At 37.3% G+C, this 72,089-nt stretch overlaps 1 pseudogene; it reads left to right on the top strand.

The window, feature by feature from the left end:
- The first annotated feature begins 41,184 nt into the window (after positions 1 to 41,184).
- LOC127077239 (uncharacterized) lies at positions 41,185 to 41,284 on the top strand (annotated as a pseudogene).
- Positions 41,285 to 72,089: the final 30,805 nt, after the last annotated feature.

Genomic DNA, 72,089 nt, shown 5'->3' with positions numbered 1-72,089 from the left:
TCAAAAAGGCCGGCGATGTTGAATCAACAAAAGAAGCATGTGAAATTCTAGAGAAATCATTTGGAGGCGCTGAGAAGATGAAAGATGTGAGGTTACAAACTCATAAAATAACGTATGAATTGCTTCAGATGGAATAAAGTGAAAGCATAATGTATTTTTTCACTAGGGTTACAAAACTGGTGAATTAAGTCAAGGTATATGGAGAAGTGTTGACACCAAGATCAGTTGTTGCAAAGATCTTGAGATCAATGGCTCAAACGTTTGACCACGTGGTAGTTACCATAGAAGATTCGAAAGATTTGTCAACATTGACAAAGGAAGAGCTTCAAGGGACGCTTGAATCTCATGAACAAAGAATGGCTGAAAGATATGCAAGCAAGTCGAAAAGTGATGTGGCTTTGCAGGCACAATTGGCAAGAGAAAAGAAAGGAAAATGGAAGTGGTTTAACAACAAAGATAGAGAAGGATACAACAATTCGACTGGTAGATGAAACCAACAAAAGGGAAATGCATAAAGCCATAGAAGACCCTCATACCAAGGTAACCAAACAGATCGTGATGCTGGTAGAGGAAGAGGAGATGGTCGAAAACCTGAAAAATGTCACATTCAGTGTTTCAATTGTCAGAAGTATGGTCACTACTCCAGTGATTATCCTGAAAAACATAAGAATAAAGATAATGATCCAAAGTTTACAAAGCACGAAGAAGAAGAAATGTTATTGATGGTCACAACAAGAGATGAAGAAAGATTCCAGGACCAATGCTACTTGGACTCAGGATACTTATCACACATGACTGGTAGGAAAGATTGGTTTGTCAACATAAAAACCTTAATGAAGAACATGGTAAAATTTGAAAATGGAAATACTCTAACAGCTGAAGGTATTGGTGATGTTCTGATTATGGAGAAAGGTGGCGAGAGGTCTTTAATTTCTAGTGTACTCTACATACCAAGCATGAAAAGTAATTTTGTTAGCATATGGCAGTTGGACGAAAAGAACTACACAGTTTCGGTTGAAGACAAGATGATGAGATTTCTCGACTCAGATGGAAGGTTAATCTTGAAGGCCCCCATGTCTCAGAATAGAACCTTCAAGATTGAACCTAACGTGATGGAGCATAAGTGCCTTGCAACTGCAGCTAGCAGGGATGATTGAATATGACATTATAGACTTGTCTATCTCAATTTCAAAGACATTAGAGACCTAAAGAGAAGAAATATGGTTTTAGGGTTGCTAAAAATCAATATTCCAAATGAAGTGTGTGAGGAATGTATGCAAGCGAAGAAGCACAAGAATAGCTTCAACAAGGATGCAGGAAGCAAGTCAAAGGCTATTCTTGAAGTCATATACTCTGGTGTGTGATCCTATCCAGGTGGATTTGATTGGAGGTAATAGGTAATTTATCACATTCATAGATGAGTTCAGTTGAAAAATGTGGAATTACCCGATCAAGAAGAAAAGTGAAGTAGTCGAGGTATTTTCCAAGTTTTAACCTATGGTCGAAAGAAAAAGTAGTTGAAAGCTCAAAATTTTGAGGACTGGCGGTGGTGGAGAATATATGTTGAAAGACTTTGAAACATTATGTGAGAAAGAAGGGATTATGCATGAGGTGGTGCCCCCTACACCATAATAGAATGCAACTGCAGAAAGGAAGAACATAACCGTCATGAATATGGTGAGAAGTATGTTAAAATGAAAATGTCTTCCTAAATAATTATGGGGAGAAGTTGTATCGACTACAACATACATCCTGAACAAATGTTCGACGAAAAGGATAGAAGGAATTACGCCTAAAGAATGTTGTTCTAGTGTCAAGCTTAGCTTGAGTCATCTGAAGGTATTTGGATCTATAACACATAGACATGTACCTGATTAGTTGAGAAGAAAAATTGATGACAAGTCGATTCGAATGATCCTAATAGGATATCATTCGAATAGAGGATATAAGTTGTTTGATCCACTGAACAAGCAAGTAGTAATCAACATGGACGTGATCATAAATGAGCTTAAGGAATGGAATTGGACTGAAAATGTAAAAAAGGATTAAGTGAGAATCTTATGTGAAGAACCAATAAGTGAAGTCTAAAGAGAAGTTCGACAAAAAGAATTCATAGGTAATGCAAGCATAAACAGACCTCAAGGAACCATACATATGCCTGTAAGGTTGCAAGAATGTTTGACTATATCAGATGATATGGTCGATGATGGAGATGACCTGGTACACTATGCTTTCTATGCAGATGTCTAACCAATCAATGCAGCTAAGGCATTGAAGGATTCAAAGTGGATGAAATCGATGAATGAAGAATTGAAGTCCATCGAAGTCAACAACACTTAGTAACTTGTCGAATTTCCTTAAGGCAAGAAGGTAATCGATGTGAAGTGGGTATACAAGGTGAAGTTAAATCCCAAAGGAGAAGTAACTCGACACAAGGAAAGACTTGTGGCGAAAGGGTTTCTGCAGAAAGAAGGAATTGACTTCGACGATGTTTTTGCACATGTTGCTAGGACCAAAAAAATTATGTTGGTTATTGGTCTAGAAAATATGAAAAACTAATATATGTGTCAGATGAATGTGAAATGTGCATTCTTGAATGGTCCCTTAGATGAAGAAGTTTATGTTTCACAACCAGTTGGGTTTGTGAAACATGGCGAAGAAAGCAAGCTCCAAGAGCACTGAATAAGAAGATAGATAGCTTCCTAAGGGAGAAGGAATTTTTGAAGTGTACAACTAAGCATGAATTATATGTAAGAAAAAGAAAAAGTGAATTTCTTATACTATGTCTCTATGTCGATGACCTTTTGATAACAGGAAGTTGTGAGAAGGATATCGAAGACTTCAAACATGACTTAAGTAAGAAGTTTGAAATGTCAGACTTGAGAAATCTCCCATACTTCCGTTGTATCAAATTCTAAAAGAGTAGTCTGGAGGTATTAAAAACACAAGAAATGGGGGTTTCAAATGGGTTTTACAATCAAAAGCTTTTTCCAAAACAAAAACACCACTTAACAAGTTAAATAATGAAGAGATAAAAACACAAATATTTTTATCCTAGTTCACTTGAAATTCAAAGCTAATCCATTCCACCCGCCAAGGTGATTTGCCTTATACACAAGGACTTATTCCACTATAATCAAAAAATTACAATAAACAGAAAGAATACCCTACTTTGTCTTCTCAAGGATCCAACTAACCTTAGTCTCCTTAAGGACTCACAAAGAACAATCTTCTCTGTCTTCTCAAGGATAACCTCCTTAAGGAATCAAACAAATAGTTTGAATAAAAGTTTATGTGTTACAAGATGCTTCTTCAAAAGCAGATTTACACAAAATGAATAATAAATACATAAAGAACACTGTATACAAAATATGATAGATTTTCACAAAGAAAATTAGCTTGTCAAAATACTTGTGTAGATCAACAATTTCTTCAAGTCTCCAATGCATGCTTATATAGTGTAAGCATGTGACTGTTGGAGGGCAAAATGCGAAAAGCTCCTTGAGCGGTTGTCCACTGTTGGATGAGAAAGGAATCATACCATGTACTGTCCTTTCACACACATGTTTAGTGACGGGTGTGGTGAATAGTACAATCCTTTCCCACGAAATCAGGTAGTGGAAAGGTTGTCCAATTTGTACTATGTACTATTTGATCACTTTCTCAATGATCTTATCATTAGATTCATTGGCTTATGATAAAAGATGATTAAAGCATGAAGTGAAAAAGTAGAGAGCTGGATTCAAAAACTTCATAATCTTGGGTCAGAACGTTGACAACGTCAGTAATCTGGCTTGAGTTCTTCAGTGCCTTTAGAGTCTTCAGAATCTTCAGTCAGAACCTTGACAACTTCAATCATCTTCCTTGAGATCTTCAAATCTTCAACTACATAACACAACTTCAGAAGCTTGCCATTCTTCAGAAGCTTGTTAATCAGAGTCACGTCCAGAAGCAGAAACTGAGAGAACATTACAACAACAATAAAGAGTCTCCTCAGAAGCTTCTGATGAGTGAGATAACACAGAAGCAGAAAGAACATTGCAGTAATAATATTGACGTCTTTCAGAACTTCTAATTGAAATGTAGAAACGAATTTGGAATGCAAAGTTCTAAAATTGATGATGTTTGACTTCATATGATCAGAATTAGAACTGTTTGTTAAACCTACACAATAACAAACCATTAGGGTACCAAAATTGTTCTCGCACAAATACAACATTATTATCATCAAAACTCAAGGTATAGATGCAGAACCAAATCTTGCTCTAACAATCTCCCCTTTTATTATTATGGCAAAACATGTATTTTGATGAAAAAATTTGTACAGGGTAATAACAGAAGAATACACCTTACAGAAGCACAAATCTCCCAGTGAGATGTATAGTCCTATAAAGATAAACTCAGAATGAAAGAAAACTTTCTTGATTTACCTTTTAAAGTACCAGAATGAATAATTAGTCAGAATCTGGTTTTACTTCAGAAGTTGATTGATGTTGCCCAGAATACTGGTTGATAACATCATCCTTTTGATAGACCTTCAGAAAAGCTTTCTTCATAAATTTCTTTGACGGCCTTTCTTCAGAAACTTCTTTGAAGACCTTTCTTCAGAAACTTCTTTGAAGACCTTTCTTCAGAAACTTCTTTGAGAATCATTCTGATTCTTGAGAAAAAGCTTGACACACCATTCTGAATCTTGAGAATTAACCCTGCAAAAACACTTAACAAAACTTTTCTTGAAGTATTTGTTAACAGAAAAATTTAAACAATGTTTGGGTATTTTACTTAGGAATTTAGACATCAAAATAAACTCTTAATTCTTCCCCTTTAGAGTGTTATGTTTTCTCCCCCTTTGTCATCAATCAAAAATTTAAAAGACAACATAGATAAAGAGAAACAAAACAACTTCATTGATTTAAAAAACATGCCCAAAAAAAGGCAGTGCAGAGTACAGTTTAAGAAATAAAAGAAAAAAATGCAAAAAAGTTAAGGTAAATAAATAAATTCTAGGGGTTCTGGGGAGGAGGTGGAGGAGGAGGAGGAGGAAGAGAAGGAGGAAGTCTTGATAGAATCAACTGAAACATCAGATCTTGCTTGTCTAGATGCTCATTGACCTTTGCATTATCAGTCTTAATCTGCTCGATGGTTCTCAGAAGAGAAACTAGAGTAGGTTGGGACGTAGAAGCTTTAGAGACTACGATCTGGTTTGGAGCTTCTTCCATAACAGAGTCTTTAGGTTTAGGAACAGAAGGTTCTGGAGCAGCAGATTCAATGTTCTAAGCAGGTTCTGTTTTCAGAGCTTCTTCTTCTTCTATGGGTTCTAGAGAGGCCTCTTTGACTTCTGGTGCAGGAAGACATAGTTGAGAATTCCTCAACTTCCACAATTCCATTAAGGGAACAAACCCATTACGAAATTTTCTTTATGCCAAAGTATACCTAAGATCCTTCATTTTGGAGACCTTAGAATTCATCCAGCTTCTACAGGCTTCCCATGCTGGATCACTTGCAGCAGGGTTTGCAGAAGAATGACTAATAATCACTACTGTCTCCAAACGCCTCTTAGATTCTGAATCAAACTCCATTAGAATCTTACCAAGGTCAGGAGAGGATGGTGTTTGGACTTTGGGATATTTAATGGTGAGATTGATTATGGACTCGTCAGAGTCAGGACCAAAGACAAAGGGATGTGAGGATTGAATTATGGGGGATGATTCTGGTGAGGTAGTTTTTGGTTCAAAATCAAACATTCATTTAGTAGTGCCTTCAAAAACATGTTCGTCAGAGGCACTTCTGGAAGGAGATGTTCGAGATGGTGAAACATTTGCATTAATTGGTTGGGGAGCAGAAACATTTGATGGTGGTGAGATGGGTGTAGTTTGTAACTGTGAAGGAGATGATGGAGGTGGTATCAATGGTTGTTATAAAATAAGAACAAAAACTATAGGAGCTTCTATGACAGATGTTGCTATAATTTGAGTGGATTGTGGTGGTGGTATTTTGATAACAGGTGTTGAAATATGTGGAGTTATTTCTGGTGTTGGTAATGGAAGTGGTTCATGTGAAGGCAAAAGTGTCATAAAACATACAATCACAGGTTTCGATGATGACAAATGACCACCATGGATGAATCGGCATTGTCGATTCCTCTTCCACAAAACAAATGCAACATATCCTTTTCTATACTCATGTAATACTGCCATACTTCGTACAACATATGTGGAAAAGATGTGATCATGAAAAAATGCATGAAAATCACAAAAATATGAAATTATGCAGATGTGCAGGTTTTGAGTCGACCATACGGGTCAGCACATGAACCACGGGTCGGCGCATAACACAGACCAGTTGGTGACTGGTCAGCTCATGATTGCTTGAGTCGACCACAGGTCGGCGCATGGAACAGTTCAGTTGGCCACGGGTCAGCTCATGGAATGCTTGAGTCGACCACAGGTCGGCGCATGAAACAGTTCAGTTAGCCATGGGTCAGCTCATGGAATGCCTGAGTCGACCATAGGGGTCGGCGCATTTCCCACGGGTCAGTGCACGCCGACCTATGGTCGACCGCTCGTGCGTAAACTCAGTTTTCTGAGTATTTTCCACTGTTTGAAAAGTTGTTTTTTTTGTTGGTTAGCTAGTTACTATAAATAGAAGTCAAATCAATTTTATCAACTAACATTTTGTCAAATTGATTTCAAGTGTTCAAGGAAACAAGAAAGAGTGAAATAGGTGTCCAAGATTCATCATCTTCATCTTCAACATCTCACAACACATCAACTACACACAACCATTTTTGATGTGCTTCGTGTTCGGTTAAAGGTGATAAGGTTCGAAGCTGAGATTGGAGAATCCGGTTCGGGTTGAAGCTTGTGGCAGGTTCTTTCTTGAATAAAACCGTTTGGGGGTTTTTGGACGAATTGCTTCATCAATATTCAGCTGAGCGAAGGTGATTGAGAAGAGGAAGTCTTCATCAGTCTAGTAGCGGATTCGGTGATATAGAAGAGAAGGATTCGGGTTCGATTCGTTGTGGTTGAGATCAGCCGGGCCGAGGGTTTGAAGAACGGAAGGTTCTTCAACAAAGGGGCTGGAATCGGAGGTCTAGCAACAACGATCGAAGGTCTTGAGTTGTCTTGAATCAAGGAACAAGGATAGGAAGCAGCATTCAACACCTTGAGAGTTCTGTTGTTTACTTGCTTTGCAATCCTTGTATAAACGGTTAAATTCTACAGGTGATATCTAATTAAATCATCTCAATTCTAATTTTAGAATTGAGGGTAGACGTACCCCGAAGCGAGGACGGCGGGGGAACTGCCTCATCAAATCTTTGTCTTCTTTAATTTTCTGCATAATTGTTTTTCAGCTTAAAAATTAAGTGATTTTAGTTTAAGCAATTTTACCAAACATTGATATAAATTGAGTAAGAGATTAAAACTTTGCTTTTGAATCCAAAGTACAATAGTATATTGTACTAGATCAATTTGAATTACTTACTCAACACAAATATCACTTGGAGTGTTTATGCACACCAAGTGTTTGAAAATTTGACTAAACCAAAGTTGTCTTAAGTTTGTATCTAGTTTGATTTGGTATTTGGATCATTGGAACTAGGAATCTAGTAAGTGAAACATATCATTGATTGTGCAATTAGTGTAGTGATTTGTATTTCACTTTATCTCTAATCCATTAGCTTAACGCATATCCGGTTTTCCAATAACGGTTCGTTTTAGACTAAAATTTTCCTCGGCCGCTTCCGCACTTAAAACAATTTTTCAAAACCAATTTTAAAATTGGTAGCGCCGACTCAAGTTTTTAATTGGGATCTATTCAACCCCCCTTCTAGATCCGTGCCATAGTATAACAAGTGGTATCAGAGCTCCGGTTCACTCCGTGCTTCAAAATATAACTTTGATAGAAAATGGCTAACGAACCTAAAGGGGCTATTAATAGAGCTCCCCTTTTCAATGGTGAAAATTATAGTTATTGGAAAGACTGTATGCGGGTGCACATAAATTCCATAGATAGAAAGATATGGAACGTTATTCTCAATGGTCCGATTGAAATAACCATGACCAATGAGAACAATGAATTGGTGCCTAAGCCCGAAGCACAATGGACCGGTGATGATGAAAAGAAATACAATTATGATTGGAAAGCCAAAAATATCCTAATCTCCTCATTAGGTGTAGACGAATACTATCGTGTATCCCATTGTCCTACTGCTAAGGCCATGTGGGATTCACTACAAATTGCCCATGAGGGGACGAACGATGTTAAGTTGGCTAGAATCAACACACTAACACAAGAGTTTGATCTCTTTTTCATGGAGCAAGGGGAAACCATTGCTGACATGCAAAAGAGATTTACTCATCTTATCAATCGATTACATTCACTTGGTAGGCCTGTTTCCAATGATATTGCTACTAATAAGATCTTGAGATGTCTTAACAGGGAATGGCAGCCGAAAGTGACCGCCATCAAAGAAGCAAATGATCTTACCACATTGGACTTGACAACATTATTTGGTAAACTACAAGAGCACGAACAAGTTCTCTTGAGCCTGGAACAACACGAAAAGAAAGATAAGAAGGACAAAGCAAAGGTGAGTGAAAAGAAATCCATAGCTCTAAAGACTTCCTCCTCAAAGTCTCAAGCAAAAGAGCAAAGTGATTATTCATCGAGCGACGAAGAAGAAGAGGACAAGAGTGAAGATATGGGGCTGTTCGTTAAACGCTATAATCGTTACGTGAGAAAGAACGGTATCCAACACTCCGAGAAGAACTTGGTAAACTTCCGGAAACAATCTAGGTACTCTAAAAATGATGACTCAAAAGGTAAAATAACTAGAGGGTCGTGCTATACGTGTGGAAAGCCAGGTCATTACAAACCGGACTGTCCGATGAACAAGAAGACAAAAGAAAAAGAATCATACAAATCACACAAGAAACCATCAAAGCCAAGGAGAGCATACATAGCTTGGGAAAGCGATAGTGACTCCTCCGATGATGAAAGTTCTAGTGATGAAGATGAAAATGCAAACCTATGTCTCTCTGCTCATCAAAAGAACAAAAAGAAACAGGTACGACATGCTAAATACGAAAAATCCTCTAGTATGTCTCATCATGAATTGCAAACTGCTTTTGATACTTTACACTGTGAAGCGAAAGAGGCCTTTAAAAGGCTTGCCTCAAATAAGAAATTTTTTTCTCATTTGGAACATAAACTTCAACAATCCGAAAGGAAACTTGAGGCACTTAAAGCTTCTATAGTGGAAAGCACAAAAACAAGTTATGAGGACCTTACAAGTAGAATGATGAACTTTGGGTGTGATACTTGTTACATTTGTCAAGGTGAAGTAAGAAACCTAAAGGCCAAACTTGACAAGGCTCTTGAGCCCAAGATTACCTTTGCTATCGACAAATCAAACTTTCGAAAAAGTATGGCTAATCCATATCAAAAATATAAATATGTTATAAAGGATGAAGATAGCAAAAGCAATCAAAATGTAAATTTCTCTTGTCTTTATTGTTGCAAGAAAGGTCACTCCATTGCTAAATGTAGGTTTAGGAGATTTTTAGTTCCTAAAGGCATTTATCAATGGATGCCCAAATGCAACCATTTCGTTCCTCGCCATTCAGGACCCAATAAGCCATTGGGTACCTTCTATTGTTAATTATATTGCCATAGGTATAATGCCTCGAGACTACCGAGAGAAGATGGGTTCTCGACAGTGGATGCTCAAGGCACATGTCAGGAGACATATCACTCTTCTTTGACTTCGTGGCTAAGAAGAAGGGATATGTAACTTATGGTGACAACAACCGTGGAGCAATACTTGGTAAAGGTAGTGTAGGTAATCCCTTTTCTACTACTATTTCTGATGTATTGCTTGTTGAAGGTCTTAAACACAATCTACTTAGCATCAGTCAATTATGTGACAAAGGATACAATGTATCGTTTTCAAAAGACTGTTGCAAAATTGTACATAATGATTATAAGAAGAGTATGTTTAATGGCCTGCGTGTGAACAATGTCTATATGCTTGACTTAAATGAAGTATCGTTAACAAGTGACAAATGCCTTGTAACAATGAGTGAAGATTCATGGTTATGGCATAGGCGTTTAGCACATGTTAATTTCGATTTACTAAATAAAGTAGTCTCAAAAGATCTAGTCCTAGGTCTCCCCAAAATAAAATTCACCAAGGATCACCTTTGTGATGCTTGTCAAAAAGGGAAGCAAACGAGGATCTCATTTAAATCCAAAAATATCGTTTCAACAACGAGACCTCTCGAGCTTCTTCATATGGATTTATTTGGGCCATCTAGGATTAAAAGTCTAGGAGGAAACTATTACGGTTTCGTAATAGTGGACGACTTTTCTCGATTTTGTTGGACTATTTTTTTAGTAAGCAAGAGCGATACGTTCGCCGCCTTTGAAAGATTTACGAAGCTTTCCCAAATTAAACTAAATACAAACATTGTTGCAATTAGAAGCGATCATGGGGGTGAGTTCGAAAATCACTTATTTGAAGAATATTGCGGTAACCATGGTATTGATCATAACTTCTCCGCTCCACGTACTCCTCAACAAAATGGGGTTGTGGAGCGTAAAAAAATCGAATTTTGGAAGAATTAGGAAGAACAATGATCAATGAAAGTGGCTTACCGAAATAATTTTGGGCCGACGCCATTAGTACGGCTTGTTATGTTCTGAATAGGGTGCTCATTTGCCCCACTCTAAATAAAACACCATATGAGCTTTTAAAAGGGCGAAAGCCAAATGTTTCTCACTTACATGTTTTTGGTTGCAAATGTTTTGTATTGAACAATGGAAAGGAAAACTTGGGCAAATTCGATTCCAAGGCCGACGAAGGTATCTTCCTCGGATACTGTCAATCTAGCAAAGCATATAGAATATACAACAAACGATTACTTGATGTAGAAGAGTCTGTACATGTCACTTTTGATGAATCCAATCCGAGAAACGTCGAAAAGGGTAGTGTTTTTCATGGTGCAGGTACATCTACCGAAGACATACTCAAAGGTGGCGAGCCGGGGATTGATCAACCCGACATAGTCAAAATTGAGGAGGACAAAGATGTACACCATGAGGAAACCGAGGTAGCTCATCCGCCTTCAAACGATGATCTCCCTCAAGCTTGGAAGTCTTCCAAAGACCATCCAATCGACAACATTCTCGGAGATATCTCAAAGGGTGTAACAACTCGATCTAAGCTAAGTAATTTTTGTTATCACTTCGCTTTCGTTTCGCAAATGGAACCTAAAAACCCTAAAGAAGCCCTACTCGATGAACACTGGTTTTTGTCAATGCAGGAGGAACTTAATCAGTTCACCAGAAATGAGGTTTGGGACCTTGTCCCTCCTCCGCGAGATCATCGAGTAATCGGCACCCGATGGGTGTTTAGGAACAAGCTGGACGAAAACGGGGTAATAACCCGTAATAAGGCGCGTTTAGTCGCGCAAGGGTATAACCAAGAGGAAGGCATCGACTATGAGGAAACTTATGCGCCGATTGCCCGACTCGAGGCTATACGCCTTCTCCTTGCCTTCGCTTGTATGAAAGACTTTAAGCTATTCCAAATGGACGTTAAGAGTGTGTTCCTTAATGGTCACATAAATGAAGAGGTTTACGTCGCACAACCTCTGGGTTTCGAATCCCATGAGTATCCTGATCATGTTTATAAACTAAAAAGGGCTTTGTATGGCCTCAAACAAGCTCCTAGAGCTTGGTATGAGAGACTAAGCAAATTCTTACTCGATCAAGGTTACTCAAGAGGAAAGGTTGACACAACCCTCTTCATTAAACGTCAAGGAAAGCACTTGATATTAGTGCAAATTTATTTAGATGATATCATATTTGGGTCTACTAACATGAATCTTGTGAGAGAATTTTCAGACCTTATGTAGGGCGAATTCGAGATGAGTATGATGGGGGAGCTCACATACTTTCTCGGTTTTCAAATTAAACAGCTCAAAGAAGGGACCTTCGTGAGCCAAACAAAGTACTGTTTGGACCTTATCAAGAGATTTGACATGGCAAAAGCAAAGGCCATATACACCCCCATGCCTACTTGTACAAACTTGAACAAAGATGAAGACGGTAAGGAAGTAGATGTAAAACGGTATGGAGGTATGATTGGATCACTCCTTTATCTTACTGCTTCTCGTCCCGATATTATCTTTAGCGTATGCATGTGCGCAAGATATCAATCATGTCCCAAGGAATCCCATCTAAAAGCTGTCAAACGAATACTTCGATACCTATCCGGTACTCTGAAGTATGGACTATGGTATTCCAAAGGTAATGATTGTTCATTGGTAGGTTTCTCCGATTCCGATTTTGCCGGTTGCAAATCGGATAGGAAAAGCACCAATGGCACTTGTCACTTATTTTCAAACTCTTTGGTCAGTTGGCATAGCAAGAAACAGGTTTCAATTGCTTTGTCAACCGCCGAAGCGGAATACGTTGCCGCCGGTAGTTGTTGTGCCCAAATCCTATGGATTAAGCAACAACTATTGCATTTTAACCTCAAACTTGAACGTATTCCCATTTTCTGTGACAATACAAGTGCCATTAACCTTACCAAGAATCCTGTGCTGCATTCTCGCACCAAACATATCGAAATTCGACACCACTTTCTTCGGGATCATGTAGAGAAAGGTGACATTGTATTTGAACATGTTAATACTGAAAATCAACTAGCGGACATCTTCACAAAGTCGCTAGCCACTGAACCTTTCTTTCATATCCGCCGAGAACTTCGTATTCTCGATATTTCGGAACGGGCACTATAATCTGCTGTTTTACCTTATTCCATTTAAGACTATAATCTTGTACTTCTAACAAGTTGATGTTGTTGCAAGCACAAGTTTATTGTTCACCGAGTCACTCCGGCATCGAGGTGATATTGTTCCCTTCTCTCTCTCTCTCTATCTGCAAAGTTTCATGGTTAACATAGCTATACCACATAATGATATTGTATATATATGCATGATGTATCTCTTTGGATGTTTATTGTTGTATGGCATTTTAATTATGCATCAAACTTGTCAACGCATGTGCAAAATAGTGAAAAACTGAAATTTTGTCTGTATGAGTCGACCGTAACAGGGCTATGGTCGACGCACACTTAACATTTTTTGTGATTTCTCAAAAATCAAACAGTACACGTCGACGCATACAGAGGTATGGTCGACGCATCGCTCAAAAATTCTGTTTTTCTGCAGAAAAATTTAAACCGTTTCATGCATCTACATTCAAAAACCATCATTAAGTGTGCATTTACATTCCATTACCTTTCAAACTACCCACTACCTTGTAACCTGCATCTACCTAGTGTCTATTGTCCCTTGATCTTTCATCTTCCCAAAACCCTAACCTTTCCTCTACAAATAGGGAAAAACCTCTCTTTAGCAAAATCACTCTCAAAAACCCTCACAAACCTTCACTCTATACCCACACACACTAAGTTTCAAACCTGCTCAAATGGCTTCCACATCACGCAGACCTACCGGCAAGAGATCCCGGGAATCATCCGCCGCATCTCTACCCATATCTGCTGTATCGCTTGTTCCACCAGCTCGCGTCGAAGCCTTCAACAAAGATATCGACAAAAGAGGAGTTGTTCGACAACATGCGTTCTACAAGCTTACCGCTGAACGCATGCACCTCGTAGAAATCATGGCTCTGCTACAACATCAAGGCATTGTCAACTTCGTGGAATGCAATGCTAAATACAACGAAGATTTAGTCCGAGCGTTCTACGCCGGCCTTCATGACAACTTTCGCGGGCACAAGTTTCATTCCAGAATCGGCACGACAAAGGTATCGCTTAAGTTAAATATCTGGAACCAATATTTTGATATGTCATTGGATGATGCTGAAAATCCTCTAGCTGAGGTAACTGACTCTCACCAAATAGAAGGCTACGAGTTTAAGAGTGCGTTGAATGACATGCTGAGACGACCATATCCTGATCATATTGTGAACAGTGACGCGTTCCCACGAACTATCACTGCCGGCAAGCTGAAAACCGGAGAACAGATTCTTCAGTGGATTGTCTCCCGCATTCTGCGACCAAAGAAGGGTGGTCTCTCCAGAGTTGAACAGGCTGAGGTTCATCTCATTTACATTCTGAAGAATAAGCAGAAAATCAACTGGCCTTACTACATTGCCAGTAGGATGTTCAGTCTACGTGATTCCGGACGAGGAAGGGCCCTTGCTTACGGATCTTTCATTCAAGAGGTCCTTACTGCAGCCAACGTTAATCATCCTTCTTTCCCGTACACTTCCATCTCATCTGACAAAGAGTTCAGCCCAAAAACTCTGTCTATGATGGGATATTTTTGGTGTGATGAGAGGAGAATGTACAAGTTTGTTTGAAGAGGATTTGTCCCTGCGCCTGTTGCAGCAGATGATGACAGTGATGAAAGTGAAGAAGAAGAAGATGAAGAGGAAAATGAAGAAGAGGAAGCCGGGCACGCTTTTGATCACCATGGTGGAGATAATAGTCCTCCACGTGTTGACACTCACGACTACTCCGACTCCGCTTGGGTTCAGCAGTCACATTCAACTGAAGAAGATGTCCCCATCTGGGGTGGCTGGGGTGACTGGTAACATACGGGCTGGTCAACTCAACGTCAATTCTACCAGCCGTATCACCAGGATGATGAAGAATCTCCTCCGTCTCCTCCACAACACGCAAACTCTTCAGAACTGTTGGATATGATGCGCAATATGCAGCTCGCTCAATAATCCTTCATGCAAACTCAGGATGACCGCTATTCTCATATTAGCAGTCAAATTCAAGCCCAAAATGAGCGTCTCGACACCCTCTCTACAAGCTTGAATGACCGGTATGCAGCCTTTTCGGAATCACTTGAACGTCAGGAACGGTCGGTCGACGGGAGTCTCAAGCATTTGAGCGGTGTTGCCGATTACATATCAACTCTGGCTGACCCCTACAGAAACCCGGGCATCTGTTACCATCCAGGACACCGAAAATAGGACATAGACCTTCATATGCACTTTGCATTTTGCTTGTTGTTTTGAATGTATTCATTTTTTCTGTTTTGCTTGTTTGTGCAACATTAATTTTAATGTGTTTCTTCCTTTAATTAATGATTATCGCTCAGAAATGATATTGGTGTGTTATTATCATCTGTTTGTGTTATTTCCTGTGGAATCTTTTGTTACGTTGGTTAATCGTTCCTTTTCTCTTTTTGATGTTGTCAAAGGGGGAGAAGAGGTACAAGCAGCCAAAATATCCACAACAATTAACAGATGGTCTTGCAGATAGCCTTAGAGTACAAAAGAAAGGGGGAGTGTGCATAATATGTGTAAATATTGCACGTTGTTTTTATCCTTGGCTGTACACAGGTTGTCATCATCAAAAAGGGGGAGTATGTGAAGGCAAAAGTGTCATAAAACATACAATCACAGGTTTCGATGATGACAAATGACCACCATGGATGAATCGGCATTGTCGATTCCTCTTCCACAAAACAAATGCAACATATCCTTTTCTATACTCATGTAATACTGCCATATTTCGTACAACATATGTGGAAAAGATGTGATCATGACAAAATGCATGAAAATCACAAAAATATGAAATTGTGCAGATGTGCAGGTTTTGAGTCGACCATACGGGTCAGCACATGAACCACGGGTCGGCGCATAACACATACCAGTTGGTGACTGGTCAGCTCATGATTGCTTGAGTCGACCACAGGTCGGCGCATGGCACAATTCAGTTGGCCACAGGTCAGCTCATGGAATGCTTGAGTCGACCACAGGTCGGCGCATGGCACAATTCAGTTGGCCATGGGTCAGCTCATGGAATGCCTGAGTCGACCATAGGGGTCGGCGCATTTCCCACGGGTCAGCGCACGCCGACCTATGGTCGACCGCTCGTGCGTAAACTCAGTTTTCTGAGTATTTTCCACTGTTTGAAAAGCTGTTTTTTTTGTTGGTTAGCTAGTTACTATAAATAGAAGTCAAATCAATTTTATCAACTAACATTTTGTCAAATTGATTTCAAGTGTTCAAGGAAACAAGAAAGAGTGAAATAGGTGTCCAAGATTCATCATCTTCATCTTCAACATCTCACAACACATCAACTACATACAACCATTTTTGATGTGCTTCGTGTTCGGTTAAAGGTGATAAGGTTCGAAGCTGAGATTGGAGAATCCGGTTCGGGTTGAAGCTTGTGGCAGGTTCTTTCTTGAATAAAACCATTAGGGTTTTGTCCTCCAAGACTGGTTTGTGTTTGGGGGTTTTTGGACGAATTGCTTCATCAATATTCAGCTGAGCGAAGGTGATTGAGAAGAGGAAGTCTTCATCAGTCTAGTAGCGGATTCGGTGATATTGAAGAGAAGGATTCGGGTTCGATTCGTTGTGGTTGAGATCAGCCGGGCCGAGGGTTTGAAGAACGGAAGGTTCTTCAACAAAGGGGCTGGAATCGGAGGTCTAGCAACAACGATCGAAGGTCTTGATTCGTCTTGAATCAAGGAACAAGGATAGGAAGCAGCATTCAACACCTTGAGAGTTCTGTTGTTTACTTGCTTTGCAATCCTTGTATAAACGGTTAAATTCTACAGGTGATATCTAATTAAATCATCTCAATTCTAATTTTAGAATTGAGGGCAGACGTACCCCAAAGCGAGGACGGCGGGGGAACTGCCTCATCAAATCTTTGTCTTCTTTAATTTTCTGCATAATTGTTTTTCAGCTTAAAAATTAAGTGATTTTAGTTTAAGCAATTTTACCAAACATTGATATAAATTGAGTAAGAGATTAAAACTTTGCTTTTGAATCCAAAGTACAATAGTATATTGTACTAGATCAATTTGAATTACTTACTCAACACAAATATCACTTGGAGTGTTTATGCACACCAAGTGTTTGAAAATTTGACTAAACCAAAGTTGTCTTAAGTTTGTATCTAGTTTGATTTGGTATTTGGATCATTGGAACTAGGAATCCTAGTAAGTGAAACATATCATTGATTGTGCAATTAGTGTAGTGATTTGTATTTCACTTTATCTCTAATCCATTAGCTTAACGCATATCCGGCTTTCCAATAACGGTTCGTTTTAGACTAAAATTTTCCTCGGCCGCTTTCGCACTTAAAACAATTTTTCAAAACCAATTTTAAAATTGGTAGCGCCGACTCAAGTTTTTAATTGGGATCTATTCAACCCCCCTTCTAGATCCGTGCCATAGTCTAACAGTTCAGAAAAGGTAGATTGAGATGGAGGTATAGGTGGTAACATTCTAGATGGAATAGAAACAGAATCAGAAGTGTCAGTAGAAGTAAACTTACTGGAAGGTCTTGAGGGTTGAACGACCCCAGACGTATCCTTTAGAATCATAGCCTTCTGGTGCTCACTTAGGGGCACCTCATATTTATTCAAAAAAATAGTTATCTTCTTCTTCTTATAAGCTCTAGAGGATCATTCACCTCTGAATTCCTTCTTACTTTTACCATAGACATCTGGGTAGGTTTCTGGGAGATTAAAGGGATCCATCAATGGGTCGATGCCATCTTTGAGACAGCTTTCTAGATAAGCCATCATAACCTATGGAGGATCCGCTTTGATGAAGATGGGATAGTCATCTATTGAATTTCTTGTACCATAAATATCATCCATGGTCAGAACGATTTCTGGTCTTCAAATTTTTGAGATGAGACCCATACTTTTCGAGTTCTTACCCCATAACACTTTCCCAACATCTTTTACCAGCTCTTCTGTCAAGCCACTGACCAGAAGGTCATCTACCACGCCACTCTCCACTAGAATGTTTGAGATTAACCTACCATTTGGTATGAACTTGCTTATGGCTTTCTTGGAGGATCCACAAGTTCTGGATTCTATGATATAATCCCTGATGAATTTCAACAGAAGTGATGGAAAACCCAGTTTGACTCCCTTTTCCAGAAGAAATAGCATAATCTTATGACGTGTGTTGATGTAGTCAGAACTATTGGTACTTGGCCTGTGATTCGTACACCCCAGAATAATCTTGAACCATACCCTTAAGTTGTTGGTTAAATCCTTGGCACTTGGACCCTTTTCATCAGCAAAGTTTGTTCCTTCTTTGAAGATGACATGAGAGATATCAACGTCCCTCTTGGTTGTGATGGTTGAATTGTGAACTCTCTTACCTTTGCCATCATGACCAATAAGGTCCACAATGGACTTCTCAGTGATGACAATTTTCCTATTCATGACATAGGAGGTGATTTTTTCCCTTTCCACAGTGGTATGAATCCAGAATTGTTTGACTACCACGGGATAAACTGGACCTACGAGTCTCTCGAAAAATATGTTCCATCCTCGAACGTTCAGGGTTTCTTTGAAATCAAAACCATTCTCCTTCAGGTTTTTGAAGTCCATGATAGTTTCACATATCACTATGAGTTCATTGACTGAAGTGTGGAAAGTAAGTTGTTGTTGTTCAGTTTGCTTTGAAGATCGTTGAGCCATTGAAGATTGTTATTCAGCCATTTGAGTGAGAGAGGACAAAGGTGAAGAACAGTTGAGAGAGAGAGAGAGAGAGTTTAAGGTTTGAAAAAACTTGAAAGTGTAGGATAAATGTGCGCGTAGTGTGAAAATGTGAGTGATGTGAGTTTAAATAAACAATTTTTGCAATGATGACAAAAAGGTGTGCACAATTATGGGGTGAAGTGTAAAGGTTTAGACCTAATTCCAAGAATTATTAAAGTCAATGTGTCACGCTTTAATCACGCATGCTTAGAAAGTGGGACAGTTGTCTCCACTAAGAATCACACGAAATCAAACCGACAAGACAACCATTAAATGCAACAACTGTTCAGAATCAGGAAGACAAATCGATAAGATAACTTCTGATCAGAACCTTTTTGATTCATGAAAACTTCCTTACTTCAGAAAGCTTCAAGTTTCAGAGTCAGAAAGCAAAAAAATCTCATAATCTTACCTAGAGTTCTAGAGACTTTACATTATGAATAACATCTTTTCATTCTGGACATGGTTTCATAAATAGGTTTTTCAGAATGAATATGAATCTATCTTCAGCAAGTGGTTTTGTAAAGATATCATCCCATTGATGGTCTGCATCAACAAATTTTAAGTGAAAAAATCTCTTTTGAACATAGTCACGTAAAAAGTGATGTTCTATTTCAATATGCTTAGCCCTAGAATGCAAGATAGGATTCTTAGACAAACAGATAGTAGAAGTATTATCACAGAGAATAGAAATGCTACTCTCAGATATATGATAATCTTCCAGCTGACTCTTCATCCATAATATATGAGTGACGCATCCAAAAGTTGCGATATATTCAGCTTCAGTTGTTCATAGCGCAATTATTGATTGTCTCTTACTGAACCATGAGATTAAGATGTCTCCCAGAAATTGACAACTTCCAAACGTACTTTTTATTTCAATTCAATATCCAACATAATCAGCATCATAATAGCCTACTAATTTATACTCACTTGATTTTCTATAAAATAACCTTTCAGATACCTAAAGATTCTATTAACAACAGTTAAGTGAATTTCCCTAGGATCTGATAGGAAACGAGCACATAAGCATACACTAAATAAGATATCAGGTCTAAAAGTTGTTAGATACATAAGAGAACCTATCATACCTCTGAAAAGCTTCTGATTTACCTTATTGCTTACATCTTCTTTCTCCATAATGCATGTAGGATGCATTGGAGTATTTGCCAGCTTACATTCTGATAAGTTGAATTTCTTCAGAAGTTCCTTTGTATATTTTCTTTGATGAATATACATGCCTTCTAGTCTTTGATTAATTTGAATTCCCATAAAGAACTTCAGTTCTCTCATCAGGCTCATTTCAAATTCTGGCTGCATAGACTTGGCAAAATCCTTGCACCACGACGCATTAGCAGAACCAAAAATAATATCATTAACATATATTTGCACAACCAGAATGTCATTTTTGAAGGTTTTGCAAAAGAGAGTTGTTTCCACTTTCTCTCTGGTAAAATTATTTTTCAACAAAAAGTTGCTTAGTCTATCATATCAAGCTTTTGGAGCTTTCTTTAGACCATACAAAGACTTTTTCAATTGAAAAACAAAGTCGGGATTTTGAGAGCGCTCAAAACCAGGAGGTTGAAACACATAAAATTCTTCAGAAATATAACCATTCAGGAATGCACTCTTAACATCCATCTGATAGAGTGTGATGTTACGATTGACTGCAAAAGAAATTAAAAGACGAATAGACTCTAACCTGGCAACTGGAGCAAAATTTTATGTATAGTCTAAACCTTCTTGCTGACTATAACCTTGTGCTACCAATCGAGCTTTGTTTCTGACAACTTTGCCTTTCTCATTCAGCTTGTTTCTGAAAACTCATTTGGTTCCAATTACATGAAAGCCTTTTGGTTTCTAAACAAGATCCCAAACATCGTTTCTGGTTAATTGATTCAGTTCGTCTTGCATGGCCAGAATCCATTCCTTATCTAGAAGAGCTTCATCAATGGAGGTGGGATCTATCAGAGACCCAAAACCTAGAAAAGTTTCTTCAAAGGGTCTAAATGAAGATCTAGTTCTGACTAGAGCATTCTTGTCTCCCAGAATTAGTTCTTCGGAATGAGAAGTTCTTGATCTATTATTCTTCTGATGAGTTGGATCAATGATTACTTATGGTTGAGTCGTTTGTTCAAATTTTGTAGCCTTTCCTTCTGAGTCTTTTTCTTCAGAGACAATTTGTTTGGATTCTGAAAGATTAATCTTCAGATCTGCAAATTTCTCAACTAGCTTTGACTTTTCAGGGTCAAGATTATCATTGAATCTAACATGAATTGATTCCTCAACAATTCATGTTTATGTATTAAAGATTATGTAGCCTTTAGAGCATTCAGAATATCCTAACAATAAACACTTATGTGCCTTAGAGTCAAACTTGCCAAGATTCTCTTTAGTGTTTAACATAAAAGCATTCACATCCAAAAGGATGAAAGTAAGAAATGTTGTGCTTTCTGTTCTTCCACAATTGATAAGGAGTCTTACCCATAATAGGTCGAATAGAAATCATGTTCTGAATATAACACACTATGTTAACTGCTTCTGCCCAGAAATGCTTAGCCATATTAGTTTCTTGGATAATGGTGCGAGCCATTTCTTGTAAAGTCCTATTCTTCCTTTCTACAACTCCATTTTGTTGTGGAGTTCCAGGATAGGAGAAATCATGGGAAATACCATTTGAATCAAAAATATTTTCAAAATGTTTATTTTTAAATTCTCCACCATGATCACATCTGACTTTGACTATTTTGCAATTCATTTCTGTTTTCAATAGAGAGCATAAGGTATAGAACACAGAGTGAGACTCATCCTTGTTTTTCAAGAACTTTACCCATGTCCAACGACTGTATTAATCAACAATAACTAATCCATACTTATTTCTATTGATAGAAGTTGTCTCATCTGAGCTGTTAAGGATGTCTGCAACATAAATGATTGTATCCTTAGGTGCCCACTTTCTGGGTCCTATTTTGTTAGTTTTCCCAGAGTTTCTCATGTCTTTGGGTCTTTTAGCAGAAGTATAATCATGAGAGATTTGTGCATGATACTTAGGTTTCATAACAGAGTTCCTATCCTTAGTATGCTTCTGTGTCTGTGAAATAATATCATACTTAGTGCCAATAGGCACGAAATGCATATATAGAGGTTTTGGTTTGACCTTCTGACTTTTGTCAGGTTTGGTAGTTTCTGTAAAACCCAAGCCTTTATTGCCAATTCTTCTAACTCCATAGATCAAGGAAGCCATGTTGTTTCTATTTATGCTTTTATCCATAAAGTACTGGAATGCTTTGTCATATCTGATGATGCAATCAGTACCAGAAACATCTGAAGTTATTCCTCCTCTAATTTTGAAAATTTTCTTTTCAAAGTAGAGTTATTACTTTCTAAAGAAAATAATTTTTTGTTTAAAGAGGAAATATCATTCTCAAGTTCTTTCTGAGTTTTAGAAGCAGTTACTTGGACTTGTTTAAGGTTCTTGTATTTGATTTTAAGACTCTGGTACTTTTCCAACATTTTAGAAAGACAAATTTGAATATCAAAACGACATAGATTAGAGAATACCTATTCAAAATCGGAGTCGAATTCTGATTCTGACAAAACCTTATCTTCTGGTTCCTCAGAGCTTATGGGATCCTCAGTAGTTGCCATCAGTGCAACATTAATTTTTTCTTCGTCAAAATATTCTTCTTCAGATTCTGAGTCATCCCAGGTAGCCATCAACCCCTTCTTGTCTTTGGAGAAGTTATTCTTGGGCCTTTTGTCCTTCTTCAACTTGGGACAATCATTCTTGTAATGGCCTGACTCCTTACACTCGAAATAGATAACTTCTTTTCCAGAAGTTTGCTTCTTTTGACCATATGAGGATTCAAAGCAACCAACAGTCCTAATGACTCCTTTGAATTTCCCTTGACCATTTTGCGTGTGTTTGAAGAGTCTGTTGACTCTTCTTGAGATTAGAGACAGCTCATCATCATCTTTTGAGTCTTCGTCAGATCCTTCTGATTCTTCCTCATCTTGATACGCGCTAGTCTTCTTAGGCTTGGATTTTAGAGCTACAAATTTACCTCTCTTATGAGGTTCATCTTCTTCTAGTTCAATATCATGACTTCTTAAAGAACTAATGAGTTCTTCAAGACTGATGTTGTTGAGATCCTTAGCCAGCTTTAATGCAGTTACCATAGGTATCCATTTTGGGAAGACTTCTAATAATTTTCTTGACATAATCAGCTGTAGAATACCCTCTGTCCAGAACCTTAAGTCCTTCAACAAGCATATACAACCTTGAGAACATGGTTTCAACATTTTCATCATCTTCCATTTTGAAAGTCTCATATTTCTGGATTAAGGCCAAGGCCTTTGTTTCCTTTACTTGAGTGTTTCCCTCATGAGTCATTCTCATAGAGTCAAAAATAGATTTGGCAGAATCTCTGTCTGCTATCTTCTCATACTCCGTATAAGAAATAGCATTGAGCAAAATGGTTTTGGCCTTATGATGATTTTTGAAGTCTTTCTTTTGTTAATCATACATAGCACTTCTTGCTAAAATATTCCCTTCATCATTTACTAGGTGAACATAGCCATCAACTACGAGATCCCAAAGATCAACATCATAACCAAGAAAGAAAATTTCTATTATGTTTTTCCAGTAGTCAAATTTTTCACCATCAAAAATAGGTGGTTTAGCACTGTAATGATCTTTATCATTATTATTAACAGCGTTAGCAACAACCATTGTTTCTCACACAATTTCTTCAAGTCTCAAATGCATGCTTATATAGTGTGAGCATGTGACCGTTGGAGGGAAAAATGGGGAAAGCTCCTTGAGCGGCTGTCCACTGTTGGATGAGAAAGGAATGGTACCCCGTACTGTCCTTTCTCCCACATATTCAGTTACAGGTGTGATAAATAGTACAATCCTTACCCGTGGAATCAGGTAGTGGAAAGGTTGTTCGATTTGTACTATGTATTATTTGATCACGTTCCCATTTGATCTTATCTTCAGATTCATTGGCTTCTGATAAAATATGATTGAAGCATGAAGTGAAGAAGTAGAGAGTTGGATTCAGAAATTTCAGAACCTTGGGTCAGAACCTTGACAGCGTCAGTAGTTTGGCTTGAGTTCTTCAGTGTCTTTAGAATCTTCATAACCTTGATAACTTTAATCGTCTGCCTTGAGATCTTTAGAATCTTCAGCTACATAACACAACTTCAGAAGCTTGCCATTCTTCTGAAGCTTGTTGATCAAAGTCATGTCCAGAAGTAATAACTGAGAGAACATTGTAGCAGCAGTCTTGACGTCTTTCAGAACTTCTAATTGTAACGCAGAAGCGAATTTGGAATGCAAAGTTCAGAAACTGATGATGTTGCACATCATATGATCAGAATCAGAACTTTTTCTTAAAGCTACACAATAACAAACCATTAGGGTACCAAAATTATTCTCACACAAATACAACATTGTTATCATCAAAACTAAAGGTATAGATGCATAACCAAATCTTGTTCTAACAAACTAGATTCTTGATGATGCACCAAAGAAGATATGCGAGCAAAATAATCAATAAATTTGAGATGCAAGATTGCAACCCAACTTGGACTCTAACTGAGCATAAATTAGATTTATCGAAAGACACATATGAAGATGATGTTTATCCAACGCAATACAAAAGACTCATTGAATCACTTTGATACCTTTGTCATACAAGGCCTGATCTAGCATACAATTTAGGTATGGTGAGTAGATTCATGTAGAAGTCAAAGGTATCACACCTAACAACAACAAAGAGGATAAGGTATATGAAAAGAACTATCGACTATGGCATTTTGTTTCCTACAGCTGATGAAGGAAAAGAATGCAAGCTAGTGGGTTACACTCACTCAAATTGGTGTAATGATGATGAGGATAGAAAATCCACAATTGTGTATGTGTTTATGCTAGGTGGGGCACCCGTTTCTTGGAGTTCAATAAAAAACAAAAAGTAGCAATGCCATCGTGTGAAGCAGAGTACATAGTTGCTTCCTTCCATGCATGTTAAGCAATGTGGATGATGAATTTTGTCGAAGAGATTACAGAGAAGGATCATGGAGTGATTACCATGAAGATTGACAGTATGTCGGTTATCAATCTGGAGAAGAATCCGACAACACATGGAAAAAGCAAGCACATTAAAATGAGGTTCCATTATCTTCGAGAGCAAGTGGCAAAACCGAAGCTGAACTTGGAACACTGCAGAACTGAGAATCAGATTATAGACATCATGACGAAAGGAGTGTAGGTCAAAGTGTTCAAGAAGTTAAGGTCTATGATGGACATAGATAGCTTAGAAATAATGAATTAGATGGTTTATTGATAATGTAATTCGTTGTGTCAATGCAGCAGTTTCGACAGCCAGTTGTTATCGAAATGCATAGTATGTCGAATTGTAATAGTTATCGAAATATCGAAAGAAGTATGTCTTTGACATATTTGTTAGACTTAGCTATATTGTTTGTGTGTTTTAAGTTGAGTTAGTTAGTTTGTTAGATATTTCTTAGAGTTCAAGCAATATCAATTTATAAATAGAGAGGTACCATACTATTGATTGTAACACAAGATAGAAGTGCAGTTGCACAGTTGAGTAAAAAACTCAGTTTTTGATAGTAGATAGATACTCTGCAGAAACAAGTTATTCTTCTTCTTTCTCTCATTAAAACTCTAAACCTTTATTCCCCAAATTCAATTTTCTTTTCTTCTTTCATTATTGTTGTGCAGTGAAATCTTGCAACCAAGGTGTAGTTGATTCACTCCAGTGAAGAGTGAAGAACAAGAGGAGTAACCAATCATCTAGATTGATTCTTGTTCATTAAGATTAGTTCAAAATTCATCATGCTTTTGGTAAAATTCTTGAGCAAGAATTCAACGAGATTCCAACAGTGATTAGTGATATATGTAGGTAATTAAATGGAATTATGATACTAACCTCATGAATGTCATGGGTTAGTAATTTAGCAAAAAATTGCAAGAGAAAATTGGTAATTTTGCATAAAAGGTATAAAAGCCTAAACTTTGATTGTTTTCGGTAACCGATTACCATATGGAAAATTTACCCAAATTTGAGGCAGTAGCTTCATGTAATCGATTACCACTTTTTGTAAACGATTACATGGTCTGTAATCACCATAAATTAAATTTTTCAATTTCGTTTTATGATGGATCTGTGAGTGGACGTTACATGAAACTTGTAACTCCATATTCCCCAAATCACAATTATAAAGGATAAAATAAACTATAGGATGTTGCTTCAACACATTATATATTTCTCATTTATAAAAAAAAGTCATACTTGTAGTGGAAATTAAAATTATTACATCAACATATTATCCAAATATAAGGAAAACGCAAATAAAGTTCAATAAACATCAGAAGTCAAATTCTCGTCTCATGATGTTACGTAATCAGAGCAATATCCCTCTAATACAACGGAGAATAAATATAATATGAAAAGGTAAGATGCATAGTTATCTCTCACTCACAAGCAATCACTGTTGCTCATTATCTGTACAACAAGTATTAAAACATACAAAATAAATCAGAAAGGGGTAAGAATAATCTTTACAAATGTTAACAGTGAAAATAAACAACAGGATAGTTAAAAATAAATATTTAAATTATTTTCACACAACAACATCAGTAATAGAAATTATAATCCAATGTTCATGCACCAACGCCTCATCAAAATGTAGGTGGTATCAAGTTTTTTTTTGGGTATCAGAGGCGTGTTACTGATATTATCCCACATCACTCGACAATAATCCTAACACAATTGGACTGAAGTCCTACGTCACTTCGAGACAAAAGTCCCACATCACTGGACTAAGGTCCTACGTCACTGGACCGAAGTCCTACCTAATCTCCATACTAGTATGATGTATGAACATGACAACTCATCAATATAACTCAAACATCATACACACATCAAAATAATTATTATGCATATTCACGCCACAACACTCCAAAATATAGGTTCCACCCTTGAATCAACCCAAAAATTATTTATATAATTAAATTAAATAATTATCACTTTTATATCAATTTAACAGAGTTAAATAATAATTTAAATTAAATTAAATTATTATTATTAGTATTATTATTATTATTATTATTATTATTATTATTATTATTATTATTATTATTATTATTATTATTATGTCTACATAAACAATATTCATATACAGTGACATATATTACTAAGTACTACCGAGCATTTATACATAAATCTATATGTATATAAGCGTGACATTATCCATATATATAAATCTATATGTATATAAGCGTGACATTATTTTACGATACACTATTCCCTCTTTTTTTCTCTCATTTCCCATAGTATAATAATAATCATCATAATTATAATCATAATGACCATAATAATTATAATAATAACGACAATAATAATAATAATAATAATAATAAACCATATTAATTTCTGACTTTACACTTTTTATCTCTCTTGATTTGATAGGATTAAAAATTTCCAAAATTAAATAACTCAATTAATTATCCCAATTAAATAATTATTTAACTTTAATAATAAATAATGTCACACCTTAAATAATTATTTAAATAAATATTTAAATCAATTAATTTATCTAAATAATTATTTAAAATACTAAATTAATTAAATAAATATTTCTACACTCCCCGTTCTCAAAACCAATCAACCCTAGTAATTATAAAATTACCAAAATACCCCAAATCATCATAAGTAGTTGATAACATCAATCAAATCACACATCAAATAAAAAATAATTAAAAATAGAAAATATCTAAGTCGAGACATTACAACTCTCCCCCACTTAGAAGATTTTTGCCCTCGAAAATTACCTGATAAAAATAGATTCAGATGTGACTCCTTCATCCTACTTTCCGACTCCCAGGTCATGCTCTCTCCAGTAGGTCCTCCCCTAACGACCTTTACAAGACCAATCTCATTACCTCTTAGTTGCTTCACTTTTTGATCTGTAATCCTCAAAGGTAAAGCCTCAATAGTTAGATTATCCCTCACATGCACATCATCCATCTGAATCATGAGAAGGATTAGGAATATATTTCCAGAGCTGGGACACATGGAATACATCATGCAAATTCGCCAGCGATGGAGGTAAAGTTATTTTGTAAGCAACAACTCTAACTCGCTGAGTGATTTGGTATGGACCAATGAAACGAGGTGTAAGCTTCTTCGACTTTAGTGCACGCCCAACACCGGTCACAGGAGTGACTCTCAGAAAAACATGATCACCCTCACTGAACTCAAGAGTCTTCCTCCTCTTGTCATGGTAACTTTTCTGCCTTCTCTGAGATGCCTTCATCTTCTCTTGGATCATCTTCACCTTCTCGATGGTATGCTGAACAATCTCAGGCCCAATCACAACATTCTCTCCAGTCTCATACCAGCATAGAGGAGTTCTACACCTCCTACCATAGAGAGCCTCAAAAGGTGCCATCCCAATACTGGAATGGTAAATATTTTTATACGTGAACTCTATCAATGGAAGGTGGTAGTCCCAAACACCTCTCTGCTCTATGACACAAGATCGCAACAAATCTTCTAGAGACTGAATCATCCTCTCAGTCTGGCCATCAGTCTGTGGATGATATGCAGAACTCAACCTTAACATAGAATCCAAAGCATCCTATAAGCTCCCCCGAAATCTAAACATGAACCCCAGGTCTCTATCAGAATTAATACTAGATGGAATACCATGAAGCTTCACAATTATGCTGATATAAATATCTACTAGCTTCTGCAACGAGAAACTAATCTTAATCGGAATGAAATGAGCTGAGTTAGTCAGTATATCCACAACGAACTATATAACATCATTTCCTTTAGCAGTGTTTGGTAAACCTGTCAAAAAGTCCATTGATATATTGTCCCACTTCCACTCAAGGACATCCAATGGTTGCATTAGTGCACCTGGTCTCTGGTGTTCCACCTTTGACTTCTGACAAGTTAAGCAAGAGTACACAAACCGAGCAATGTCTCTCTTCATTCCCGGCCACCAAAACAACTTTTTCAGATTTTGGTACATCTTAGTAGCACCTGGATGAATACTCAAACCTCTTCTATGGCTCTCCTCCAAAATCATCCGCTTGAGCTCCGATACATCAGGTACACAAACCCTATTATGAAATCTCAATACACCATTATCATCACATATGAAATCTGCATCCACAATTTGGTTATCTGAAGACAATTGATCAACTAAAGTTACATCCTTCGTCTGACCCTCTCTAATCTCATCAAGAAATCCACTAGTTAACCTCAACATACCTAAACTCACACTAGTACTTGTCACTTCACATACTAAACTCAAGTCTCTAAACTGTTCGATCAATTCCAGCTCCCTGACCATCAAAACTGGAATGTGTAAATATTTCTAACTCAAAGCATCTGCTACAACATTAGCTTTACCAGGATGGTAATTCAAACCAAAATTATAGTCTTTCAAGAATTCTAACCAACTCCTCTGACGCATATTCAGTTCCTTCTGATCAAACAAATATTTCAAGCTCTTATGATCACTGAATACCTCAAATCGGGAACCATACAAATAGTGTCGTTGCATCTTCAGCATAAACAAAACTACAACAAGCTCCAAATCATGAGTAGGGTAGTTACGTTCGTGAATCCTCAACTGTCAAGAGGCATAAGTTACCACTTGACCATTCTGCATCAAAACACCACCTAAACCCATCTGAGACGCATCACAATAAACAACAAATGGTTTTGAAGGTTCTGGTAATATCAAAACTGGTACCGTCATTAACTTCTTCTTCAGCTCTTCAAAATTGTTCTCACACTGCATATCCCACACAAAGGCTTGACCCTTTCGAGTCAACTGGGTTAGAGGTAAAGCTAGCTTCGAGAACCCCTAAATAAATCTTCTGTATTAGCCAGCCAAACCAAGGAAACTTTGAATCTCAAAAATTGTCTTCGGAGTCTCCCACTGAAGCACTGCATCAATATTTATCGGATCAACTACTATACCACCACCTAAAATTACATGTCCAAGAAAGCTCACTTCTAGTAACTAGAACTCACATTTAGATAAATTGGCATATAATTTCTTCTCTTTTAACACTTGTAGTACCACGTGAAGATCCTCTGCATGATCCTCATCTGATTTAAAATACATCAATATATCATCAATGAACACCATAGCAAACAAATCCATATAAGGATGGAAAATATGATTCATGTACTCCATAAACACACCGGGAGCATTAGACACTCCGAACGGCATCACAGAGTACTCATAATGACCGTATCGAGTTCCAAATGTTGTCTTCGGAAAATCTTCACTTTTCACTCGAATCTGGTGATAGCCTAACCTTAAGTCAATCTTACTACACACACAATCCCCCACCAGCTGATCCATTAGATCGTCAATTCTAGGAAGTGGATACTGATCGCTCGACTGTGTGAGTCGAGAATGGGATACAAACTGCAAGTGCACAGTTCTATCGCGTAGTTTTAAAAGATATCGATCCCACAGGGACTTATGAATCGATATACCGTTATCTAAAGTTACTACGTAAAGCTAAGGTGAAAATGTTCGATTGTTTGGGGAAAAACTAAGAGCTAAACTAATATCTAGATTAAATATCAATAAAACGGATATCGGTATGTAGTTCGTCAAAACTAGGGAATCAATTCCTTGTCGGTCTCTCGGTTTTAAAATAAATCGTTTCGATTAACTTTATTGGTTAAAGGTTTTATCTCAAACTCTCGCTCTGTTGAAGAAACCATGATCTTAGATTAATGTAGCTGTCACTTATAATTAAGTCAAAAATCATATTTTGAAAACAATAAAGTTGCAGAAACTCTTTTTAAGAAAATACTGACCATTTTAAACACCCTTATCTCAAACTTTCGCTCTGTTGACTTAGGTTATACAATTAAATCTAAATGCTTAACTCTCGTCCTCACATTCAATCTTTAAAAATACTTTTTGGAAAAAAGTCAGAATTTAATTAATTCTAAAACTTGCTCTCGCCCTGAGATAGACTTAATGACTAACTTACACTGTCCAGTTAAAACCTCAAACTCTCGCTCTGTTGGTTTCAACTTCTTTATGTCTTTTACTTTTGTAAAAAATCTTGTTATTAAACCTGTAAGTTAAGACCATAAAAAGATTGATTCAAATTTTAAGTTTGAATAGACCGACTTAGTCTTGACCCCTTATTCTGCTTACTTTACATACCGATACCTAGGCAAATTAGCCAGACATGCTAAATAAATAAGAATCTATATCATGCATAAACAGACTCATTCCAGGCATGCAATGTAAATAAACAATAGAATAAAACATTAAAAATTAAATAACGATTAAAGAACCTGAATGCGTAATACAATGGTCTTGAACACTCCTCCACAAGCCGGTAGGATTTGTTCTTGGATTCTTCAATTAAACAGTAAAATAAATCAAGGAAATAAAACTGGAATATAACGTAAGGTTAAATCCGGTATAAAGTTGCACAGTAGTTTCCGGTGTAGAAACTACTACGCGAAAAATATCTAAAAGCTAAGAACGGGGGAAAATAAATTGCAAGGGAAAAAGAAAATAAAGCTTGCAAAATAAAATAAATAAAGTGAACGATGCTGGAAAGGAAGAAAAATAGGCAAAGGCGTGAAAGGAAAATTTGGCAGAGCTTTCGCAAAACTGAGCGTGCAAAAACCCCCTTCTCTTTTGGTTTGTGAGATGGCTATTTATAATAGCCTTGGTAACTGCATTCCGTTTCTCCCATTCTTCAGCGTGGCTATATCCACGGCGTGCATATAGGAGACCAACTCCTTAACGTTATTCTTCAAGTCTTTCTGAGGGCGATACTTGCGCCAAAAAGGTAGTGGAGTTGTGTGACGCTCGTCACGCTATGTGTGACGTCCGTCACAAGGCTACTTCGCGTGACGCTCGTCACGCGTCCTGTGACGTCCGTCACAGGCACAGCATTGGTGACTTGTGCGCTTTGGGCTGGGCTTTGGCATTTGGTTCCTTTTCTCTCCTTTTTGTTCCTTTTTACACCTCCTTTTCTTCCCTTTTTCACTTTTGCTTCAAAATGGGTACCTGATATAAATAGAAGAGAAATACTGCATAATATCTGATAAAATGGAATAAATTAAAGTAAATGATAATATAATCTAATTAAATTAAGTCTTAAAATGTGATATAATTTCGTGTTATCAAACTCCCCCATACTTAAATCTTTGCTTGTCCTCAAGCAAAATTCAGTATAGAACTTGTTAAAAGTTTTTAGCCAGATGAAATTTTAAAGCGCACATCAATTCGTACTAGGTTGCCAATGGATTTTTGTTTAGGAGGACTTGAGTTTAATCTTGACATCAACAACTACCGTCACAACTTAGATAACCCTACCTTATGCCAATCAGTTCAAGTACCCTATGATAGCTATCCTGGTTCCTTTAGTCTTATTTTACCCGTTTTCATTCTAGCGAAATCACATTAAGCCCTTTATCTTTTCGCGCACATAGTGGAGTAACCGGTTAGTGATTATGATCCGCTTTTAGCTAGAAGTTCTGGTACATAAGTCGGATAACTTCATTATTCAGTCCATTGCAAATTGCGGGGGATCGAACCGTAGTCCGCCCTACCGAGTTCAGTACCAGATTCCTACTGAACCAACTCATAATGGATCTTTCATATTGTGTTTTTGCATGATCTGCAACCTTTAGATTAAATGATCTGGTAAGGATCACCTAATTTAATTTGTGCATTTCTTGATATATTTATGTATTTCATGTTACTTTGGGGATCATTCACTTATATTCATCGGCTCTCCACGTAGTTTGCTATTAAGATGGTGCTGACTTCTGTATAAACTACTTGGGGTTACCATAGAACTAAAAGTTCAAGGAGTTCGGTATAATAGGTACTTATCCTGATCTAACATATTGAGGTTCTCAGAGCGTTGTTATGGTAATGATTTTGTTTTGATTTCACTCAAATTTTATAGAGTAGGCGACCTTTATACTTATTGGGTGTGTTAAAATTTTTGTTATGGCTCAAGAAAGTTGAGGGAAATAGATAATAGAAAATTTTTCACATTCGGGACTTAACTTAAAAAAATATTTTGTTTTTTTTTTTTTTTTTTTTTTTATAGGGAAATAACAATGAAAAGGGAGAGTACATACTTGAAACAAAGATGAGAATGGAAAGAATAATTTCCCCCCCATACTTGAACTAAACATTGTCCTCGATGTTTTAAGGGAAAGAAATACAAAATGGAGATGAAAAGAAAAATACAATTAAGGCTGCCTTCCACCTCTGGTTCTTGGTCCTGGTGATCTTTGACGTATGTCTAAGCTGTCGAATCTGCTAAACAACTCAGTAAACCGCTGGTCGGTTATGGCATTCCGAGCATCCTGTTGCTGTTGCATTTGACGCATCATCTGCATCATATCTGCATTCTGTGCCTGCATTCCATCGATAGCATCCATAATGTCGTCGTTGGTCGCAGGTCGTCTTCGTCGACGACGTTGGGAGGATGGGCCGGCTGCATTACTGGAAGGGTTGAGCGGGACTGATTGTTGTGTTGGCGGATGATCACCTTGTTCCATTTCTTCAAACTCATCTGTTTGCTGGTTTGTTTGTGAAGGCTCGGTGGTTTCAGGAGCGCTAAGATCGTAGAGGTGGCGGTCCGGGTTTGTGACATCGGTTAGGGTGGTATTGGGTAGCACAACACTTGGGACTGCTTGGTTGTTCACCATCAGATAATAGCCTCCGCCTACTCTGTTTTTAATCAGGCGGCTGGAGCGGCAATAGCTGATATCCATAGACAGGGGTGGTAGGGATTCTAAAGTTTGGAGTTTATCCCCTAGGTTCAGGCCAAGTGCTATGGAGGTTATTAATCCACCAATTATAAAGGGTTGCCGGCCTCTAGCACATAAGGTGCGGATATGATGAAAGAGAAAAGAGGCGGCGTTGACCGTAGTATCCGATTCGAAAACGCACTGGAGGAAAAAGAGTTCTTTTGAGTTGACCTTACTGTTGTTTGGTCTTCCAAAGAGTGTGTTTTGCAGGATACGGAGAAAATAACGGATGGTGGGGTTATGGATGTGGGAGAGAAGGAGTTCTTCCCAGTTGTAGGTATTTATACCGGAAATTTTCTTAAAAAGGTCGAAAACTAGAACTGTGTTCCAGTTTGAGGTTGGAGGGATTCTGGCATGGAGCAGACCTTCTGTGGGAAATTGTAGCATGGCACTCAATTCGCGTTGGGTTAGAGAGTACTCGGTGTTAAACATACGGAAGGTTGCCGTACCGGTTAGAAATTCACCTTCACCGGCGGGAGTGGTGTAGTCGTAAGAACTTAGGAATTCTAAGGTTAGGGAAGGATAGGTGGGTTGGTTATGGGTGCAAAGGAAGGTTAAATCGGCTCTACGGAGCATCCACTCGATACCTTGGAGTAAGCCCAATTGTTGTAAACAAGTTAAATCGGGGTACCTAGTGGAAGCGACGCCTCGCTGTTGGAAGCGCTCGAATTGCTCCTGCTGATAGTTGTCATCTCCGGATCGGAAGATGATATTTCCGAAATTTTGATTTCCCGCCATTGTGATGAATTTTTGAATGAGTGATTTGGAAAAGAAAAGAATTGTATATTTGATATGAGAGAATTGTTTGTGGTGAATGAAGGAGGTTTTGGTAGGGTATTTATAGGAGAAAAATGTGGGAGGTGAAAAGAAAGAGTGGTTGAAAAGTAATTAAATGTGGTAAATGAAAAATGAATGGGGAATGTAAAAAGGTAAGGGGTGTAACGTTCGTCTCCAACGGCTCCCTAACGTTCACATGTCTGAGAGGCGTTACGCTCGTCACAAGGGTGTGACGGTCGTAACAAGAGTGTTGCGTGCCGTTCGTCATGGATCGTGTGACGCTCGTCACACAGTTCTTTTGGCAAGGCTTCTTCAGTAGCGCTACACAGACTTAATTAGGAGATGATTATATTTTGATTATTTCGTTTTTGTTTTATTTGGTTTTTAGATTGTTCTAATTAATTTAGCTAATTAATTTGTATTGCATGCTATTCTACTTCACATAATAATAATTCATTCTAAGTAAGAGTAGAGAACATAGCCATTGCATAAAATAAAATTAACTAAACAGCTTCAATAAAAAGGATCATAATGTAATACAGGAAAGGAAAATAATGAAATGAAATAGAAATAAACATGAATTCAAATAACATTAATGAAAAAAATCTAGCCTAAAACTAAATAACTTAGAAAGGAAAAATAACTAAATTCCATCTATCTTCGGATCTCTGGCCGGAGGAGTAAAAGAGTTAACATGATGCCGTAACATACGTAACTGACTTGCCGTACTGCTCATGTGTTCTAGGACTGCAAGTCTCAAGCTGTGGAAATCTTCCCTGAGGGCGTTTTGTTCTGACATCAAAGCTTCAATGACGGTTTTAATATCTGTTCCTGGCATATGATGTCGGAGATCAGGCATAGCTGATTCTTCGGTCAGGACAGGCTGAGGAGGAGGATCAATATCATGGTAGCCGGATGGAGTCTGAGGGTCAGATTCAGCAAGAGAGATATGGTCAACATAGTGCTCATAGTCATCACAAATCTCATAATCCTGGATGGATTCAGTGGATCCAGCAGGAGTTGGGGTTTCATTCAGGTTATAGAGCCAGTTCCTTTGGTTATGAACACTAGTCCTAGGATCGGGCAGGGTGAATAGGCAGAGAACCTGGTTATCAATAACAAGCTCAAACTCATCAGACCCTATGTTTGCTATAAACATAGTGTTGAAGAGGAAAGGTATACTCATAGTGGTAATGCCACAAAAAGGGTTCAGGTCAAGCATAGGCTGACGTAATCCAATAGCATTACCTATCATAGTTATCAAACCGCCTATTCTAATGGGTGCTCTCTCATCCTGGATAAGGTGGTCCAAATTAGCTAACATAAAAGTAGCACCGTTTACTGGACGGTTCTGGGAAGCACAAAATATGATGAAAAGTTCATCACGTGAAACTGAAGTACTATTTGGCTTCTTCCCAAATAAAGTGTGGGTCAGGATCTTATGGAAATAGCGAAAAGCCGGGTTATGTATGTTTCCAGAGAGAAACTCATGTTCTTCGGGCTCATCATTTCCAGTCAGCTTACCCCAAAAGTGTTCCAGCTCTCTATATTCAAAAAGTTCTTCCTGGCTTATAGTGAATGTATCAAAGGAGGTAGGAAAACCCAAAAGGTTGGTGAAGTCTCTAATATTAAATTGGTACTCCATATTGAACATTCTGAACTGGATAAAACCTCTGGTAATTCCTTTTCCATGGCTAGGTAGATAGATTAATGAACTAAGGAATTCTAGTGTGAGTCTCCGGTAGGTGGTGAAATGTCTCAGGATAGGGGAGGTCTCCCATCCTATCTGATTCAGCAAAAACAGGACACTCTGTCTCAGTCCAAGGGCAGTCATAGCCCAATCATCAGCATATAAACTAGGTAGTATTTCTCTAGTGGCTAGTTCTTCAAACCTTCGTTTCTGAGCCATTCCTCTGAACTTGATACCCATACGGTCAAAATGTCCCATCTGGTTAGTGTTAACTAGAGAAAAGAAAACATGAGTTTAAGTCAGGATTTGGCCAAATGCCGAAAGAAGAAAAGAATTATTATTATTATATATAGATATATTTTTTTCTTTTTGAATAAATCAATAATGAATACTAAATAGAAATTAAAAGAATAATTAAGAGAAAAATAGAGAAATGATAATAATAATAGAATAATAAAATAACAGATTAATTTGTGGGTTGTCTCCCACTAAGCGCTTTGTTTAAATGTCGCAAGCTCGACAAAGAAACTGTTAAATATAGTCTATGAGTCCTGGGGGCGTTTCGTCTAAGTGTAGAATTTGCGAATCCTCGTTGGTTTCCGCATAGTGATAATGTTTCAGACGTTGCCCGTTTACGGTGAACGGTTCTGTAGATTGTCCTTTTATTTCTACCGCTCCACTGGGAAAGATTTTAGTGATATGGAAAGGTCCTGACCATCTGGATCGTAGTTTTCCCGGGAATAATTTTAGTCTGGAGTTAAATAAGAGTACTGCGTCGCCTTGCTTGAAGATTTTCCTTGATATACGCTTGTCATGCCATTGTTTTGTTCTTTCTTTATAGATTTTGGCATTTTCATAGGCGTCTCTTCTGAGTTCCTCTAATTCGTTTATGTCAAGGATTCTCTTTTCACCGGCGGCTTTGTAATTCAGATTTAAATTTCTAATAGCCCAATAGGCTTTGTGTTCTAATTCTACCGGGAGGTGACAGGATTTTCCATAAATGAGCTTAAATGGGGTCGTCCCTATGGGAGTTTTATAAGCGGTTCGGTATGCCCATAAAGCTTCTGGTAATTTCAATGACCAATCTTTCCTTGAAGTGGCGACCGTTTTTTCTAGTATTTGCTTGATTTCTCTGTTAGATACTTCCACTTGTCCACTGGTTTGAGGGTGGTAAGGTGTTGCTATCCTATGTCTCACTCCATATTTAAGTAGTAGTTTTTCGAGTACCTTGGATATAAAGTGCGATCCACCATCACTGACTACTATCCTTGGGATGCCAAATCTCGGAAATATTATATTTTTAAAGAGTCTAGTTACTACTCGGGTGTCATTAGTTGGAGAAGCTATAGCTTCGATCCACTTTGATACGTAGTCAACCGCCACGAGTATGTATTTGTTACCGAAGGAGGATGGAAATGGTCCCATGAAGTCTATTCCCCACACGTCAAAAATCTCTACTTCCAAAATACCTTTTTGTGGCATCTCGTCACGTCTAGATATGTTTCCCGTGCGTTGACATCTGTCACACTCCTTAATAGCCGCATGTACGTCCTTCCATATAGTTGGCCAATAAAAGCCAGCTTGTAGGATTTTAGAGCAGGTCTTGGATGTACTTGTGTGTCCACCATAAGGCGCAGAGTGACAGTGTTGGATTATATTTTCTACCTCTTCTTCGGGTACACATCGACGGAAAATACCATCGGGGCCTCTTTTGAAAAGTAAGGGATCATCCCAGTAATAGTGTTTTATGTCGTGGAAGAATCGTTTCTTCTGCTGGTAAGATGAAGTAGGTGAAACTATTCCGGCAGCTAAATAATTGACTAGATCAGCGTACCATGGTATGACAGATATAGCTAAGGTGGTTTCTACTTGCATGTCGGAGTTGTTCTCTTCCAAAGTAGCTACGAGTTTATCATACGAGAAATCATCATTAATGGATGTTCTTTCTGGTTCAAGGTTCTCAAGTCTAGAGAGGTGGTCTGCTACTACGTTCTCAGTTCCTTTCTTGTCCTTGATTTCTAAGTCGAATTCTTGTAGTAACAAGATCCATCTTAGGAGTCTAGGTTTAGCATCCTTTTTTGTTAGAAGGTACCTGATAGCAGCGTGATCGGTGTAAACTATTATTTTGGCTCCTACCAAGTAAGAACGAAATTTATCTAGTGCAAATACTACTGCTAGGAGTTCTTTCTCGGTTGTGGCATAATTCATCTGTGCTTCATCCAGGGTTCTGCTAGCGTAATATATAACATGAAGCTTTTTATCCTTTCTTTGTCCTAAGACAGCACCTACAGCATAATCACTGGCATCGCACATTATTTCGAAAGGTTCATTCCAGTCTGGTGTCTGCATAATGGGTGCGGAGATCAATGCTTGTTTAAGAGTTTGAAATGCTTTTAAACAGTTATCGTCGAATATGAATTCAGCATCTTTCATTAATAGTCCGGTTAAGGGTTTAGTTATCTTAGAGAAGTCTTTGATGAATCGTCGGTAAAAACCGGCGTGTCCTAAAAAGCTTCGTACTTCTCTCACGGTTCTTGGGGGTTGAAGATTTTCGATTACCTCTATTTTGGCTTTGTCTACTTCAATTCCTCTGTTCGAGATGATGTGTCCTAAAACAATTCCTTCTTGTACCATAAAGTGGCACTTTTCCCAATTAAGTACTAAGTTTACTTTTACACATCGTTCAAGAACTCTTTCCAGGTTTTCAAGGCATTCTTCGAAACTTTGTCCGTATACAGAAAAGTCATCCATGAATACTTCCATGATGTTTTCGAGAAAGTCGGCGAAAATCGCCATCATGCATCTTTGAAAAGTTGCAGGGGCATTACACAGACCAAACGGCATTCGTCTATACGCGAATGTACCAAAAGGGCATGTGAATGTTGTCTTTTCTTGGTCATCAGGGTGAATTGGTATTTGAAAGAAGCCTGAATAACCGTCTAAATAACAGAAATGTGAATGTTTAGCTAATCGTTCTAACATTTGGTCAATGAATGGTAAAGGGAAATGATCTTTTCGGGTTGCTTTGTTTAGTTTCCTATAATCAATGCACATTCTCCATCCCGATTCGATTCGTTTAGTTATAGTTTCTCCTTTTTCGTTTTCAATAACGGTTATGCCTCCTTTCTTTGGTACAACGTGTACAGGACTGACCCATTTGCTGTCAGATATAGGATATATAATACCTGCTTCCAATAACTTGGTTATTTCTTTCTTTACTACCTCACTTAGGATCGGATTTAGTCTTCTCTGGTGTTCCCTAGAGGTTTTACCGTCTTCTTCTAACATGATGCGGTGCATACAAATAGAAGGGCTTATTCCTTTAAGATCGGTTATGTGGTATCCTAGTGCGGTTGGATATTTTCTTAAGATATGTAGGAGTTTTTCTGTTTCGAGTCTTCCTAGATCTGCATTGACTATCACAGGTCGTTCAAGTTCTAAGTCTAGGAATTCATATCTCAGATTTTTGGGAAGTGTTTTCAAATCAGGGGTTGGTTTGTTAAGACTCTGCGTAGGATCTGGTGTTATTGCTAAGCATTGTTTAGATTTGTCTTCTAGAAGATAGTCAGATGATTTATCTTCTCCTGACTTTGCTTCTTTTATGCATTCATCGATGATATCCATGAAGTAACATGTATCTTCTATTGCAGGTGCTTTCAAGAATTGGGAAAGAATGAATTCAATTTTCTCTTCACCTACTTCGAAGGTGAGTCTTCCTCGTTTTACGTCTATGATTGCACCGGCAGTTGCTAAGAATGGTCTTCCTAGTATAATAGGTGTAGTATCATCTTCTCTAATGTCCATAATTGTGAAGTCAGTGGGAATGTAAAACTGACCTATGCGTACGGGAACGTTTTCAAGGATTCCTACAGGATATTTGATGGAACGATCCGCTAGTTGTACAGACATCTTGGTCGGTCTTAATTCTCCCATTTCCAGTCTCTTACATATGGATAAAGGCATAACGCTAATTCCGGCTCCTAAATCGCATAAGGCTTTGTCGATGACAAATTTTCCTATGTGACAGGGTATAGAGAAGCTACCCGGATCCTTGAGTTTAGGGGGCATGTTTTGGATTATAGCGCTACATTCGGCAGGGAGTGTAACGGTTTCGCTATCCTCAAGTTTCCTTTTATTAGAAAGAATTTCTTTTAAGAATTTAGCATATGAGGGCATCTGCGTAATAGCTTCGGTAAACGGAATTGTAACGTTTAATTGTTTAAGGAGATCGACAAATTTTCTAAATTGGCCTACATCTTTGGTTTTAACAAGCCTTTGAGGGTAAGGTATAGGTGGTTTGTAAGGTGGTGGAGGTACATAAGGTTCCTTCTTTTCTAGGGTATCCTTATTACTCTCTTCCTTTTCCTTAGGTTCACTTTCCTCAGTAGATTTCTTAGGGTTTTGGTTTTCTATCCTTGGATCAGACGGTCCTTCCACTTCCGTTCCACTTCTTAATATAATTGCATGAGCTTGGCTTCTCGGATTAGGTTGGGGCTGTCCAGGGAATGTACCAGTTGGTGCAGCAGTAGGTGCTTGTTGTTGAGCTACTTGAGATATTTGGGTTTCTAACATTTTGTTATGGGTAGCCAAGGCATCTACTTTGCTTGCTAGTTGTTTAAGTTGTTCGCCAGTGTGTATGTTCTGGTTTAAGAAATCTTTATTGGTTTGTTGTTGGGAAGCTATAAAGTTTTCCATCATGATTTCCAAGTTGGATTTTCTAGGGGTATTATTGTTAGGATTCGGTTTCTGATATCCCGGAGATACAGATGGGGTTTGATTCGGAGACTGTCCAGGTGCGTATAAAGCATTATTACTCTTATATGAAAAGTTTGGATGGTTCTTCCAATTTGGGTTATAGGTATTCGAATAGGGGCTTCCTTGAGCATAGTTTACTTGCTCTGTTTGGATTCCAGTCAAGAGTTGACATTCCGCAGGAATGTGGCCTTGGATTCCACAGACCTCGCAATTCTGAGTTATAGCAACCACGGCGGTTGGAGGTGATACGTTTAAACTTTCAATCTTCTGGACCAAAGCATCCACTTTTGCATTAACGTGATCGAGGTTACTTATCTCGTACATGCCAGTTTTCGGTTGAGGTTTTTCCACTGTTGTTCGTTCGGTTCCCCACTGATAGTGGTTTTGGGCCATGCTCTCGATAAGCTGGTAAGCATCAGCATAAGGTTTGTTCATTAGTGCACCACCTGCAGCGGCGTCTATTGTTAACCTTGTATTGTATAAGAGACCATTATAAAATGTGTGAATTACTAACCAGTCTTCCAAACCATGGTGTGGGCAAAGTCTCATCATGTCTTTGTATCTTTCCCATGCTTCGAAAAGAGACTCGTTGTCTTTCTGTTTAAATCCGTTTATCTGGGCTCTTAACATAGCTGTTTTGCTTGGCGGAAAATATCGGGCAAGAAAAACTTTCTTCAACTCGTTCCAGGTGGTGACTGAGTTGGAAGGGAGAGATTGAAGCCATCTTCTAGCGCTATCTCTTAATGAGAAAGGAAAAAGACGAAGTCGAATTGCCTCTGAAGTGACACCATTAGCTTTAACAGTATCAGCATATTGAACAAATACGGATAAATGAAGGTTTGGATCCTCGGTAAGATTTCCAGAGAATTGGTTCTGTTGCACAGCCTGCAACAGTGAAGGTTTAAGTTCAAAGTTGTTTGCTTCGATTGCGGGCGGAGCAATACTTGAATGCGGTTCATCTTGCGATGGAGCGGCGTAATCTCTAAGAGCACGAGCTGGTTCTGCCATCTCGGTTAAAGAAGGAAAAATGTTTTTGATATCAGGAAGGTTTATAGGAGGGAGATTGTTTTCGGCACGATATTCCCGAATTCGTCGTAAGACTCGGAGATATAGTTCGATATCGTTGATTCGTAAATAGAGCGGTTCGCCTTGAGAGCGAGTGCGTGGCATACAAATCAACGAAAGAAAGAATAGAAGGAAAAAGAAACCTTAGTCTCTACAGCGTAACGGAAGAGTTACGATATCGATTGAATAAAAGTCCCCGGCAACGGCGCCAAAAACTTGATCGCTCGACTGTGTGAGTCGAGAATGGGATACAAACTGCAAGTGCACAGTTCTATCGCGTAGTTTTAAAAGATATCGATCCCACAGGGACTTATGAATCGATATACCGTTATCTAAAGTTACTACGTAAAGCTAAGGTGAAAATGTTCGATTGTTTGGGGAAAAACTAAGAGCTAAACTAATATCTAGATTAAATATCAATAAAACGGATATCGGTATGTAGTTCGTCAAAACTAGGGAATCAATTCCTTGTCGGTCTCTCGGTTTTAAAATAAATCGTTTCGATTAACTTTATTGGTTAAAGGTTTTATCTCAAACTCTCGCTCTGTTGAAGAAACCATGATCTTAGATTAATGTAGCTGTCACTTATAATTAAGTCAAAAATCATATTTTGAAAACAATAAAGTTGCAGAAACTCTTTTTAAGAAAATACTGACCGTTTTAAACACCCTTATCTCAAACTTTCGCTCTGTTGACTTAGGTTATACAATTAAATCTAAATGCTTAACTCTCGTCCTCACATTCAATCTTTAAAAATACTTTTTGGAAAAAAGTCAGAATTTAATTAATTCTAAAACTTGCTCTCGCCCTGAGATAGACTTAATGACTAACTTACACTGTCCAGTTAAAACCTCAAACTCTCGCTCTGTTGGTTTCAACTTCTTTATGTCTTTTACTTTTGTAAAAAATCTTGTTATTAAACCTGTAAGTTAAGACCATAAAAAGATTGATTCAAATTTTAAGTTTGAATAGACCGACTTAGTCTTGACCCCTTATTCTGCTTACTTTACATACCGATACCTAGGCAAATTAGCCAGACATGCTAAATAAATAAGAATCTATATCATGCATAAACAGACTCATTCCAGGCATGCAATGTAAATAAACAATAGAATAAAACATTAAAAATTAAATAACGATTAAAGAACCTGAATGCGTAATACAATGGTCTTGAACACTCCTCCACAAGCCGGTAGGATTTGTTCTTGGATTCTTCAATTAAACAGTAAAATAAATCAAGGAAATAAAACTGGAATATAACGTAAGGTTAAATCCGGTATAAAGTTGCACAGTAGTTTCCGGTGTAGAAACTACTACGCGAAAAATATCTAAAAGCTAAGAACGGGGGAAAATAAATTGCAAGGGAAAAAGAAAATAAAGCTTGCAAAATAAAATAAATAAAGTGAACGATGCTGGAAAGGAAGAAAAATAGGCAAAGGCGTGAAAGGAAAATTTGGCAGAGCTTTCGCAAAACTGAGCGTGCAAAAACCCCCTTCTCTTTTGGTTTGTGAGATGGCTATTTATAATAGCCTTGGTAACTGCATTCCGTTTCTCCCATTCTTCAGCGTGGCTATATCCACGGCGTGCATATAGGAGACCAACTCCTTAACGTTATTCTTCAAGTCTTTCTGAGGGCGATACTTGCGCCAAAAAGGTAGTGGAGTTGTGTGACGCTCGTCACGCTATGTGTGACGTCCGTCACAAGGCTACTTCGCGTGACGCTCGTCACGCGTCCTGTGACGTCCGTCACAGGCACAGCATTGGTGACTTGTGCGCTTTGGGCTGGGCTTTGGCATTTGGTTCCTTTTCTCTCCTTTTTGTTCCTTTTTACACCTCCTTTTCTTCCCTTTTTCACTTTTGCTTCAAAATGGGTACCTGATATAAATAGAAGAGAAATACTGCATAATATCTGATAAAATGGAATAAATTAAAGTAAATGATAATATAATCTAATTAAATTAAGTCTTAAAATGTGATATAATTTCGTGTTATCAGATACTTGTTCTTAATCGTCACTTTATTCAGCTGGCATTAATAAACACACATCCACATACTCCCACCCTTTTTCTTTACAAGCAACACTGGCACTCCTCAAGGTGACACACTTGGTCTAATAAATCTCTTCTCAAGCAATTCTTCTAACTGCTTCTTCAGTTCACTTAACTCTGATGGAGACATTCTATAAGGAGCCATCTGTAAGAACAAAGTTGGTTCTACAATGTAGCTCTAAGATTTTGATGATAACAAAGGATGAAACAAAAATGGTACCCTAACAAAAAAATTATTTAGTGTACAGGACTTTGATCAAACAATCAGATAGATAAAACATCAGATACAAAATCCAGCGTTAGATGCTACCCAGAGGATACATACCAGAAGGTTCTGACTCTAACACAAGCGCTAGCAAAACGAAAGAAGTCAGAAACTCTGAAAGAGAAGAACTAATCCAGACGTTGAATACGCATGATCTGAAGAAGTCAAGATTAAAGAGAAACTCTGATACAGTCAGATACAAGCACCCTCTAAAGATGAACATTGCAAACAAGACTCTGAATACAGGATTCGCTGACTCAAAATGTGTAACCATGAAGAAATCTGCATTTAGAAAGAAACTATTTCTAGAAGGAAATTATGACGCACCCAAAACTGTTTTGGAAAGAAACAATGAGAGTAATGACATTAATCAGTCTTCAATGACCAAGATTCCGCCGTCAACCAACGGTCCTCTCAAACTCCTATATAAAGGATGGAATGCCTCACAAGAAAGAAAACACCTAAGACACTCAAGAATACAAATCTCTCAATCATCCTCTTTCACTATTTCACGAGTTGCTGCTCTTACTAAAAAAATTGTTGTTCTTATATTTCTGTAATATTTGCTTATTGTTAGAAGCACTGTGTATTACCAATCATCTCATTACTAAGATACTTCCTCAAGTGACTCTGTGCAGTCTGAATACTTGAGAGGGCTAAGGGATTATTCTCTTAGACGGTGGTTTGTGTAATCTTTCAAGATTAGTGGATTAAGTCCTTTTTGAAGGCGAAATCACCTTGACCGGGTGGACTGGAGTAGCTTTGAATTTCAAGCGAACCAGTATAAAATTTTGTGTCTAATTCCTTAATTCTGAGTGTGTCTATATTCTTAAAAAGTTTTATTTTCCAAAACAATTCAAACCCCGCTTTCTTGTTTTTCTCTACCTTCAATTGGTATCAGAGCTTCGACTCTGTTATTGATTTTCTAATCAAAAACTTAATAGTGTAGAGAGATCCGGCGTGAGAAAAACACTATGGCTAACACCAATGAAAGAGATAGTTACAATGCTAAACCTCCAATCTTTGATGGAGAAAAAATTGATTATTGGAAAGACAGAATTGAAAGTTTCTTTCTGGGCTACGATGCTGATCTATGGGATATAGTCACAATCGGCTACACGCCACCTGTGATTGACGTTGGCGTTTCCATTCCTAGAAGCAGAATGACAGATGATCATAAGCGTGAATTCAAAAACCATCACAAAGCCAGAACGATACTACTAAATGCCATTTCCTACAATGAATATGAAAAGATCACCAACAGGGAAACAACTAAATAAATACTTGACTCCCTGAGGATGACTCACGAAGGATATTCTCAAGTCAAAGAAACAAAGGCTTTGGCTCTAATTCAGAAATATAAAGCTTTCAAAATGGAGGACGATGAAGTTGTAGAGGTAATGTTTTCTAGATTTCAAACTTTAATTGCAGGACTTAAAGTTCTGGACAAGGGCTACACAACTGCAGATCATGTCAAAAAGATAGTCAGAAGCTTACCAAAGAAATGGAGACCCATGGTCACATCTTTAAAGTTATCCAAAGATCTGAACAATATCAGCCTTGAGGAACTCGTCAGTTCACTCAGAAGCCACGAGATAGAACGTGAGGAAGATGAGCCTCAAAAGAAGATCAAGTTTGTAGCACTAAAGTCCAGATCTGAAAGACGCAAACCAGAAAGAAACAAAGCCTTCCAAGCTTAAGAGGAAGACAATGACGAATCTGAAAAGGAAGACTCTGACGATGAAGAAGAGTTATCTCTTTTTACCAGAAGAGTTAAACAACTCTGGAGAAAAAGGAATAATAACTTTAGAAGACCAAGACCCAAGGGAGATCGCTCAGAATCAACTTCCAGAGGTAAGTCAAACAAAGAAATAACATGCTATGAATGCAAGGAAACAAGTCATTACAGAAACGAATGTCCCAAGCTGAAGAAAGAAAGCTCCAGAAGAGAAATTTTCAAGAAAATCTCATTCAGAACCAAAAAGGGACTGATGGCCACCTGGGACGACAGTGGATCTGATTCCTCCGAGTCAGACTCTGAAGAACAGACAAATATTGCACTCATGGCTACCACCTCCAGAAATACATCAGATGGAGAATCTGATTCTGAAGAGGTATTTTCTTATCTTTCTCGCTTTGACCTTGAATCATGCCTTTCTGAAACTCTAAACTCATATCAGAAACTTAAACAAAAATTTAAGGCTTTAAAAGGAGTTCTTGAAATAACCATCGAAGAATGTGATAAGCTTGAGATAACTACTTCAGAACTAAAAGATGAAAATCAAACTTTGATAAAAGAAATAGACTCCACAAATAAACAATATTTAAAACTTGAAGAAGCACTATCTCAAGCCCCACAAACTTCTAACACAATAATATATGAATATGAAAAATCTTTTCAAAAAATTCTGAAAAACGGGATAGAGAGGAGCATAATGGCATCCATGATTTATGGAGTAAGTCAGAATAATAAAAGAGGAATAAGGTATATTCCCAGTAAAGATAAATCTTCTACATATGACAAACTTAAATCTCCTTTTTCTTTTAACTACACACATACACAAGCACAATGTTTTGATAATGCTAGAACACCCAAAGTTCTAAGAAACTCTGGGAAAACTAATCACAAAGGACCCAAAAGATTATGGGTACCAAAGGATAAGATTGTTTATGTTGCAGATATCTTATGCAGTAGAGTTAAGACACCAATGATGGTACCTGGACTCTGGATGCTCGCGACACATGACGGAAAGAAAGTATATGTTCCAAAGCCTGGAACTTAAAGATGCTGGTTTCGGAGGTTTCGGAGGAAATCATAAAGGAAGAATCAAAGGCTCCGGAATTATTGGTAATGGAACTCTTCCCTTTATATTTGATGTTCTTTATGTAGAAGGATTAATGCATAACCTATTATCAATAAGTCAATTAAGTGATAACGGTTATGATGTAATCTTCAATCAAAAAACATGTAAAGAAATTAATCAGAATAATGGAACAGTCCTATTCACTGGCAAGAGGAAAAACAATATTTACAAGATAAATCTTTCAGACCTAAAAGAACAAAATGTAAAGTGCCTGATGTCTATTCATAAAGAGCAATGGGTATGGCATAGACGCTTGGGCCACATTAGCATGAGAAAACTCTCTCAGCTAAATAAACTCGAGTTAGTCAGAGGCCTACCTAAACTGAAGTATTCTTCAGAAGCTCTATGTGAGGCATGTCAGAAAGGTAAATTTTCAAAAACATCTTTCAAAAAGAAAAATATTGTATCTACCTCTAAGCCTCTGGAACTTCTTCACATTGACCTGTTTGGGCATGTTAAGACATCTTCAGTCAATGGAAAGAAGTATGGACTAGTTATTGTTGATGATTTTAGTCGCTGGACATGGGTAAAATTCCTAAAGCACAAGAGTGAGTCTCATTCTGTATTCACTAGCTTCTGTTCCAAAGTGCAAAATGAATTTGACTCTAATATCATCAGAGTCAGAAGTGATCATGGTGGCGAATTCGAGAATAAATTTTGTGAGGAACTATTTGATTCTAATGGAATATCACATTATTTCTCCTGTCCTAGAACTCCACAACAAAATGGAGTTGTAGAGAGGAAGAATAGGACACTCCAAGAGATGGCCAGAACCATGATCAATGAAATAAATGTGGCTAAGCATTTTTGGGCTGAAGTAGTAAATACAGTATGTTATATTTAGAATATAATCTCTATAAGACATATTCTAGAGAAGACTCCCTATGAACTGTGTAAGGGAAGAAAACCCAACATTTCTTATTTCCATCCTTTTGGATGCTCTTGTTTTATTCTAAATACTAAAGAACATATGAAAAAGTTTGATTCAAAAGCACAAAAATGTATTATGTTAGGATATTCAGAACACTCTAAAGGCTACAGAGTATACAACACAGAAACCAAAATTGTGGAAGAATTAATACATGTCAGATTTGATGATAAGCTTGACCCTAAAAAGTCAAAGCTAGTTGAGAAACTTGCAGATTTGGAAATCACTCTTGCAGGTTCTGGCGAAAAGACTATAGCACCAGAAGTATCTGATAAACAAAGTCCAGATGAAATTGAAGCTTCAAATATCCAAAAAAGATCAAGAAGTCGCCCCAACATCTCTGAAGATTTGATTATGGGAAACAAGGATGAACCTGTCAGAACTAGGTCAATATTCAAAGTATCTGAAGAAACTCCTCTAGGACTAGTATCTCTGATTGAGCCTACTTCCTGTGATGAGGCACTTTTAGACAACGAGTGGGTTCTAGCCATGAAAGAAGAGCTAGATCAATTCTCAAAGAATGACATCTGGGATCTTGTTCCAAAGCCTAAAGGAACTCACATTATTGGAACCAGATGGGTGATCAGAAACAAACTGAACAAAAAGGGAGAAGTTGTCAGAAATAAAGCACAACAGGTGGAACATGGGTACAGTCAACAAGAAGGCATTGACTACAACGATACCTTTGCCCCAGTCAATAGGTTAGAATCTATTCGCTTACTTGTTTCATTTGTTGTGAATCATTCAATCAAACTATATCAAATGGATGTCAAGAGTGTATTTCATAATGGTTATATATCAAAAAAAGTTTATGGCAATCAACCTCCGGGTTTTGAAAACTCTAAATGTCCAGAACACGTTTTTAAACTTAAGAAATCATTGTACGGTTTAATACAAGCTCCTAGAGCTTGGTATGAAAGATTAAGTAACTTTCTTATGGAACATGATTTTATTAGAGGAAAGGTTGACTCTACACTCTTCTGTAAAAATATTAGAAATTGAAATTCTGGTATCAGATATGAGATGTCGAAGGTAATCTCATGACACTAATATTTGAACAATACAAACAAGATTAAAGATAAAGAACAGTAATGCAACAGACACAAGCAATTGTTAACCCAGTTCGGTGCAAACTCAGCTACGTCTGGGGGCTACCAAGCCAGGAAAGAAATCCACTAAACAGAATCAGTTCAAAGGCTCTCAGTAAACAACTTCAAGTTACAGTCTTTTCACCTAATCTCTACCCGTGTGACTTCTACCTAAGAACTCTTAGATATGAGATCCTACTCACTCCCCCTCAATCACAGCATTGATATAAAACAAGAATTATAATGAAAAGAAAACACTCTTCAAAGACACATACTTGATCTTGCTTAAAAGCTTCAATCAAGTAAACACACACTCATGCTTAAAAGCTTTGAGTGGACAAATTACAACTCAAAAAATCAGTCCAATTCAACCATTTATGGATGAATCAATGGCTTACAATACACACGACCACACAAGACTAAAACCCTTATTCTCTCTAAATATTTTGTTCGTTATTTCTTGTGTATAAAACCAGGTTTTCCATGTCCTTTATATAAAAGCAATTGGCTGGGCTTGGACATCATAAAACCCTAAAACTATTTTCCATTCATATCTTCTCATGACAGTTGATTATATCTTGTTGGAAAATAAGTCAATCTGGTTGTAATTAATGATTGAATAGCGCGTTTAATCATATCTCCAATCATATATAGATTAGCATTAAAAACGCAATCACACAATACATAAAATTCAGACTGAATGTTCTGTATACAGTGAAGGAAAATTGCCATCCAAGGCACAGCGGAATTTAAAATTTTCTCCATTTAGTGATCCTTATGAATGGGCATGATCAGTGATAGAATCGTTACCTCTTGTGGCGATCACGAACGTTGAACGATGACAACGTCTCTACTCAGTCCACACGAACGAATTCCTTCAATCTCAGTGCTAGCTGCTACGAATGAAGGCTTTGAGTGAGAGAGAGAGGGAAACGAAATTCCAATTAGAGTGACAATGCTTCTACCCAAGGGCTCTATTTATAGAACCACTTGTGTGGGCTTCAAGCTAAAAAGCCCACTTAAGTGTATTTTGGCCCATATCTCATAATATGCCAAAATCACTTAAGTATTTGGTACCTTACCATATTTCGTATTCTACTTAAGTACATCGTACCTTACGATGTTCTATAATTCACTTAAGGGCACCATACATTACAGTATTCCTTAATTACTCTATCTCTCATCAATCCGTCCTTTGTGTGTGACCCTATAGGTTTTCGCGGCGTTGGCAATTATATTAAATCACATATTTAATATAATAAACAGTGAGCGATATCTAGCAATACATCACTGCTACCCAAGACACGAAAATGTCATGTGATTTGACAAGTCCTTCTGTGATAATAATTATGCGTATAATTTCCCTTTTGCCCTTATGTCTATATTGAACACAAGGCATAGACCGCGTCATCCTTGTCCAGTTCAATATTGGGCCCATAGACATTTATCCTCTTATGCAGGATGGGCAAATTCCATCTAGGTCACTCATGTCCCTCAGCTTGCTTTGTGGAGTACCCATCAACTGTCTTTATGGTTATCCAGTTACGGACAACGTTGGATCAACAATAAAGCACTCGACTCTACATCTAGGGTCCATAGTGGTTTCAGGTCGAAGAGTGGTATACACCATTATCACCATGAGAATAACTTATGACACTTTGCATAACATTCTATATAGTATTCTCATAGCGGGTCAATCCAGTATAAATATTACTCTTAATATTCATACCTATGTTTAAGACTTGATAACTCTTTATCCATGATCCATGAGATGTGATCATCAGTCTACAAACATAATAGTCTCCATGCTTTAATGTTATCCCACTTCACAATAAAGCTCGACTACGGATACTTTAAGAATAGTGTCCTTATGTTTAATGTGATCTCATGATTAAGTCATACTTGATACCTTAAACGGAGTAGCTATTCTAGGGACCTTATTAAACAAACCTAATAAAGAAAAAGCCTTTTATTATTAATAAATAATCCCGATACAAGTACCAAAAGTATTGGCCTCTAGGGCTTACACCAACAATCTCCCACTAGCACAAGAGCCAATCAGGCATACCCCTAATGCCTATTGATCTAGTATGGCCATCATGCTTCTGCTGCGCAAGAGGCTTTGTCAGTGGGTCAGCAATATTGTCAAGTGTTGGTACTCTACATATTTTTACATCTCCTCTATCTATTATTCTCTCGTATGAGGTGATAATGCCCAAGTATCTGTTTGGATCGTTGGTGAGATCTAGGCTCCTTAGCTTGTGCGATAGCACCATTGTTATCATAATAGAGACCAATGGGATCCACAATGCCAGGAACTATGCCAAGTTCACTAAGGAACTTTTGATCCAAACAACTTCCTTTGCTGCACTTGAGGCAGCAATATACTCGGCCTCGGTTGTAGAATCAGCAACTGTATCTTGCTTTGAACTTTTCTAGCTCACAGCGCCACCATTTAAGCAAAACACATAACCATTGGAATCATTCATATTAAAGCGTCTCAGCATTTTGTCTATGTACTCTGACTTAGGTCAAGTTTTGTGATCTATCTCTATAGATTCTGATTCCTAATATATAGGCTGCTTCACCTAGGTCCTTCATAGAAAAGCATTTCCCCAACCAAGACTTTACTTATTGCAGGGTAGGGATATCGTTTCCAATGAGTAATATGTCATCTACATATAATATCAGGAAAACGATCATGCTCCCACTAACCTTCTTGTAGACACAGGGCTCATGTTCGTACTTGATCCATGAGTAATACATCACCTTGATCAGTTATGAGATGTCAATATCTCTCAGGTAGGTGACGTATCCTGCCTGACCTACGCTGGTCTTGTTCTACTTGAGCAGGTTCCTCTTACACAACTATTTGTGTTTCCTTCTCTAATTCCTCCATAGGTGTATCAATGCTTTTTAATTCTTGAATTTCTTCAAGCTTTACTTTCCTCCCACTGATTCCTTTGGAAATAAAATCCTTTTCTAGGAAAACTCCAGTTCGAGCGACGAACACTTTGCCCTCAGAAGGATTGTAGAAGTAATGCCCTCTTGTTTCTTTAGAATACCCCACAAATAAGCATTTGTCATATTTGGGCTCAAGCTTAGTTGAAATTTGTCGTTTTACATAAACTTCGCAACCCCAAATCTTCATGTAAGACATATGTGGTTTCTTACCACTCCATATCTCATATGGTGTCTTCTCAACCTTTTTGGATGGAATACGGTTAAGTGTGTAAGCTGATGTCAATAGTGCATGTCCCCAAAAGGAGTTTGGGAGATCGGCGTGACTCATCATGGATCGGACCATGTCTAACAGGGTTCGATTTCTTCTCTCAGATACACCATTCCATTGGGGTGTTCCAGGAGGAGTAAGTTGGGATAGGATCCCACACTCTTTCAGATGGTCATCAAACTCTAGGCTTAAATACTCACCACCTCGATCTGATCAAAGAGTTTTATTATTCTTACCTAGTTGGTTTTGTACTTCATTCTTGAATTCCTTGAACTTTTCGAAGGACTCTGATTTGTGTTTCATTAAATACACATAACCATATCTACTGAAATCATTAGTGAATGTGATGAAGTACTGAAAACCTCCTCTGGATGGTATGTTCAGTGGTCCACATACATCAGTATGTATGAGGGCCAAAAGATCATTAGCTCTTTCACCTTTTCCTGTGAATGGAGACTTTGTCATCTTTCCAATTAAACAAGATCTGCATGTCTCATATGATTCATAATCAAAAGAGTCCAAGAGTCCATCTTTATGGAGTTTGGAAATGCGTTTCTCATTTATGTGGCCTAATCGACAATGCCAAAGGTAAGTTGGATTTAACTCATTAGGTTTCATCCTTTAAGTATTAATGTTATAAATAGGCATTTCAAGATCAAGGACATATAATCCATTGTTCATTTGTGAAGTAGCATAGAATATATCATTCAAATAAATTGAGCAACAACTGTTCTTTATTATAAATGAAAAATCAAACTTGTCCAAACAAGAAACGGAAATAATATTCCTGCTAATTGCAGGTACATAATAACAGTTCTCTAACTGAATTATTAAACCACTAGGTAAAGTCAATACATAAGTTCCTACGGCTAAAGCAGCAACCTTTACTCCATTGCCAACTCGTAGGTCGACTTCACCTTTTGCCAAATCTCTACTCCTTTTTAGTCCCTGCACATTTGTACAAATGTGAGAACCGCATCCAGTATCTAATACCCATGATGCAGAAGTAGATAAATTAATTTCAATAACAAAAATACCTGAAGTTGAAGTCTCTACTCCATTCTTCTTATCTTCCAGGTACTTTGGGCAGTTTCTCTTCTAGTGTCCGGTCTTACCGTAATGGAAGCAGGTGCCTTCTTTTGCTATGCCTCCACTAGGCTTTAAAACAGCAACAGTGGGTTTGGGTTTGGCAACTTCCTTGCCTTTCCCTTTATCACCCTGCTTGGTGGGCCTTTTGTTCTGTCTCTTTCCATTTCCGATCATCAGAATGGACTTCCCTTTCGACTTCAGATTCTGCTCAGCAGTTCTTAACATGGCTAGCAGTTTAGGAAGAGATTTGTCCATATCATTCATATTGAAATTTAGGACAAATTGACTGAATCCATCTGGCAACGATTGCAAGATCAAATCAGTCGCAAGTTCCTTTCCGAGGGGAAAACCCAATCTATCAAGGTTCTCCATATACCCAATCATCTTGAGCACATGGGGACCTACAGGGGCTCCCTCAGCTAACTTGCCTTGAAAAAGGGCTTTTGAAACTTCAAACCTTTCATGCCTTGCTTGCTCTTGATAAAGCATTTTAAGGTGTTCGATCATATCGAACGCTGCCATGTTGCTTTTGCAATTCTGAGTTCATGGTAGCTAGCATGAGACAAGCAGTTTCATTGGCATCATCGACATGCTTCTTATAAGCATCTCTTTCTGCCTTAGGTGCAGAACTAGGAGGTTCCTCTTCAGGAACAGGTTTCTCCAAGACATACAACTTTTTATCATGTTTGAGGATAATCCTCAGGTTTCGGTGCCAATCCAGAAAATTTGTCCCAGACAATTTTTCTTTGTCAAGGATTGATCGCAAGATGTTGTTAGAGGTGTTTGTTGTCATGATAATCTACATAAGGATTAATGAAAATATAAGTATCAATGACATATTTAATTAAGCCTTTAATTAAATATGCTCCCACTATTTTACTCAAAACAAATGACCCTCATCATTTGATTCGGAAAATCCCGTTGGAAGATTTTCTAGTGGGTCGAGATCCATATTTCACTTCGTTCTAAGTCCGCGTAGGCAGATTACACAAAACTAGGTTATTTAGGTAGGAACTCCTTCCAGTTGTATCTCATACAACTCTCGAAAATTTCAGTTGGGTGAATAACTCCTTATTCCAATCCATCATATGGATCATTCCCAACTCTTGCTTCTAAACATATATAATATTATTATAATTAAGTTTGACCCATCGTTTTAGCAGTTGGATATTACAATTATCCCATCGCACCTTACCAATATAGAAAATGCACCTCGCGTAGGCGAAACCTACATTATCCGATACTAGTCTTGATGAGTGCTAAAACTTGGAAAGCAAACATATATAATATTATTATAATTTGTTTAGTTAAGTTTGACCCATTGTTTTAACAGTTGGATATTACAATTATCCCATCGCACCTTACTAATATAGAACATGCACCTCGTGTAGGCGAAACCTACATTATCTGATACTAGTCTTGATGAGTGTTAAAACTTGGAAAGCATAAACTTAATATTTAATTTGAGGGAATTGCAATTTTTTTTTATCTCACCGGCTTATTTATCATATAAATCGTGTCTCACATGCATCAACATACATTCACATGCATCAACATACATACATACATAATGAAACAGTTATGGCCCCTAGCGCAGTTGTTCTCCCAAGCCAATGAGAGAACTAAGCTAACCTAATAACGATCTAGGCTTCCCCAAGCAAGATCTTCAAGGTTGTCCTCCTTTGGCATTGACTTCTTTGCTTTCTTCATATCATTACATTACATAAAAGAAACTCGTTTTACATACGAGGGAGTGAGATGAGAAAAGAAGTTACATTGAGAGATTAAAAGAGAGGCACGACACGCAGGTCGTATTTTAAAACCCAAAACAAAATAAAGGAAAACTAAGGCCATAACCGATCACCACAAGACAATAATAAACACATTATTATTATTATTATCAATTTTAATTGTTTTAATCAATTAAAACCAAATTAAATCTCGACGACCGATCACATTACACAGAATTAGCCGAACGGGTGAATTTTGCCTTGCGTTAACCGGTTAACCAAATGCGTTAACCGGTTAACACTGTTTGAAAATCTGTTCAAAATTTGCTTCCTGTCTTGCGTTAACCGGTTAACCAAATGCGTTAACCGGTTAACACTGTTTGAAAAACTTAAAAGGTTGTATTTCGTATTGCGTTAACCGGTTAACCATATGCGTTAACCGGTTAACACTGTTTGAAAAATAGTTAGAAAGTTGTATTCCATTTCGCGTTAACCAGTTAACCATATGCGTTAACCGGTTAACCCTGTTTGAAAATCTTTTAGAAAACAGTATTGCGTCTTGCGTTAACCGGTTAACCACATGCGTTAACCGGTTAACATTGTACGAAAATTTGTTAGAAAGCACAACTCTTGTGCAGTCACAACCCCAATCACATAACTCTCTGACAACACAACCCTTGTGCCATCACTAACCCTGATGCACCGATTTTAGACCGTCAAACACATCTCGATTGTTGATTCAGTATGATTGATCAACACGTCATTGCTTCACCATACTAATGTCGGATCAAGAAGCAAACGACCATTGATCGCTCAAAGGAAAACAACCATTGAGTGTTTGAATGAACGAAATGAGAACAATATATCATATATAATGTATTTTGCATCAGGATTACTTATATCATATATATAACTTGATCGATCTCAATTTAATCTTGGATTCATTCTGTCTTTAATCGTATTAATACAGAAAATAAACAGTTATCCGATTCATGGTTTCGTAAGTGTATCTGATACCACTGAAGGAAAATTTCCATCCAAGGCGCAGTGGAATTTAAAATTATCTCCATTTAGTGATCCTTACGAATGGGCATGATCAGTGATAGAATCGTTACCTCTTGTGGCGATCACGAACGTTGAACGATGACAACGTCTCTACTCAGTCCACACGAACTGATTCCTTCAATCTCAGTGCTAGCTGCTATGAATGAAGGCTTTGAGTGAGAGAGAGGGGGAAACGAAATTCCAATTAGAGTGACAATGCTTCTACCCAAGGGCTCTATTTATAGAACCGCTTGTGTGGGCTTCAAGCTAAAAAGCCCACTTAAGTGTATTTTGGCCCATATCTCATAATATGCCAAAATCACTTAAGTATTTGGTACCTTACCATATTTCGTATTCTACTTAAGTACATCGTACCTTACGATGTTCTATAATTCACTTAAGGGCACCGTACATTACAGTATTCCTTAATTACTCTATCTCTTATCAATTCGTCCTTTGTGTGTGACCCTATAGTTTTTCGCGGCGTTGGCAATTATATTAAATCACGTATTTAATATAATAAATAGTGAGCGGTATCTAGCAACACATCACTGCTACCCAAGACACGAAAATGTCATGTGATCTGAAAAGTCCTTCTGTGATAATAATTATGTGTATAATTTCCCTTTTTCCCTTATGTCTATATTGAACACAAGCCATAGACCGTGTCATCCTTGTCCAGTTCAATATTGGGTCCATAGACATTTATCCTATTATGCAGGATGGGCAAATTCCATCTAGGTCACTCATGTCCCTCAGCATGCTTTGTGGAGTACCCATCAACTGTCTTTATGGTTATCCAGTTACGGACAATGTTAGATCAGCAATAAAGCACTCGACTCTACATCTAGGGTCCATAGTGGTTTCAGGTCGAAGAGTGGTATACACCATTATCACCATGAGAATAACTTATGACACTTTGCATAACATTCTATGTAGTATTCTCATAGCGGGTCAATCCAGTATAAATATTACTCTTAATATTCATACCTATGTTTAAGACTTGATAACTCTTTATCCATGATCCATGAGATGTGATCATCAGTCTACAAACATAATAGTCTTCATGCTTTAATGTTATCCCACTTCATAATAAAGCTCGACTACGGATACTTTAAGAATAGTATCCTTATGTTTAATGTGATCTCATGATTAAGTCATACTTGATACATTAAACGGACTAGCTATTCTAGGGACCTTATTAAACAAACATAATAAAGAAAAAGCCTTTTATTATTAATAAATAATCTGATACAAGTACCAAAAGTATTGGCCTCTAGGGCTTACACCAACATACAGATGTCATGACATCGGGTCTGACATCACAGTAAAATCCTGCATATTCACATTTTAAACATCCTGCAGGTACATGTTATCTTATGTCAAGACAACACTTGTGACAACTTGTGAACACTCTAGGTTTTACCAAAATTGCTGCCAACACATAGAACCAACATAAATGATCTCATGATATGCCAGATATATGTTGATGACATTATTTTTTGTTCAGCTAACCCTTCTGTATATCAAGAATTCTCTGAGCTAATGCAGGCAGAATTTGAAATGAGCTTAATGCAAGAACTAAAGTTCTTCCTAGGGATTCAAATCAATCAAGCTTCAGAAGCTACCTACGTTTATCAAAGTAAATACATAAAAGACATTCTGAAGAAGTTCGAAATGGCTGAATGCAAACCTGCTAAGACACCAATGCATCCAACCTGCAATCTAGAAAAAGAAGAAACTAGGCAGAAGGTTTGTCAGAAGCTCTATCGTGGTATGATAGGCTCTCTTCTCTATCTGGCGGTTACACGTCCTGATATTCTGTTTAGTGTATGTCTCTGTGCCAGATTCCAATCAGATCCTAGAGAATCTCATTTAACAGCTATTAAAAGAATCCTCAGGTATCTGAAAGGGACCCATAACCTTGGCCTGATGTATGAGAAAACATCAGAGTATAGGCTCCATGGTTATTGTGATGCAGATTATGCAGGAGACAGAATGGAACGCAAAAGTACGTCTGGGAACGGTCAGTTCTTGGGCAATAATCTCATATCATGGGCCGGCAAAAGACAATCAACAATAGCATTGTCTACTACAGAAGCAGAATATATATCAGCATCACTCTGCATTACTCAGATGCTCTGGATGAAAAATCAACTTGAAGACCTTCTGATCTTTGAGAGTAACGTTACTATTTTTTGTGACAATACTGCTGCCATTTGTTTAAGTAAGAATCCTATTTTGCATTCCAGAGCCAAGCACATAGAGATAAACATCATTTCATTAGAGACTATGTTCAGAAAAGGGTAATAACTTTAAAATTTGTTGATACAGACCATCAATGGGCTGACATTTTTACTAAACCCCTCGCTGAAGACAGATTCTCTTTCATTTTGAAAATTTTAAACATTCAAATTTGTCCAGAATAAAAATGTGCCTCTCTGAAATAGCAAAATAAGACTCTGAACTAAGCATATGGTATCTGGATCTGACTCTGATGCTACTACCGGTTAGAAGCTATCAGAATCAGAAATCCTCAAGAACCAAACCTTTGGTATTCCTGAAGATCAGATTAAGTAACATGTGGTACCTCATGCGTCTGACCTTGGAACTTCTAGACATCTGTCTAGCAGAAATCAAGAGACAGACTCTTGAAATCTCCTCGAGCAGTATGCTGATTTGGGGATTAGACCTCCATCATGGAGCGTAATCATTCTCCTCCAAACGTGCTAACTTGGTTAACATGTTGCATTTAATGTTTTAACAGTTAAACTCTCTTAATATTGTCGTTTTGGATGCTCCTTATGGGTATAAAATCTTTTCACACACTATATTTGCACATTTTACACTCACGTATACACTAAACCCTCTCTCTCTCTCTCTCAGTTCTTCATCATCCTCAAGATTTCTACAGTTCTTCATCAAGTTCTTCGTTCAACTTTCATCATCAACCTTGTTCTTCATGGATACTCAACAATAATCCATCTACAACTTCTCTCAACAAATGAACTCAACAGAACTGACACCCATTTCTACTCAATAAACAACAGCAACCACCGACGTCGTCTCAACCCCCATCTACAGGGAACCCTATATCCTTGATCGTGAACCGCTCTCAAAAGACCTAGTAACACCATTTGAAAAGCTTGAAGTACTGTGTGAGTCGCTAGTGGATTTTCAAAACATGAAGAAGAATGGCGTAGACCTAACTGAAGAGTGGCCTTATGCCATTGCAATTTTTTAACTTTTTTCTCAATCAAACTTATAAAAGAATCTAATCATATTGACTTAAAATTTCAAAAGAAAAAAAAGAACTAACACTCATTCAAACTTTTGGGCCCTTTGTGCCTCTTTTTAAATTTAAAACTTTTGTTAAAAGCAATCCACACATTTTGAAATTGATACCACAAACTACGAGGTTTTGATCCCTCATTTTTATGTTGGAACGTAGGCACAAGTCCGAAGGTCTTGTCAAACACAAAAATATAATCAATGAATTATTTTCTCATCCCCACACTCTATTTTATTGCAAACATCTTTTATACCAAAACACATACACACATAAAAAAGGGCTCCCTAGGAGTACCTAAGACACTTTGGGTGCTAACACCTTCCCTCTGTGTAACCAACCCCCTTACCTGTAATCTCTAGCATTTTATTAGTTTTGATTTGAAAACTTCTTATCTTTGGGTTTTGTTCGTACTTTTCCCTTTTCCTTTGGAAACAATAAAAGCGCGGTGGCGACTCTGGTTTTATTGACGTTAAGTTTATCCATAGCTTAATGGTCATGAATTTACCGCTACACCACATAGCAGATTTTGTTTCGAAAATTTGACTAGGGATCTTTCACTAACATGGTCAAGTCTCTTGTACCATAGCTCAGTCTTTGACACATGTTTTGTGGGTTCCACATTTGCTTAACCACTTACAACCTCAACCTCAAGGGTATATAAGCATTGTTTCTTCACTCCTCTCAAGACTTTCTTCGAACCCTTCATTACCCTTAGGATACTTTGCTCTCTTTTGAAAATATATGCTTTCTTGTCAAATTCACCAAGAGAAATCAAATTTCTCTTAAGCTCAGGTTTCCCAACAACACTGGTCCACCATCTTGATCACATAATTCCTCAAACATGTCTTTGTTTGGAGTCATGTGTCAAGTATAACCTAAATCCATAATCCACTCCTTGCTAGATTCGCTGCTTGAAACCACCAGGACATCAGATGATTCATAATTATCTTGTACAATGGTTGCATTACCATTATCCTTACCACCATGATTATTCATTCAATTAGGGCACACGTTTCTTGTATGACCCTCCTTCTTATGATGATAACACCTAATAGCAAGAGCATTACCAGCATAAGATTTATGTAGAACTTTACCCTTCTTCTTCTCAAACCTCCCATTTTTCTTCAAGAATTTCCCCTTAATAGACAAACTTTCACCAATATAAGATGGCTTGTTCTCCTTTCGTCCATTTAAATCCTTATATTACAAGTTTGATTGAAATTCTTCAAAGGTCAGGGACTCTTTTCCATAAAAGAGAGTTCATTTGAAGTGATTATAAGATCTTGGTAAAGCACACAACAACAACGCTTGATCTTCATCATCAATCTTGACCTTAATATTTTCAAGATCAAGAATCAACTTGTTGAACATATCCAGTTACTCAGCAAAGACTTTGTCTTCACTCATCTTGAATGAGTATAAAGCTTGCTTCAGGTAGAGACGATTGACGAAGGATTTGGTCATATATAAACCCTCGATTTTTTCTCACACACCCGTTGTCGTCTTCTCCTTCGAGACCTTCTAGAGAACCTTATCACCAAGGCTCAATATGATAGCAATGTGGCCTTCTCGATCATCTTCGTTTTCTCCTACTTCGTTAGGGAAACATCCATCTTCTTTGATTATTTCAATGCTTCTAACAAACTCTGTTGAACTAGTAGGGATTGCATCTTTAAGCGCCTCAAACCGAAATCATTAACGTTGGTGAATTTCTCAATCTCCTACTTTGTTGAGGGCAACTTCTCGTTCACGCTCACCGCACCAATTTTTTGTGAAAGTGATTCCCATAAAACATAGTATGATCGGTTTCTTGAATAACAAGAAAATCAAAAAGTAAAAGAGAAGAGAAAGAACAATCAAAGTGGTTAAAAACCAGATTCTTGATTCAATTACACATTAGGGAACAATGTTTAGAATTGAATCTAAACCACACAACTTTCTCCCTCTGATTAGGATTATCAGGGATTGATTGAGAAGTGAGAACTAGTATGTTATTTATAAGAAAACTAAACCCTAACTTTCAACTAACATACTAAACAATTGTCCTAACACACTAGCCCAATTCAACATGCTAACTTAACCAACAAGCTAACATATTTTTGCATGCAAGAACATATTTCGAGTACGGTATCCACGTCTTAGACTATTATCGAACCATGAAGCTAACTTTATCGGGGATATAGTTTTATCCAAAAGCCACATATGCTAAACTTAAAATATAAATATTAAAGTTGAAAGATTTTTATAGAAAATTTTAGTTTATGATTGCATACAAAAAATATTAAAGAAGAAAGAAGTCAATTAACAAAAATTGTATCATCTTTGCATTTAATAAAAATTGGCTTATTTCATGAATGCACACCTAACATAATTTTTTTTCCTCTATAAGAATAAGCAACAGAATCTCTGCATATTATCATGCAAAACTAAATCTAATTTAGATAATAGTTAAAGTGTAAAAACTAGTATAGATGAAACAAAGTTCTCTTAGTAATTTCAAAACAGCGTTATGTTATTTTCTATCTAAATTTGCTAAGCTAACATAAAACCCGCATGGTAATTCGAGTTCGTGAGCTCAAGATCAAATAAACTTAAGTTTCTCTAAGCCATCATGATTTTCTCTCAGAATTTGTGACAGAAACATAGATTATGCCGAAAACACATCCAATACAAAATTTATAAAAAATATTAATAATATTATAAGTATATAAAATGTCAATTGAAGAAAATAGAATGAAAACACTATAACTTTGAGTTTTTCCTAATAATAACTTATTTAATGTCATTTGTTTGACATTTCTTATAATATCCCTAATTTATTTATGCATGGTTAGTAGAATTAATAATGATTGTTGAGAATGTAATTCGTTATATCAACACAGTAAATTCGACAGTCAATTGTTATTGAAATGCATAGTATGTCGAATTGTGATAGCTGTCAAAATGTCGAAAGAAGTGTGTCTTCGACATATTCGTGAGACTTGGCTTTATTTTTATTTTTGTGTTTTAAGATGAGTTAGTTAGTTTGTTAGAGATTGCTTGGAGTGCAAGCAATCTTAATCTATAAATAAGGAGGTACCCTATTATTGATTCTAACACAAGATAGAAGTGAAGTTGCACAGTTGAATAAAAAACTCAATTTTTGAGAGTAGAGAGATACTCTACAGAAACAAGTTCTTCTTCTTCCTTCTCTCATTAAACCCCTAAACGTCTCTTCCCCAAATTCAATTTTATTTTCTTATTTCATTATCTCTGTGCAGCGAAATCTTGCAACCAATGTGTGGTTGATTCACTCAAGTGAAGAGTGAAGAAAAAGTGGAGTAATCAATCATCAAGATTAGTTCAGAATTCATCAAACTTTTGGTGAAATTCTTGAGCAGAAATCCAACGAGATTCGAACATCTGGTATCTTGAGCACTGAATGTGTGATTCTTGGGAAGCATAACATGATGAATCATCCAAACGAGCATTTTTTGACGAGTCTCCCAATTTTGAAGAATCAGAATTACGAGAATTTGTGCAAGCAAATAAAGATTGTTTTTTGGTATCAAGATCTTTGGGATCTTGTGAAGGAGAGACTGATGTCGCTTGTAGAAAATGGGACAGATGAAGAAAAGGCTACGCACAAAGAATTGAAGAAGAAATATTATAAAGCTCTCTTTATGATTTATCAATGTGTTGATGTAGATAATTTTGAAAAGGTCGGTGATATTGAATCAATAAAAGAAGCATGGGAAATTATGGAGAAATAATTTGGAGGCGTTGGGAAGATGAAAGAGGTGAGGTTACAAACTCATAAAAGGACATATGAATTGCTTAAGATGGAAGAAAGTGAAAGCATAAATGATTTTTCACTAGGGTTACAAAACTGGTGAATCAAATCAATGTATTAGGATAAGTGTTGACATCAAAATCAGTTGTTGCAAATATCTTGAGGTCATTGGCTCCAAACTTTGACCACGTGGTAGTAGCCATAGAAGAGTCGAAAGATTTGTCAACATTGACAAAGGAAGATGTTCAAGGGACGCTTGAATCTCATAAATAAAGAATGGATGAAAGAGATGCAAGCAAGATGGAAAGTGATGTGGCTCTGCAGGCACAATCGGCAAGAGAAAAGAAAGACAAAGGAAAGTGGTTCGACAATAAAGGTAGAGAAGGATACAACAGTTCGACTGGTAGAGGAAACTAGCAAGAGGGAAATGCGTCAAGCCGGAGAAGACCCTCATACTAAAGTAACCAAAGAGGTAGTGCTGCTAGTAGAGGAAGAGGAGGTGGTCGAAAACCTGATAAAAGTCACATTCAGTGTTTCAATTATTAGAAGTATGGTCATTACTCTAGTGATTATCCTGAAAAACATAAGAATAATATAATGATGCAAAGTTTACAAAGCGTGAAGAAGAAGATATATTGTTTATGGTCACAACAAGAGATGAAGAAAGATTCCATGACCAATGCTACTTGGACTCATGATACTCATCACACATGACTGGTAGGAAAGATTGGTTTGTCAACATAAAAACCTTAATGAAGAACATGGTAAATTTTGAAAATGGAAATACTCTAAAAACTGAAGGTATTGGTGATGTTCTGATTATGGAGAAAGATGGCGAGAGGTCATTAATTTCCAGTGTACTCTACATACCATACATGAAAAGTAATTTTGTCAGCATATGGCAGTTGGATGAAAAGAACTACACAATGTCGATTGAAGACAAGATGATGAGAGTTCTCGACTCAGGTGGAATATTATTCTTGAAGGATCCCATGTCTCATAATATAACCTTCAATATTGAACTTAACTTGATGGAGCACAAGTGCCTTGCAACTGCAACTAGCAGGGATTAATGAATATGGCATTATAGACTCGGTTATATCAATTTCAAAGACATCGGAGATCTGAAGAGAAGAAATATGGTTTCAGGGTTACCAGAAATCAACATTTTAAATGAAGTGTGTGAGGAATGTGTGCAGGAGAATAAGCACAAGAATAGCTTCAACAAAGGATGCAAGACACAAGTCGAAGGCTATTCTTGAAGTCATATACTTTGATGTGTATGATCCTATCCAGGTGGATTCGATTGGAGGTAACATATACTTTGTCACATTCATAGATGATTTCAGTAGAAAATTATGGACTTACCTAATCATGGTCGAAAGACAAAGTAGTTGAAAGCTCAAAATTTTGAGGACTGGCAGTGGTGGAGATTATATGTCGAAAGACTTTGAAATATTATGTGAGAAAGAAGGGATTGTGCATGAGGTGGTGCCACCCTACACCACAACAGAATGGAACTACAGAAAGGAAGAACAAAACCATCATGAATATGGTGAGAAGTATGTTGAAATGAAAATGTCTATTCAAATAATTATGGGGAGAAGATGTGTCGACTGCAACATACATCCTGAACAGATGTCCAATGAAAAGGCTAGAAGCAATTACACCAAAAGAATATTGGTATGATGTCAAACCTAGATTGAGTCATATGAAGGTATTTGGATCTATAGCACATAGACACGCGCCTGATCAGTTGAGAAGAAAAATTGATGACAAGTCGAGTCAAATGATCCTAATAGGATATCATTCAATTGGAGGATACAAGTCGTTCGATCCATTGAACAAGAAAGTTATGATCAACAGGGATGCGACCATAGATGAGCTTAAGGAATGAAATTGGACTGGAAATATAAAAAAGGATTCAATGAGAATCTTATATGAAGAACCAACTAGTGAAGTCAAAAGAGAAGTTTGACAAGAAGAATTCATAGGTCAAGCAAGCACACGCAGACCTCAAAGAACCAGACACACACCTACAAGGTTACAAGAATTTGTGATTACATCAGATGATATGGTCGATGATGAAGGTGAGATGGTACACTATTCTTTCTATACAGATGTCGAACCAGTCAATACAGCTAAGGCATTGAAGGATTCAAAGTGGATGAAATCTATGAATGAATAATTGAAGTCCATCAAAGTCAACAACACTTTGTCAGTTGTCGAATTTCCTTAAGGCAAGAAGGAAATCAATATAAAGTGGGTATACAAGGTGAAGTTGAATACTAAAGGAGAAGTAACTCGACACAAGAAAAGACTTGTGGCAAAAGGGATTTTGCAGAAAGAAGGAATCGACTTCGACGAAGTTTTTGCCCCTATTGCTAGGATCAAAACAATCAGGTTGGTTATTGGTCTAGAAAATATGAACAACTGATATATGTGTCAGATGAATGTGAAATGTGCATTCCTAAATGGTCCCTTAGATGAAGAAGTTTATGTTTCACAACCAGTTGGGTTTATGAAATATGTCAAAAAAAGCAAGGTGTACAGGCTACATATAATTCTGTATGAACTTAAGCAAGCTCCAAGAACTTGGAATAAGAAGATAGATAGCTTCCTAAGGGAGAATGAACTTGTGAAGTGTACAACTAAGCATGAAGTATATGTAAGAAAAAGAAATAGTGAATTTCTTATACTATGTCTCTATGTCGATGACCTGCTGATAACAAGAAGTTGCGGGAAGGATATTGAAGACTTCAAACATGACCTAAGTAAGGAGCTTGAAATGTCAAACTTGTGAAATCTCTCATACTTCCTTGGTATCGAATTCTAAAAGAGTAGTAGAGGCTTGATGATGCACCAAAGAAGATATGCAGGCGAAATACTAAAGAGATTTGAGATGCAAGATTGCAACCCAACTTCGAATCCAACTGAGTCCATATTGCAAATGTCGAAAGATACAGATGAAGATGATGTTGATCCAACACAATACAAAAGACTTATTGAATCACTTTGATACCTTTATCACACAAGACCTGATCTAGCATACAGTTTAGGTATGGTGAGTAGATTCATGCAGAAACCAAAGGTATCACACTTAACATCAACAAAGCGGATACTAAAGTATATGAAAGGAACTGTAGACTATGGCATTTTGTTTCCTGCAGGCGATGAAGGAAAATAATGCAAGCTAGTGGATTACACCGACTCAAATTGGTGTAGTGATGTTGAGGATAGAAAATCCACAGTTGGGTATGTGTTTATGCTAGGTGGGGCACCAGTTGCTTGGAGTTTAATAAAAGAACCAAAAGTAGCACTGTCATCATGTGAAGCAGAATACATAGTTACTTCCCTCTGTGCATGTTAAGCATCATGGATGGTGAATTTGGTCGAAGAGATTATAGAGAAGGATCATGGAGCGATTACCATGAAGATTGACAACATGACATGTATTAATCTGTCAAAGACTCGGATAGTACATTGAAGAAGCAAGCACATCAAAATGAGATTCCATTAACTTTGAGAGCAAGTGGAAAAAGCGAAGCTAAACTTGGAACATTGTAGAACTGAGAATCAGATAGCAGACATCATGACAAAAGGAGTGCATGTCGAAGTGTTCAAGAAGTTAAGATGTATGAGGAACATAGATAGCTTAGACACAATGAATTATGTGGTTTATTGATAATGTAATTCGTTGTGTCAATGCAACAATTATAACAGTCAGTTGTTGTCGAAATGCATAATATGTCGAATTGTAATAGCTGCTGAAATGTTGAAAGAAGTGTGTCTTTGACATATTTGTTAGACTTAGCTTTATTTTATTTTTGTGTTTTAAGATGAGTTAGTTAGCTTGTTAGATATCCTTAGAGTTCAAGAAATATTAGTCTATAAATATGAAGGTACCTTATTATTGATTGTAATACAAGATAGAAGTGCAGTTGCACGGTTGAATAAAAAACTCAGTTTTTGATAGTAGAGATATACTCTGCAGAAACAAGTTCTTCTTATCCATTCTCTCATTAAAACCCTAAACCTTTCTTCCTCAAATTCAATTTTCTTTTATTCTTTCATTATCGTTGTGTAGTGAAATCTTGCAACCAAGGTATAGTTAATTCACTCAAGTGAAGAGCGAAGAATAAGAGGAGTAATCAATCATTAAGATTGATTCTTGTTCATTATGATTAGTTCAGAATTCATTAAGCTTTTGGTAAAATTCTTGAGTAGGAATTCAGAGAGATTCCAACAGTGATTAGTGATAAATATAGGTAATTAAATGGAATTATCATGTTAACCTCATGAATGACATGGATTAGTAATTTATAAAAAAATTACAAGGGAAAATTATTAGTTTTTCATAGAAGGTATAGAAGCCTAAACTTTGCAGAAAATCCTCATTTTCCATTCATTTCTCATTACTTCCAAGTCAGAATTGAAAGAGTAGCAATGGAAAGAGTGAAGCAAGCTTGTGGGTGAGGCAAAGAAGAAGAAAATTGTTGATCATCCTTAAGGAAAATCTTATTTGCATGTTATAGTCTTGTGATTCTTGAAGAAGAGAATACTTAAGAAGTTTGGATCAACATCACCATCATCTCATCTCCTTCAAAATAAGAATTTTGAATAAATGAGGTGGGGTTATTTAGGGGTTTATTTAGGATAGCCATTAAGACTCTTGCATGATAGGGTTGGGATCACAATATTGCCTTAATGCATGTTAAGTTGCTTCATATGCCATGATTTTGTGTTATAATTTGTGTTATGTGAGAATGTTTGATACTTATATGTTGGGATTGATTTCCTCTAGGTTCTAATTTGGGTGACCATCTAGAACTTTATTCATGTGAGCAAAATTATGAAACTTTAGATTTAATAACCTTGTGGTTACCTTGATTATAAGTTATATGATGTTTAACTTGCCATGGTCATTTGCATTAGTGTATGATTTCTTGTTTCCTCGTGTGTTTTAAATGTTTGAGTGGAAGAATAATGAGAAAATTGACTAAAGACAAGTAAATTTTGAACCATAACAGAGTGGTAACCGGTTACTAGTAGAGGGTAACCGATTACCACATGAGAAAATGCCCATAAAACCGAGTCAGTGGCTTCAACTAACCACTTACGTGTTTTAGGTAATCGAGTACCATTTGGAAAATTTGCCCAAATTTGAGGCAGTAGCTTCATGTAATCGGTTACCTCTTTTTGTAAACGATTACATGGTTTGTAATCACCACATATTAAGTTTTTCAATTTCGTTTCATGATGGATTTGTGGCAGTGGAAGTTACATGAAGCTAACTACCTCCCAAGTTCTTCATGGTATGCTAAATGAGTGTATCGACATTCACATATCATATGAAGCTAGATGAGATTCATCCCCTTTTATTTTATTTCATCTGATACACGAGTGTAGTACTAGTAGAATTATAATATTTCCATAAACCTTTTTCATTGAGTGGACTTATAGATTAGTAGGGTTCCATTGAGATAATAATATATCACCCTATTATTGTTGTATATTTTCATATGAGAAGGCTTCCACCAAGGGAAAAGGAAAGATGTCTTGATGATGGTTGAGGACCATTTTATTCATGATGGTTTTTCGATGTGTAATATGTTTTAAGTATTGTATCAGACATGTCATATATGCATGCATTGTGTTGTAAACTTTGTGCAAAACATGTATTGTATGTAATTTAGACAATGTTGTATGTACCAGTACCAATGAATAACATTTCAGATATAATAGACATATTTTACTCAGGGTATTATAGTTGGTATCAGAGATGGTCGATCTATGACCCAGTCATGAGACATCAATAGTTAAATATTTTCTTCCTCACATGTGTGTGTTGTAGATCTGATTTCTATTGTCATAGTACTTAGTTATTGTTTTGGGTCAACTTGGTATCTATATATGTGATAGGCAAGACTATGGTTGAGCCACCACGAGGATGCGGAAGGGTGAGAATAGCTTGTTCTCAGAATATAGGAGCTCATGCTTAGAATCTGGAAGCCAATCAAGGAGGAGGAAATGACGAGGACCGTTGGGCATAAATGATGTACAAGGAGAAACAACGTCAGTTGCAGATACAACAACAACAATAACAACAAGAGTTCATGATGAAAATGATACAGCAGATGCAAGGTGCCTTACAACCCCATCCTCCTCAACAAAGATAATAAAATTAGAGCTTTTGATACTTTTACTGGATGAATCCACTAGAATTAAGAGGAAGTATTAATTCATTATTTTTGCATGACTTGCTTACTAGCATGGAGCAGATCTTCCATGTAACTCTGTGCAGTGAACGGGAGAAAGTTACCTTCGCCACTCATATGCATAGAGGACCAATAAAAAGGTGTCGAATATGCGTGGACTACAAAGACTTGAATAGATAAAGTCCTAAAGACGGTTTCCCTTTGCCACACATCAACGTATTCGTAGATGTCACACCCTCATTTTTTCCCTAGCATTCATATCATTCATTCATTCTGCATTCTTCATTTGCATTGGTTCTCAAGCATGGCTATCTAATGGTTCAAATACAAGAGGGTGACGATTAGGGTTTTTCATGATTGTTTTCCTGAGGGGGGTTTTCTCAAGACCACTTAGGGCATTGAATGGTGCCTTTGTGGATTAGGGTTTTTGCCTTGTTGAATATTGTTTATTGGATTCATCAAGATTCTTTTGTCAATGTGAGGCTCATTCTCCATTCATTTGGGGATCATATGTTTCATAGCATTGGTATGTGCTTGATCAGTCCTTGTTTAGCTTGTGAATTGGTTGATTGGTTATTGGTCATCCATTTATTGTGGTGCATATCATCATAGGTCATGTCATCATGTTGATTCGATTATAAGTGGCCTTATATTTTTCTTTTTATTGATATAATCCATCTTAAGGCATGGCATAGTCATGGGTGCAAAGTGAAAATTTCAAATTTAAGTCAGGTGGTTGCTTAGTTTACAAGTTTTGTTCATCATTTTGGTCCATTGCATTCCATTTTTAGATTCATCATAAGCATAATGCCAATCTTGATTGCATAATGCCATAAAACTGTGATAATAATAAAGGCTAAATCAAAAAGGAAAAGCTCTAGGCATTATTTTTTATTATTGAAAACACCCCAGTAAACTATAAGTAGTTTACAGTTAGCACTTAATTTTGCTCAAACCAGTTATCCACGTTTGTTTCCCCAAGTAGAGTAAGATGATAGTCCTCAGCCAACAAGCTTTATCCCCAGACAGCAGTGGCCATCTGGAAACTTTCCCATGTGGAATTCTCTTATACCGATGAGTCAAAGTTTATCCGTCCTCCAACCAACTTTACTTTTCTATTGCATTGCATAGACATCAAAAATATACAATCATGCATTACAACCATACAATTATGTATAACATTCCTCTTGCGGCCGATTCATCTCCCCAACAGAATTTTTCAGTTTATCCTCAGCAGATTGAACCTGACGGTTTATCTTTTTCTCTTTGTATTTTCATTATCTCGAGCAAATTTTCAGTTACTCATGTATTTACTCCTCTTTTTCCTCGAACATCCGAAAAGCTAACGCAATTTGCACCTTCAGGTTAAAGATGATTAAATATGGGCAGTTGTCATACCCCAAAATTTACCCTCCTTTTTCCCTTTGTGCATATCTCATTTGCACACATCCAAACCATATCATACACGACCATTGCATTTGGTCATGAAATCACAAGCATGGCCACATCGTGGTTTGTATCTTAACACTAAGGTTTCACCTTGTTTTATTTATCAACTAAGCTTAATTCCATTGAGAGATGGTGCTTGTTTTCCCTTGTTAGTCATGTAGGTAATCATGTTTCAAATCAAGGCGAGAACAAGGTCTTTTGGTCAAGGGAAATGCAAGTTTGTCCATGATAATTAAAAGGTGGTTCATGTGTTTATTTCCATGCCACATCACTCAATTTTCAATCTATCTTCAAGTTAACTCAAGCCCTAAGCAAACTTTCATCAAGGGTTTCTCATTACATCATCATCATGGCTTGGAATGCAAGAAAACGCCAAGTTTACAAAAGGTGTGCAAGTGCGGGTGACCTAATTTGCAAGTATGTCTTACATCAATTCATCCATTTAAGATCTCATTTATGCTATTGGCCAAGTTGCCAATTTGGGCCAAAACCATGTCATGACCCCTACTTTCCACCCTTGCCATTATCAGCTCAATTATCTTTTTGACCCCATTCCTTTTGCATTGTGTTAAGATTATGGGAAAAATAATTTGGCCCAAGTTTGGCTCAAAATGAATGAGGGAATCAAAAGTTATGGCATCATGAACATTGGACTGCAATATGACCTAACATGTTGCAAGGTGCTTGACCATTTGCCTAGCCCATTTTTCAGGTCACGACCTCAACTTTCCATGCCCATAACTTTCACCTCAAATCTCTTCTTGGATTGATTATTTTTGCATCTTGTTCTACTCCATGAAGTGAACATTTGGCTCAAAGAAAATCACAAAACACACGAGTGGATTGAATTTGGCCTAAGCTTGAACTTGGTGATCCAACTCCATTTTGGTTTGTGGCCTATAATGTTGAAACTTGCACAAAACACTCTGGGACCACTTATCATGTGTGCAAATCAATTACACATGACCAAGCACATCTGATGACAACTTGAAATGACCTGAAAAACTTCAAATGCATGATTTTGGCATCACACTTTCACACGTTCGAGATCTGAAAATTTCCCACTCAATTTACACGAATTCGAGCCAATTTCACACATATTATGATCCCATTTCACTCCCTATAAGTAGTGGAATTTATTTCATTCATTTTCAAGCTTTGAGAGCCAAGAAAATTCTGAAACACTTGAAGCCCGATACCCTAAATAACCAGACGCTCTCTTTTTTTATTCAAGCTGAATTCCTTCCAATTCTCCACCTAGAATCCTTCATCGACACCCTCTGAAGGTGTTTGAAGCTTTGCTTTGGTTTGAATCCTTCTCCAACCTTGCTTTCGGATCCATCA

Source organism: Lathyrus oleraceus, chromosome 4 (assembly GCF_024323335.1).
Source record: "Lathyrus oleraceus cultivar Zhongwan6 chromosome 4, CAAS_Psat_ZW6_1.0, whole genome shotgun sequence".
Taxonomy (NCBI): domain Eukaryota; kingdom Viridiplantae; phylum Streptophyta; class Magnoliopsida; order Fabales; family Fabaceae; genus Lathyrus; species Lathyrus oleraceus.
The sequence above is the reverse complement of the archived record's forward strand: the minus strand, read 5'-3'. Positions and strand labels throughout refer to the sequence as shown.